Source organism: Tachyglossus aculeatus, unplaced genomic scaffold, assembly GCF_015852505.1.
Source record: "Tachyglossus aculeatus isolate mTacAcu1 unplaced genomic scaffold, mTacAcu1.pri scaffold_108_arrow_ctg1, whole genome shotgun sequence".
NCBI classification, from domain to species: Eukaryota; Metazoa; Chordata; class Mammalia; order Monotremata; family Tachyglossidae; genus Tachyglossus; species Tachyglossus aculeatus.
This window is the reverse complement of record NW_024044845.1, coordinates 1,804,770-1,876,858: the sequence shown is the minus strand read 5'-3', so window position 1 is coordinate 1,876,858 and position 72,089 is coordinate 1,804,770. Positions and strand designations below refer to the sequence as shown.

The window sequence follows — 72,089 nt, the reverse complement described above, 5'->3', positions numbered from 1 at the left end:
GGGGACGTCTAGTGCTGTGAGGAGCCTCAGTGGGCCTCAGGAAACCACCCTCCAGCCTAGTTGGAATCTGCTGCTGTGAGAGACCTAGGCAGTAAGTAGTAGAGGCACCATCCCCAATCTATGGGGATATTGCCCTTGTGAGGGTATTCAGTGGATCTAGGGGTACCATCCACCAGCTTAGGGGGAGTACGCTATAGTAAAGGGCCTTAGCGGGACTGGGCACATTGTCCCAGGGACTAGGAGGAGCCTACCATCGTTAGGTGGCTCAGATTGCCTAGGAGTGCTGTCCCCCAAGTTAGGGGTAGTCTGCCGCATGTTATCAGCCTCATCGTGCCTAGCGACATACTTCCCAGCCTTTGGGGAATCTGTCCGTGTGACTTCAGTGGCTTCAGTGGACCTAGGGTTACTGTCCCTCAGCTCTGTCCCCCAGCTTAAGGGGAGTCAGCTGCTGTTAGTGACCTCGCTGTGTCTACGTTCATCATCCCCAAGACTAGGGGGAGTGTGCCACTATGAGCAGCCTTAGCAGTTCTCCCAGCACTGCCATTCAACCTAGTGGAATCTGTGGCTGTGAGCAGCTTCAGCAGGCCTAGCTACACTCTGCCTCAGCGTAATTGGAGTTTGCCACTATTAGAGGCCTCAACAGACTTAGAGTTACCATCCCCAGCCTAGGGGGAGTCTTGCACTGTGAGCAACCTCATTGTACCTGGTGACACCATCCCCAAACCCAGAATGGTGTATGGTTGTGAGTGGCCACAGGAATCACGGGGGCACGGTTATGAATCTTAGGGGGAGTCTGCCTTTGTGAGTGATCACAGCAAGCCTGGGGTACTATCTGTCTCTGTGAGAGCTCCATGTGGCAAAGGGGCTCCTTCATCCAGTCTAGGAGAAATCTGTGGCTGTATGTTGCCTCCGAAGGTCTCGGAAAGAACCCTCCATCATTCAAGGGGTGGAGCCTGCCACTGTGAGCAGTCTCAAAGGGCCTAGGGGGCGTCTGTCCCTGTGAGTTGCCTCTGTTGGTCAGGAACACCATCCTCTCCCTCGTGGCAGTAGCATAGGGGCACTGTTCCTAGCTTAGGGAGAGCTGAACACTGTTTGGGGCAACAGCGGGACTAGAGACCCTGTACAACAGCCGAGAGAGAGTCTACCACTCTGAGCGGCCTCAGCTGGGCTAGGGGCACCATCCTCCAATAGTGGGGGTGTATGCCGCTGTAGGCGGCCTCGGGATCTTGGGGAAAATGTCTTCCAGCCTAGTGGACGTTTTCCTATGTGAGGTACCAGCTGGCCTTTGCTACTCCATCCACCTGTGCTTCAGATCCCATTCTCTCTCATTGTACTAACTCTCTCGCCCCTTTCCTCCTCCCCTCCTTAAGTTCCATCTTCAACTGCTCACTCTCCACTGCTTCCTTCCCCCTCTGCCTTCAAACATGCCCACGTCTCCCCATCCTAAAAAACCCCATTCTTTACCCCACCTCCCCTTCTAGCTAGCTATCGCTCTATCTCCCTCCCAACCTTCCTGTCCAAACTCCTAGAACGAGTCGTCTAAAATCGCTGCCTCGAATTCCTCAATGCCAACTCTCTCCTTGATCCCTTCCAATCTATCTTCCGTCCCCTACACTTCACCGAGCCTGCCCTCTCAAAGGTCACCAATGACCTCCTCCTTGCCGAATCCAATGAATCCTACTCAATCCTAAGCCTCCTCGACCTCTCAGCTGCCTTAGACACTGTGGATAACCCCCTTCTTCTCAGCACGCTACCCAACCTTGGTTTCACAGACTCCGTCCTCTCCTGGTTCTCCTCTCATCTCTCTGGCTCTTTATTCTCAGTCTCCTTTGCGGTCTCCTCCTCCCCCTCCCATCCCCTTATTGTAGGGCTTCCTCAAGGGTCAGGTCTTGGTCCCCTTCTGTTCTCTATCTACACTCACTCCCTCCTCATTCGCTCATTCGCTCACTCACTCATTTGCTCCCACGGCTTCAACTATCATCTCTACGCTGATGACAGCCAAATCTGCATCTCTGCCCCTGCTCTCACTCCCTCCCTTCAGGCTCGTGTCTCCTCCTGCCTTCAGGACATCTCCATCTGGATGTCTTCCCGTTATATAAAGCTCAATATGTCCAAGACTGAACTCCTTATCTTCCCTCCCAAACCTTGTCCTCTCCCTGACTTTCCCGTCTCTGTAGATGGCTCTACCATCCTTCCCATCTAACAAGACCGTAACCTTGGTGTCATCCTCGACTCCGGTCTCTCGTTTACCCCACACATCCGTCTCCAAAACCTGCCGGTCTCATCTCCATAACATCGCCAATATCCGTGCTTTCCTCTCCATCCATACTGCTACATTGCCGATTCTCTCATCCTATCCCGACTGGATTACTGCATCAGCCTCCTCTCTGATCTCGCATCCTTCTGTCTCTCCGCACTTCAGTCTATACTTCACTCTGCTGCCCGTATCATCTTTTTACAGAAACGCTCTGGACATGTTACTCCCTTCCTTAAAAATCTCCAGTGGCTGCCTGTCAACCCACGAATCAAGCAAAAACTCCTCCCTCTCGGCTTCAAGGCTCTCCATCACCTCGCCCCCTCTTACCTCACCTCCCTTCTCTCCTTCTCCAGCCCAGCCCGCACCCTCCGCTCCTCTGCCGATCACCTCCTCACTGTGCCTGGTTGTCGCTTGTCCCGCCGTCGACTTCCGGCCCACATCTTTCCCCTGGCCTGGAATTCCCTCTCTCCACACATCCACCAAGCTAGCTCTCTTCCTCCCTTCAAAGCCCTACTGAGAGCTCAACTCCTCAAGGATGCCTTCCCAGACTGAGCCTCCTATTTCCTCTCTTCCTCCCCATCCCACCACCCTACCTCCTTCCCCTCCCCACAGCACATTTATATATTTGTACAGATTTATTACTGTATTTATTTTACTTGTACATATTTACTATTCTATTTATTTTGTTATGGATAAGCATGTAGCTTTAATTTTATTTGTTCTGACGATTTTGACACTTGTCTACTTGTTTTGTTTTGTTGTCTGTCACCCCTTCTAGACTGTGAGCCCTTTTTTGAATAGGGACTATGTCTATATGTTGCCTACTTGTACTTACCAAGCGCTTAGAACATTGCTCTGCGCATAATAAGCACTTAATAAATACGACTGAATGAATGAACGAATGAATGAATAAGAGACCACGATGAGCACGAAGCAGAAGTGGGGTAAGCTGATCGTCGTGGCTAAACTCAGGTTTTTGGCACCTTGGCTAGAGGAACACGCGAGCCTCAGCAATTGGGGGCCATCGTAGAAGAACTGGTGGACAATGTTGGGGCCACAGGGAGAAGACACTGGCCGTGTACAGGGAGGTGTTTCGAGCGCTGCTGAGCCAGGAGGCAGCCAGCATGGACGTACAGGCCCTGTAGTTCATGATGGTGTCAAAGAGCAGGGGGTGGCGGAGGCCACGAAGCCGTCATGGGATATGACGGTCCGCAGGGCTGTCTCCGTTTCCACCAAGAAAATCACGAGAAAGAACGATAAAATCACGAGAAAATAATGAGATGCCAAGCCGGCAAGGAGATGGAGTTCACGTTCAAAAGGGAGTTGAGGATGGATTTTGGGACGGTGACGGAGACGTAGCAGAGGTCCATGAGGGCCAAGTTCCGGAGGAAGAGGTACATGGGGGTGCGGAGGCACTGGTCGAGGCGGGTGACGGCAACGATGAGGAGTTTCCCCGTCAGATCCTCCAGATAGACCAGGAGGAACAGCATGGCATGGACAAACTGCAGCTCCCGGACCTCTGGCAATCCCAGCAGCCGGAATCCCATCACTGCCATATGGTTGGCTATGTAGTCTGACATCTGCCCGGAAGTCCACACTGAGAACTTGAGCATTACCACAAGGACAGCACTGCCAGAGAGATGGAATTGTTGGGTTGGATGGAACGCCTTGGATTCCTTCTCCCTCAACCTCCTTTCCTGAGTGGGATTCAGTCACCGCGGAGACATAGACCACGGCTGGGAGGGGCAGGGAGCTTCCTCTGCAGAGTTGGAGAATTGTTAGGACAAAGGGTCCGCGGCCTAAGCTAAGCTCCTTGCAGACAGAAAACCTGTCTACTGACTCTGCTACATTGCGCTCTCCCAAGCTCTCAGTACAGTGCTTTGCGTCCAGTAAGCGCTCAATAAAAAAGATTGACTGGCCCATCATTTCTATGTGCCTACTATTAATAAAAGTATTTGTTAAGTACTTAGTATGTTTACTTGAAGGGTAGCGTGGCTTGATTCTCTCTTTAGGCTGTAAGCTCTTTGTGGGCATGGAATGTGTCTCTTATACTGTTGTGTTTTAATAATAATGATGATGGTAACTGTTAAGTGCTTACTATGTACCAAGCACTGTTCTAAGCACTAAGGTAAATGTAATGTAATCAGGTTGTTCCACGTGGGGCTCACAGTCTTCACCCCCATTTTACAGATGAGGTAACAGTGGTGCAGAGAAGTTAAGTGACCTGCCCAAAGTTGATAAGTGAAAAGTGATAAACTGATAAGTGGCGGAGCTGGGATTAGAACCCATGACCTGTGACTCCCAAACCTGGGCTCCTTCCACTAAGCCATGCTGCTCCCATAAATAATATTGTACTCTCCCTAGCGCTTACTCCCTGCACACAGTAAGCACTCAATGAGTATGACTGACTGAAAGTTGGAAAGAGTCCAGGCCTGGGAGTCAGAGGACCTGGGTTTTAATCAGGGCTCCACCTCTTGTCTGCTGTGTGATCTTGAGCAAGTCCCTTAATTTCTCTGTTCCTCAGTTCCCTCATCTGTAAAATGAGGATTAAGACTGTGAGCCCCATATGGAACAGGGACTGTGACCGACGTGATTATCTTGTGTCTACCTCAGTGCTTAATACAGTGTCTGGTGCATAGTAAGTGCTTAACAATTGCAATTATGTGTCACGCACTGTTCTAAACGCTATGGGAGTTACAAGTTAAACAGGTTGGATTAAGTCCTTGTTCCACATGGTGCTTACAGTATAATTCCTCATGTACTTCCCCGGTAGCACCTCTCTTGGCTTCAGATTCCTTCCCTTGGATATCCAGCTACCTCCTACATGACGGGTTTTTTTAGAGGTATTTGTTAAGTGTTTACTATGTGTCAGGTGCTTTTCTCAAAGCTGGGGTATATACAAATTAAATAGGTTGAACACTGTCCTTGTCCCACAAGGGGCCCATAGTCTAAATAGGAGGGACAACAGGAGAACTAAGGCACAGAAAAGTGAAGTGACTTGCCAAAGGTCACACAGTCAGCAATTGGAAGAGTCGGGATAAGAACCCAGGTCCTCTGACACCCAGGCCTGGGCTCTTTCCACTAGGCCATGCTTCTTCTGATTTAAAACCAAGCTACTCATCTTCCACACTAAGCCCATCCCCATATCTCACTTTCCCCTCTCTGAAAATGACACGGGTTCTCTCTGCCCCCCAAACCTGGGGTCCTACTCTACTCCTCATTCAGGATGGAAATTGAAAGAGAATTTCCTGTTAAATCTTGCCTATTCTTCCTCTTCAAGATTTCCCAGAATCTCTCCTCACCCAAAGAATTACCACCTTAACCCAAGCTCTCATTATATAGCACCTACATAATTGTATCAGTCCTCCACCGCATTACCTCCAGACTGTGAGTTTGTTGTGGGCAGGGAGTGTATCTTTTGCTGTTGAAGTGTATTCTCCCAAGCGCTTAGTACAGTGCTTTTTACAAGGTAAACGCTCAATAAATACGATTGAATGAATTGCCTCTGTCCTCATCCTTCTCCATAGTTTTATAGATCATTTTTTGAAGTGTCCAACCCAATTAGGATGGTCAGGTACTGGGAGTCAGAGAACCTAGGTTCCGATCCAGGCTCTGCCACTTGTTTGCTATGTGACCTTGAAAACAACTCACGTATGTTCTCCATACCTCAGTTTCCTCAACTGTAAAATGGCCATCAATACCTGCTCTCCCTCCCTTTTGGGCTGTGAGCTCCATCTGGCATGGAGTCTGTCTGACCTGACCATCCTATATGTACTGTAGTGGTTGGTGCACAGTAACCACTTAACAAAATACCGCAATTCCTATTACAAATCATTTCTCTTCTCGCTGTTTGTTCTGCCTAATTGTACTTCCCTTTAAATCCTTTCTCCTCCATCTCCACCCTCACAGTGTCCTTATTTTGAAAGTCCCGACCCTCAAAAATCCACCAGATGTCTAACAAGCGACCCCTTATCAACTCCCACATTACTTCATATCATCCCCAAACCGCTTGTACAGAAAAAGAAACCGAGGCACAGAGAAGTGAGGTGACATGACTTGCCCAAGGTCCCATCAGACAGGTGGTGGAGGAGGGATTAGAATCCAGGTCTCCCAGCTTCCAGGCCTGGGCTCTTTCCACTAGGCTTGAATAACCACCCAATACGATACATATCATAACCAACTCATCAACCTCTCACCCTCTAGATTGTAAGCTCGTTTTGTGCAGGGAATATGTCCACCAACTCGGTTCCATTATACTCTCCCAAGCTCTTAGTACAGCACTCTGCACACAGTAGGCGATCAACAAATACCATTGATGATGGTTAACCTCGCTTACCTGCTGTAGTTTGGAGTCTTCTGGTCTCCGCTGCTTTCTCCTTTTCCTCAGTGAACGGTTGGTGTTAGGCCCATCAATCCTGGCTCTCTAAGGTGGAGGACCGGAAAATAGCTCAGATTTTAACCATGATGGACTCTCCCCCAGGGGCAGTACTGTTCTCTGACTGGACCGGTCTTGTCCACCGAACAGCCTAGGGGGTGGGGGGCTCTTGGGAAGGTCCCAAAAACAGGGCCAGTTCTGACCCTGCCACAGGGAGCCTCATTAAGGCTCTACAGATCCTCGACCCCGGGCCAACTGGGCTACCTGCCTGTTTCAGGCCGCAAGTCCTCCCCAAACAGGGAGGGAGCAGCGTCATTTAGTGGTTAGAGCCCACACCCGCTACTCAGAAGAACCTGGATTCTAATCCCAGCTCTGCCACGTGTCTGCTGTGTGACCTTAGGCTAGCCACTTTACTTCTCTGGGCCTCTATTTACCTCATCTGTAAAATGGGGATTAAGACCACGAGCCCCATGTGGGATGTGAACTGTGTCCAACCAGCTTGTTTCTACCTCAGTGCTTAGTACAGTGCCTGACACCTAGTGAGAGCTTAATCAATCAATCAATCAATCAATCGTATTTATTGAGCGCTTACTGTGTGCAGAACACTGTACTAAGCGCTTGGCAAGTACAAGTTGGCAACATATAAAGACGGTCCCTACCCAACAGTGGGCTCACAGTCTAGAAGGGGGAGACAGAGAACAAAACCAAACATATTAACAAAATAAAATAAGTAGAATAGATATGTACAAGTAAAATAAATAAACAGAGTAATAAATATGTACAAACATATATACATATATACAGGTGCTGTGGGGAAGGGAAGGAGGTAAGGCACAGGGGATGAAGAGGGGGAGGAGGGAAAGAGGAAGGAGGGGGCTCAGTCTGGGAAGGCCTCCAGGAGGAGGTGAGCTCTCAGTAGGGCCTTGAAGGGAGGAAGAGAGCTAGCTTGGCAAATGTTGGGAGGGAGGGTATTCCAGGCCAGGGGGATGACGTGGGCTGGGGGTCGACGGCGGGACAGGCGAGAACGAGGCACAGTGAGGAGATTAGCGGCAGAGGAGCAGAGGGTGCGGACTGGGCTGTAGAAGGAGAGAAGGGAGGTGAGGTAGGAGGGGGCGAGGTGATGGAGAGCCTTGAAGCCGAGGGTGTGGAGTTTCTGCCTGATGCTGATTGATTGGTAGCTTAACAAATACCATACCTAGTAAGGCCTGTGACAGTTCTGAAACCTGCAGGCTGCTCTTCTGATATTGTCATGTCTTGCCAAAGGCATATTTTAATAATAATAATGATAATAATAATAATAATGGTATCCCTCACTGTGCCTCATTCTCGCCTGTCCCGCCATCGACCCCCGGCCCACGTCCTCCCCCTGGCCTGGAATACCCTCCCTCCGCACATCCGCCAAGCTAGCTCTCTTCCTCCCTTCAAAACCCGACTGAGAGCTCACCTCCTCCAGGAGGCCTTCCCAGACTGAGCCCCCTCCTTCCTCTCCCCCTACCCCCTCCCCATCCCCCCGCCTTACCTCCTTCCCCTCCCCACAGCACCTGTATATATGCATACATGTTTGTACATATTTATTATTCTATTTATTTTACTTGTACATATCATTCTATTTATTTTATTTGCTTTATATGTTTTGTTGTTTGTCTCCCCTTTCTAGACTGTGAGCCCGCTGTTGGGTAGGGGCTGTCTCTATATGTTGCCAACTTGTACTTCCCAAGCGCTTAGTACAGTGCTCTGCACACAGTAAGCGCTCAATAAATACGATTGAATAAATGAATATTTGCTAAGCCTTACTATGTGCCAAGCACTGTTCTTAGCACTGGGGTAGATACAAGGTAATCAGGTTGTCCCACGTGGGGCTCACAGTCTTCAACCCCATTTTACAGGTGAGGTACCTGAGGCCCAGAGAAGTTAAAAGACTTGCCCAAGGTCACACAGCAGATTAGAACCCTGCGTCCTCTGACTCCCAATCCCGTGGTTTCAGCATGGCCTAGGGGATAGAGCCCAGGCTTGTGACTCAGAAGGACCTTTGTTCTAATCCCAGGTGTTACTTGTTGTTTGCCCTGTACAGACAACCACCGGCGGGCCCGCCACCTCCACAGCCCCGGATGCTCTCCCGGGGCGATGCCCGAGGTCAGGGTGACCAAGGGGGTGGTGGTCCTGGTCGCTCTCTATGGCCTCTTTTGTGTGCGACCGTCCATCATGCTGAAGGTTATACTCAACATGAAAGAAAAATATCCTCTGCTGTTGAACTGCCAAACGGTGTTAGGGTTCAACTTTTCAGTCGTCTGCCCTTTTCTAATTACTCAGAGAGACCGGAGGATAAATGCAATCTGGAAAAAGGCATCACCTGGTTCCAACATAGATTTTCTATAGATTCCCAGGGAAGCTGCCTGGCCTCCATTCCAATTAAGTGACGCTTGGGTAAAAAGACCAGGTGTCTTGATCCCAGCAGCAACAAGCCAAGAGAAACAGTGTGGTCTAAGGGTCTGGATTCTAATCCAGGTCCTAATCTAATCCACCACCTGTCTGCTGTGTGATCTTGGGAAAGGCGCTTCATTTCTCTGGGCCTCAGTTACCTCATCTGTAATAGTGATTAAGACTGTGAACCCCATGTGGGACAGGGACTTGTCTGACCAAATTTGCTTGTATCCACTCCTGCACTTAGTACAGTCCTGACACATAATAAACCCTTATCAAATACCATAATCATTATTATTGTTATTTTTATTATTATTATTAAGGATTGCTGGAGGGGGGGAGAGGGTTACATAGGCCCAGACCAAGACAATTAAGCACCCTGAGACACCGAAGCACAGGAAAGCAGCATAGCCCAGTTGACAGAGCATGGACATAGGAGTCTGGGTTCTAATTCTTCCTCCACCAACTGTCTGACATGTGACCTTGGGCAAGTCATATCACTTCTTGCCTCAACATCCTCATCTGCTCTGCACACAGTAAGCGCTCAATAAATACGATTGATGATTAAGATGGGAAGTCCTACACAGGACAGGGACTGGGTTCAACCTGACTAGCTAGTATTTACGTCAGTGCTTAGAATGGTCTCCAGAAAATAGTAAACACTTACCACGTACTATTATGAAAAAAAAAATCAGGGAAAGTCCCGTGGATTTAACAGAGTTTCAGGAAAGAGTTTTGAAGATGGGAAGCCCTGTGATCTGGTGGATATGAAGGGAGAGGGAATTCCATGTGGAGGAAAGGTGATGAAGTAGGTGTCTGAGTGGGGGGAGCTGGGAACGAAGCACAGTGAGATGGTGAGCTTCGGAGGAATGGAGAATGAAGATAGGAATTGAGTAGAGGAAAATAATGAATATCAATCGATCGATCATATTTACGGTGCAGTTATTATGTGAAGACCTTGGTACTAAGCTCTTGGGAAAGTATGATTTAACAATGTAACAGTGTTGTTAGCCAAGTTCCCTGCCCATGATGAGCTTACAGTCTAGAGGGAAATTTCTATGTTGGATGGCCGCAGTCTTCAGATGGTTCCAAGCCCTGGCATGGGATGAAGCTCCAAACCTCAGAGCTTAACCAGAATGCTATTATTAATCACAGAAAGGGAATGATGATTAGTCTGTTGATGTTGTCATAAGGAGTCCCAGAGTGGGACAGTCATTTATGTTGTGGAGGCCGGGACCACAGGTTGCCCAGGATTCCGGTCTTCCAAGATTCCCGGACAGTCAGCTGTCTCAGCGGAGCCCCGGGCCCGTCCCCCAGGAAATAACAGGGCCGTCATCTGAGGGGACGACGCAGCCGAGAGGTGTAGCGAGGATCCTGACAGCTCTCACCTCTCAGCCAGATTTTCCTGTCACTACCACCAGCGTCCAGGACCGATGAGGTAGAGCGAACTTTTCTCTCAGCAGAGTTCCGTGCTCTCCAGCCCAGGACAGGCACAGCGACTCCGGAGAGGAGCAGGGGAAAGGTGAGGGAAATTTCAATAGGGAATTGGATGGCCAAGGTCAGAATCACAATTTCTCTAAATTAAAAGCAGTGTTGTTTAGTGGAAAGAGCATGGGCCCGGGAGTCAGGAGGACTTGGGTTCTAATCCCAGTTCTACCACTTATCTGGTGTGTGATATTGGGCAAGTCACTTCACTTTTGGGGGTCCCGATCCGGTCCTCCAGGGTTTCCCCTCAGAGCGGCGGCTGCCTTATCTTGGGGGATGGGGTCCATCTGGAGAAACATCTCAGTGTCCGCGGGAGGGCGGAGAGGGGCTGAGGGCTCCTAGATGTCCCCCCTTGGCTGAACGAACCCAGGAGTCCGAGGGGAGACAGGGGACCAGCCCAGCCTGGCAGAGGTCGCTGACCCCCAGCCCCACGCTGCCCCGGTGAGTGTGCTCTGGGGTGGGGATTGAGGGGAGAGGTCAGCAGCCCATAGTGGGTCTGTGGAGAACCTCGCACTCGGCTTCCAGGTTGCATCAACGCTCCATCATCCTTCCATCCCCCTATATTGTCAGCTCGTTGTGGGCAGAGAATGTGTCTACCAACTCTGTTGGATTGTCCTCTCCTTAACTCTTTAGTCCAGTGCTCCGCACACAGTAAGCACTCAGTAAATACCATCGATTAACCATTTCTCCCAGCCCTCTGCCAATCCAGAGGCGAAGTACGTAATTGGGGTCCCAAGTCAGACCCTTCCCTGTTTAGCCAGACTTCACTCTGCAGTTCATTTTCCTTGTACAGAGAGAGCTGCAATCGGCTTCCCTGGACCTACGGCTTTGTGAGTGTTTGCGAGCGCGTGCGTGCGCATGTGTATGTGTGTGTGTGTGTGTGTGTGTGTGTGCGCGCTCAGGGAAGGGTAGGAGAATCAGGAAGCAAATCCCACACTTTAGGAAAGGGGCATCTGGATAGGGAACAGTGGGGAATGTTCGCCATATCTCCCTAGGGAATAGGTTTGGGGGTCAGGGTAGAGCCGAATGAGTGGCTAGATACTTTTATGGGTTTATGTATCTACCAACCTCTTTGTATAGTACTCCCCCAAGGGATTAGCACAGTCCTCTGCACACAGTAAGCGCTCGATAAATACGATTGCTCTGTACGACTGTCCGTCTGTGGGAGAACCCCGGTTTGTGAGCGAGCGGGAATACACATGAGGGTATTATATGTTTGGATACATGCATGTTTAGCTGTGATTTTGGGTGTGAGAGTGAATTTGTGTTCTCCAGGGAGCCTTGTATATTGGTATATCCTTGCCTTTTTTGTCCCCTGGGGGCTCTATAAACACCGTTATTACTATTATCAGCCAGTCTCTCAGCATAGTACAGTTCTCTGCACACAGTAAGCACTCAGTAAATACGATTGAATGAATGAATATTTATTGAGCAAAGAGCAGTGTACAGCACTGCATTAAGTGCCTGGAAGAGTACAATATAACAATATAACAGACACACCCCCTACCCACAACGAGTTTACAGTTTCTGAACATAACCATAATTTATGTTATTTTAACATCCTTAGCCCCCTTTAGACTGTAAGATTGTTGTGGGTAGAGAACATGTCTACCACCTCTGTTACATTGTATTCTCCCAAGTATTTAGTACAGTGCTCTGCACACAGTCATTGCTCAAAAATACGAATTCTAAATTGCTTGATTGATAGATATTACAACTTCTACTAGGGATTTTGGGGCTATTACTCCTACTATTACTGTGACATTTTCCCCCTCCTGTATCTTTGTCATCTTGCTATCCCCACTTGGAAAAATATGATGTTAATCCTCCTTTGGAATTCCCACCTTGTTATATGGAAATCTTTTACCAAGTTTCTAGGTCATTTTGTAATTAATAATTCTCTTCCAATATAAAATAAATTGCTCCTCTCATAGAATCACCAGCAAAACTCCTGATGATTTCTTCACCTCACCAAGTTCTTTGTCCTTTGCAGAGAGTCATCATCACCTACCAATGACCAACATCTCCACGGTGAGGGAAATCTTCCTGCTGGGTTTCTCGGAGGTCCAGAAGCTGCAGCTGGTCCACCCCGCGCTGTTCCTCCTGGTCAACCTGGCGGCCCTGACGGGGAATCTCCTCATCGTCGCCGTCATCTCCGTCTACTGGTGCCTCCACACCCCCATGTACCTCTTCCTCAGGAACCTGTCCTTCATCGACCTCTGCCTCCTCTGGGTCACCGTCCCCAAGTTCATCCATAACTCCCTGACCAACAAGAGATCCATCTTCTTAGTGGGCTGAACCGTCCAAGTCTTCCCTGTGATTTGGTTTGCTTTCTCGGAGTTGTCTGTACTCACGGTAATGTCCTAAGACTGTTACGTCGCCATCTGCCTCCTCCTGAACTACGAGGTCGTCATGGCTCGCGGGGCCTGTTAAGATGGTCACCGCCTCCAGGCTCAGCGTGGGTCTGTTTGCAGCAATGTATTCAGCTGGGATAGTCTCCCTCTTCTTCTGCAGATCCAAAATCATCCCCCATTTCTTCTGTGACGTCCCTCCTCTGCTGAAGATCACCTGGTCCGAGGACCACGTCGCCATCGACACCATCACCACGGCATTAGCGTAAGGTGTCCGCTGCTTCATTCTCATCATCATTTCAAAGGTGCACATCTTCTGGGCCGTGCTGAGGATGCTGGCTGCCGCGGGCCGGGCCAAGGCCTTCTCCACCTGCCTGCCCCAACTCGTCGTCGTCACCTTTTTCTTCTCTGAGGGTGTATTTCTCTATATCAAACCGACTTAGTCTCCTCCTTGTTCGCGGACCAGCTGGAGTCTGTGTTCTACACGGTGATGCCTCTTTCCCTGAACCCCCTCATTTACAGCCTGAGGAACCGGGACATGAAGGCCACCATGGGCAGGATCCTAAAAGGGTCATTCACCCAGCCACCGCTCTAGGACAAAATGTCCCCTTCTTTGTGCAAATAATCTCACACCACCACTTAACCAAGGAATTGCCCTGGGATACCTAGTGGTTCTACAGGGTTCACAGAAAACGCTGGACGTTGATGAATTGTCAAAGTCTGGGAGGGAGGCGGCTACGATTGTAGTAGGACACACTGAAGTAGGACTAACAATCCAGTTTTGGGGAGGCATCATGGCCTAAAAGAAGGGGAGTCCCTGTAGACTGTAAGCTCATTGTGGGCAGGGAATGTGTTTAACAGCTCTGTTAGACTGAACTCTCCCAGTATTTAGTAAATCCAGTTTGGGGATGGCTCTATTCCCTGCTCTGCCACTTGTCTTCTGTAAGACCTTGGACGAGCCATTTAGTTTCTCTGTGCCTCCGTGATCTCATCTGTAAAATGGGGATTTAGACTGTGAATCCCATGTGGGAAAACCCGATTACCTTGTATCCATCCCAGTTCTTAGAACAGTGCTTGGAACATAGCAAGAGCTTAAGAAAGACTATATATATAGATAGATAGATAGATATTAATTTTATCATGGCCTAAATCTCTGCTCTTCAGTCACTCTAGACTGTAAGCTCATTGTGGTCAGGGAACGTGTTACCAACTTTGTTATATTGAACTTTTCCAAGTGCTTAGTACAGTGCTGGGTCCAGAGTAAGTGCTCAAAAAATATGATTGATTAAGACTTGAGTTCTGATGCCAGCTCTGCTACTGGCTTGCTTTGTGACCTAGGGGCCGTGATTTAACTAGCCTAGGATCTCTCTTCCTCTTACACGCTGATCCCCTGTGGGACAGGAATTGTGTCTGAACTGATCTTTTTGTTTCTACTCCAGCAAGTAGAACAATTTAGGCACATAATCTATTAATAAATACAATAATGGTATCATTATTAGTAATGACTATGAAAATATAATGATATGCTCTTTAGAAAGACTGAGGGTGGGAATAAAAGTTGGAAAATGGGAGGTGGTATGGGAGAAGGGAAGAAAGGATGACTTCAGCTCCATCTGTTTTGTCAAATCCATGCTCTCTCATCAATCCATCTTTCCTTCCTTCCATCCATCCAACCATCCAACCATTCATCTATCCATCCAACCATCCATCCGTCCAGAGCATGGGCTTGGGAGTCAGAGGTCACGGGTTCTAATCCCCATTCCGCTAGTTGTCTGCCATGTGACATTGGGCTAGTCACTTCACTTCTCTGTGCCCCAGTTACCTCATCTGCAAAATGGAGATTGAGACTGTGAACCCCTTGTGGGACAGGGATTGTGTCCAAACTGATTATTTTGTATGTACCCCAGGACTTAGAACAGTGCTTGACACATAGTAAGCGTTTAACAAAGACCAAAGGCATTACTATTATGATTATCAATGGTAGTTATTGACCACATCCTGGGTGCAAAGCACTATAGTAATCTCTCAGGAGAGTTGGAAAGAGGTAAAATCGCATTGTTCCTGCTCTCCAGGATATTATGATCTAATGGGGGCAATAGACACAGAATAAATTACGTAGAAGAAGGAGAGAAGGGAAAAATGAGGAAGTGGATGAATGCCTGATTCAAGCGTACAGTTTATATGGTCATTATGAACAGAACCTCAATGGATTTTCAATCAGGACAACTCAGAAGAAGCAGCATTGCCTAGTGGGAAGAACGCAAGGATTCAAATGGACATGGGTTTTCATCCTGGTTCCACTACATGTCTGCTGTGCAACCTTGGGCCCGGTCGCTTAAATTCTGTGTGCCTCACTTCCCTCATCTGTAAAACTGGAGAATGAGAAGTGAACCCCACAGAGGACTTGGACTCTGTCTAATCTGAGTAGCTTGTAACTACTCCAGCACTTAGTACAGTGCCTGATATAGAGTAACCGCTTCACAAAGACCATAGGAAAAAGACCATAGGAAAAATCTGATTGATTTACAGATTGAGTGTATCAGGTTGTGAATTAGACAAAGGTGAAAGCATTCACAGTGGCTAAAGACTGTCGTTGAAAACAGAAACCGTTGGGACAGTGGTATGTAGATGCCGCTGTTTCCATGGGAACCATCACTGATGCTGCAGGGACCGGGGCCTGGCCTCCCAGGAGCCTCAGGAACCACGTGACCAGAGAGTGCGTGGCTTGTCTAGGCCACGAGGTCCCTTCGTAGCGCCCCGAGCCATCCTCCAGGGATCCCCCTCGGAGCAGTTCCTGCTTTATCTACAGGGACGGGGGCCTGTCTGGAGAGCTTCTCAGGGTCTGGGGGTGAGCGGAGGGGAACTGAGGGCTCCTCTTTGTTCCTTCCTGGTTGAACGAACCCATGAGTCTGAGGGGAAAGAGGGGACCAGCCCAGGCCTGCAGAGGTCAGCGACCCCAAGCCCCACCCTCCCCCGGTAAGAGTGACTGGCAAGGAGTGGGATGGAAGGGCAGGATGGGACGAGTATGAGGAGGGAAGACAGTCTGGGGCCTAAGTTGGGGTTTCAGACCAGGGCCGCGGCACCGAGCGGTCAGGGGTGCTAGCAGGTGGGAAGGTGTTTTCCAGTTCAGTAACCATCAACCATCGCAAACCTCTCCTCCTTGCTCCTCAAACCTTACTACCATGCCAACTACCCGCCAGGCTACAGTGGTCCAGCACAGCGTCAGCACTGTGCACAGTCATTTTGGCCTTCGGTGGATCCCATAATCCCTTGCAGAGGGTAAATGACAGGCAGGGCTGAGAGATTGTGACCAGCTTTGGACAACGACTGGCACCATCAGCAATTCCTCCCTGTAAGAGTTCTTCCCAAATGTTGGGAAATGACAAATTGTGGGAAAGGTTGGAATCCCAGTCTTCATGGACTTTCTAGCCTACTGGGCAAGGTTGACATAGTCTAATTTACTATCAATCAATTGATCTTGAATCATACTGATTTAGCACTTAGTGTGTGCACTAAGCACTTGGAGAGTAATAATAGTAGTACTTGTTTAGCTCTTACTATGTCCCAAGCACGGTTCTAAGCGCTGGGGTAGATACAAGTTAGGCAGGTTGAATACAGTCTTCGTTACACATGGGGCTCACAGCCTTTACCCCCATTTTGCAGATGAGGTAACTGAGGCTCAGAGAACTGAAATGACTTGCCCATGATCACACAGCAGAAATGAGGCTGAGCCGCAATTAGAATCCAGGTCCTTCTTACCCCTTCTGACTCCCAAGCCTGTGCTCTATTCACTTTATAACACCATAGCAGACACATTCCCTGCCCATTCTAGAAGGAAAGAAAGAATGGAAAGATGAATATGCAATTATTGCTTGCCATTTTACAGATCAGGAACCCAGGGCCCAGAGAAGCAACTCGACATGCCCAAGGTGCCTCATCAAGCAAAGGGACAGAGCCAGGATTAGAACCAACATCCTCTGATTCCCACTAAGCTATGTTTGGGAGAGTAGAATAGAACAGAGGTGGTAGATGTGTACGCTGCCCTCCAGGAGCTCACAGTCAAGAAGAGAACTCCTGGGCCCACGCTCTCTCCACTAAATGAGGATGGACATGAGGTGATTCACGCTTGAGTTAGGTGAAGTGGATTTAGAGGGCTAGGAAATGAACCTGGGAAGCTGGTTGAAGTGGGGGTGTGGGGAGAGATTTTAGCAGTGTTAGAATTTGGAAAAAACTGTGCTGTCTAAGATTTTGAGTGAATAATAGAGGGAGTTCCAGGCTAGGATTGGGACGAGAGAATCGATTGCGAGTAACAACTAGAAATTGCTTTGAGAGCTGTGAAGACGTGTTAAACAATGGAAAGGGGATGAAGTGCAGTCATACGTCAGAGAGCCTTCAAACCGACTATGAGATTTTGTTGCTTGTGAAAAGACACAACTTGTCATGAGAGGAGGTTGAGGAGAGGAGAGATGTAGGCAGAGTGATGCTTTAGGAAGGTACTAGATGAATGATGACGTATGCTTGTGTTTGTGTGTGTACGTGACAGGCCCCAGGTCACACAGCAGACAAGGAATCGAGACAGGATTAGAATCCAGGTCCTTCTGTATACCAGGCCCATTCTCTCTCCATTTAATGGATGAATTTATGTGCAAAGGCAGATCTTGTTTGACCCTAAAACCACCGAAAATATTTCCCAACAGTCATGAACATATCTTTATTTTCTCTGACCTCTGCTATCTGCTATTCATTTTTGTTTCTGTCTACTCAGCCAAAGATAATTCTCTTGATATTTATTAAGTGCTTACTATGTTATAAGCAAAGTATTAAGTGTTGGGCTAGATTCAGGGCAACCGGGTATAGACAGACCATATCCCATAAGGTATTCAATGACTTCGTAAGTGTGAAAACAGGAATCGAATCCCCATTTTACTATTGAGAAAACTGAGGCATAGAGAAATGAAGTCACTTTCCCATGGCTATGCAGCAGAAAACTGGTAGAGTTGGGATTAGAACTCAGGTCTTCTGAATCCCAGGCCTGTGTTCTTCCCAATAGTGCACCCTCCTTTTACACAGTTCGAAGCTTGATGCTTCCAATAGAATGGAATCTCCTTGGGGGCAGTGATCATATTCCCTAATGCCGTGTCCTCTGTAGGTACTCAATAAATAGAATTGATTGACTCAGTCTTATTACTTCACCTGCAACATCAATGTCTCTAAATTGAAGTCTTCCCTCTTCCTGTGCATGGAGTTCACATCATTCCCCAGAAATATTCAATGTCTCCACGGTGAACTCAAAGGTAATTTTGAATTCAATAACTGTCTCCTCTCCATAGAGAATCACCAGCAAGTCAGTTTCTTCACTCATCCCATCAACTGACTCTAACTTTGGCTCTACCCCATCCATTGTAGAAAGTCAATGCTGCCTCCCAAAAATGCCCAACGTCTCCACGGTAAGGGAATTCCTACTGCTGGGCTTCACGGACAGCCGGGAGATGCATCTCGTCCACGCGGCGCTGTTCCTCCTGGTCTATCTGGCGGCCATTATGGGGAATCTCCTCATCATCACCATCACCGTCCTCGACCGGCGCCTCCACACTCCCATGTATTTCTTCCTCAGGAACCTGTCTGTCGTTGACCTCTGCCTCATCACCGTCATCGTCCCAAATTCCATCCACAACTCCTTGACCAATCGCAACTCCATCTCCTTCTTGGGCTGTGCCACTCAGGTCTTCCTGGTGATCCTGTTTGTCGGTTCAGTTTCCCATCCTCACAGCGATGTCCTACGACCGCTACGCCGCCATCTATCACCCCCTGCACTATGAGATCATCATGACCAACACGGCCTGTGGAAAGATGGCAGCAGCCTCCTGGCTCACTGGGATGCTTCTGGGAGTCCTGTATTCAGCTTCGACTTTCTCCCTGAGCTTCTGTGGGTCCAACATCGTCCAGCAGTTCTTCTGTGACGTTCCCACTCTGCTTAAGATCTCCTGCTCTGAGGACCATGTCGCCATTGATGTGAGCATCACCGGTGGGTTAACGTTATGTTTAGGATTCTTTGTCTTCATCATCATCTCCTACGTGCACATCTTCCAGGCTGTGCTGAGGATGCCGGCCACCGAGGGCCGGGCCAAAGCCTTCTTCACCTGCCTGCCTCACCTCGCCGTTGTCATCATCTTCCTCGCTACTTCCTCCATTGCCTACTTCAAGCCCGTGCCTGACTACCCCTCGACCCCGGACTTGCTGGTATCCGTGTTCTACACCATGGTGACCACCACCTTGAACCCCGTCATCTACAGCCTGAGGAACCGGGACATGAAGTCCGCTCTGGGGAGAGTCCTAAAGGGGAGATTCCTCTTTCCTCCTCTAAGGGATAAAATGTCTGTTTCCCTTTGCTGACTATCCCGTTCCCCATCAGTGTTCTGACCATGTGGGTAACCATACAAAGAGCTGTACAAAGAGAAAGTCCAGTGTCTGAGGATTTGTCAATGTTTGGGACAGAGGTTGCTAAGACATGTGTGACGGTAAGCCTGGTGTGGGCAGGGATTGTCTCTCTTTATTCTGAATTGTACTTTCCAAGCACTTGATATAGTGCTCCGCACACGGTAGGCACTCAATAAATATGATTGAATGAATGAATAAATGACTGACAAGTGATTGTTTGGGCGACATCATGGCTTAGTGGAATGAGCATGTGGCTGGGAGTCATGAGATTCGAAAGGTCTGCCCGGTTCTGCCACTGACCTGCTGTATGACCTTTGTCCAGCCATGTATCCTCTTTGGGTCTCTCTGTAAAACCGGGATTCAATATATCAATAAATCAGAGGGTGACAACGGATCAGGAATGCAATCATGGAAACTATTCCTCACATTTGACTGCCTGTTTACTTGTTTTGATGCCTGTCTTCCCTCTTCTAGACTGAGCACGTTGTGCGCTGGGATTAGTAAAGCGCTTACTAAGGGCCAGGCACTGTGCTAAATGCTGAGGCAGATACAGGCTAATCAGGTTTTACACATTCCCTATCCCACGTGGTGCTCACAGTCTCAATCCCCATTTTACAGATGAGATAACCGAGGTACAGAGAAGTGAAGTGTTTTACCCAAGGTCACACAGCAGACAATCCACCCATCCATCCTTCCATCCATCTATCCATCCATCTACTCACCCACCCTTCCATCCATCCATCCATCTAGCCAACAACCCATCCATGCATCCATCTATCAATCCATCCATCCATCAATCAATAAATGATATTTGTTGAATGAATCCTGGGTGTAAAGTACTGTAGTGAACCTTTCAAAGAGATCAAAATACATTAAACACCATCCCTGCTTTCCAGGATCCTAAAATCTAACAGGAAAGATAAATACAGAACTAATTAATGGGAGGACGAAGAAGAGAAAGGAAAGAATGGTGAATAGATCATCATCATCATCAATCATATTTATTGAGCTCTTACTATGTACAGAGCACTGTACTAAGCGCTTGGGAAGTACAAATTGGCAACATATAGAGACAGTCCCTACCCAACAGTGGGCTCACAGTCTAAAAGATGGCTATATGTTTAAAGAGTACATTTTATTAAAGCCACTATGTACAAAACTATAATGGTGGGTGTGAGTGCAAAAATGGAGAAGTAGTTTAAGATGCTGATTGGTAGCTGGGAGAAATGACTTAGGGAGAAGAAAAATGAATCGTGCGAGGCATCCTGGAAGTGGTGGGATGATGGAGGGGCTTTGTACATGGGGAAATCTGTGCTCTGATGGACTGGAAGGGAGCAGAAGGAAATGTGGGCTGATGGATTATTTCTCCATTTTCCATCACTGAGATATTTTGAAAGAGGACAGGGCCATTCAGAAGAGAGAACGCAGTGACTTCCTCGCCCCATTTTGGTACACTGTCTCAACTCTGAGATAGAAGGGGACGAACCCTAGGCTGCAAACTATTCTTTCTGAAACGAGGAATTTTCCTGTCATGTCCACCCTGCCAGTATCAGTGATTCCTTCCCATCACCCAATTCTCAGAACCCCTCAGCACCTCCCAAACTGATAATAATAATATAAATAATAAGTGCATTTGTTAAGTGTTTACTATGTGTCAAGCACTGTTCTAAGCGCTGGGGTAGATATAACGGAATCAGGTTGTCCCACCTGGGGTTCACAGTCTTATTGGCAGTGCCAAAGGAGAAATTTGCTTCAAGCACAGAATCTCCACTTTGTTTACCCTAGCTTAGGAGGTCTTCAGCGCCACCAAGGAGAACACTTGAGATGAAAAAGAGGAACTTTGCCCTAAGAGGAAAATCTCCTGCTGTAGTTTCTCTATCTAAAGTTTTCAAGGCCTGAAAAGACAATATTTGGGGTTAAAAAGGGAGAACTTTGTTTCATGCAAAAACACTCCTCTTTATTCGTCCACCCAAAGTCTTCAAGGCCTTAAAAGAGAGTACATGAGGTGCCAAAGAACAAATCTGTTTCCCTGCAAATACATCTCCTGGTCCTTTCTCCACCTAGGACTTTTAAGGACTTTCAATTGAAAATGAAAAAAGAGAATATTTGAGGCGAAAAGGGAGAAAGTTTCTGTACTGAACAATCTTGGCTTTTCTTTCTCTGAGAGGATTTCGAGGTCTCTGAAAGAGGGTATTTGAGCTGAAAAAGGAGAAGGTTTGTCTCATTCACACAACTTCAACTGACACTTTTCTAAGGTCTTCAAACTCCAAAAAAAGAATCTTTCCAGGGAAAAAGGGGAACTTTGTTTTATGCAAATCATTTCCTGCTTTCATTTTATTCACTAAGCTCTTGAGGGCCTGAAAAAATAGTATATGGCATTACAAAATAGGGAATTTTACTTCATGCAAAAACTGTCCTGCTTATTTGTCCACCGTAGGTCTTCAAGGCCTTCGAAGGGCAGCTGAGAGGTGAACAATGATCCATTTGCTGCATGCAAACAATTTTGAGCTTTAATTCCTGTAAGGTCTTCAAAGGTCTTACAGGAGAAGGATTTAGGTTAAAAGGGAGAAATGTGCTTCATGTGGCAGATACATCTCCTGTTCATTGCTTCACTTCAGGCCTTCCAGGCCTTTTCACTGAGAATGAATAGAGATTATTTGAGGTTCAAAAGGAGAAATTTGCTTCATGCAAACCATTTCCAGCTTTTATTTCTCCATCTGAGGTCTTCAAGTCCTCCAAAGGGAATACGTGAGCTGAAAACAGAGAAATGTGTTTCATGTAAAACCATCTCCTGCTTTCATTTGTCTACCTAAGTCTTCAAGACCTGAAAAGTAGTTATTGGAGATGAAAATGGGGAAATGTGCTTCAGGCAAAGCCTTGCAGCTTAGATTTCTCTACTGAAGGTCTTCAAGACCAGCAGAGAACATATTTGAGGAGCATAGGGAAGCATCTGCTTCGTGCAAACCATCTCCAGCTTTTACCTCTCTACCGAAGGTCTTCAAGGCCCAAAAAGTGAATATTGGAGGTGTAGAAGGGGAAATCTGCTTCGTGCAAACCCCCTCCAGCTTTTATTTATCCACTTAAGGTCTTCAAGGACTTAAAAAAAGAGAATATTTGAGGTAAAAAAGGAGAGATTTGCTTTCTGCAAATACCTCCAGCTTTGATATTTCCACCCAAGGTCTTCCAGGCCAGAAGAGAGGGTATTTGAGGTGCATAAGGAGAAATTTGCTTCATACAAACCGACTCCCGCTTTTTCTTCTCTGTCTAAAGACTTGAAGGCCTCAAAAGCAAGTTTTTGAGATGAAAAAGGAGAACATTTCCGTCTTGGAAACAACTTCCAGCTTTGATTTCTCTATTGAGGTTCTTATAGGCCAGAAAAGATAATATTTGAGGTGGAAAAAGAGAACTTCGCCATATGCAAAGAGTCTGCAGCTTTGATTTCTATACCGAGGGTCTTCAAGGACCCAGAAGAGGATATTTGAGCTGAAAAAGGAAAATGTTTCATGCAATCTACCAGTTTGTATTTCTCCAACGTCTCCAACGAGAATTTATCTAGTGCAAAAGGAGAAATTTGCTTTAAGCAAACAATTTCCTGCGCTGATTTTTCTAAATCTGATCTTCAAGTCCTGAAAAAAAATATATATGAGATTAAAGAAGGAGAATTTTGATTCATGAAAATACTGTCTCACTTATTCATCCTCTTCATGTCTTCAAGGTCTTTGAAAGAGAATATATGAGGTGAAAAATGATCAGTTTTCATCCTGCAAGCAATCTACAGCTCTTATTGCTGTAAGGTGTTAGGTTTTCAAGGACTCAAAAGAGAATATTTGAGGTGGGAAAGGATAAATGTATCTCATAATAATAATAATGGCATTTATTAAGCGCTTACTATGTGCAGAGCAGTGTTCTAAGTGCTGGGGAGGTTACAAGGTGATCAGGTTGTCCCACGGGGGGCTCACAGTCCCCATTTTACAGATGAGGTAACTGAGGCCCAGAGAAGTTACGTGACTTGCCCAAAATCACACAGCTAAGTGGCGGAACCGGGATTTGAACCCATGACCTCTGACTCCAAAGCCCGTGCTCTTTCCATTGAGCCACACTGCTTCTCTCATGAAAGCTTCTCTTTGTCTCATGCTAACGATGTCTAGCTTTTATTTCTCTAAGGTCTTCAAGGCCTGAAGAGATAATATATGGCATTAAAAAAGAGAATGTTGTTTCATGCAAAAACTGTTCTGCTTATTTGTCAACCTAAGGACTTCAAGGCCTTTCCAAGAGAATATATGAGGTGAACAATGATTAGTTTACTTCAGGCAAACAATCTGCAGTTGTTATTTCTGTAAATATTTGGTCTTCAAGGCCTCCAAAGAGAACATTTGAGGTGGAAAAGGAGAGGTTTGGTTAATGCAAGCCAACTCTAGTTTTGATTTCTCTAAAAGACTTAAAGGCTTCCTAAGAAAATACTTGAGGTGGTAAAGGAGAAATTTACTTCATGCAAACAAACTCTAGTTTTATTTCTCTAAGGTCTTCAAGGCCTGAAGAGATAGTGTTTGGCATTAAAATAGGAGAACTTTGTTTCTTGCCAAAAAATGTCCTGCTTATTTGTCACGCTAAGGGCTTCGGGGCCATCAAAGAAAATATATCAGGTGAAAAAGGTTGAATTTGCTTCATGCAAACAGTCTCCAGTTGTTATTTCTTTGTACAACATCTTCAAGGCTACGCTTCAAGAGCAGATACACTTCCTGTGCACTACTCCATCTCAGGCCTTCAAGGCCTTGTAATTGGGAGTATTTGAGGTGCAAAAGGAGAAATTTGCTTCATGCAAATCATCCCCAGCTTTAACGTCTCTGACTAAGGTCGTCAAGACCTCAAAAGAGAATATTTGAGGAGGGAAAGGAGACACTTTGCTTCATGCAAACAAGCTCCAGCTTTTCTTTTTCTACCTAAGGTCTTCAAGGCCAGAAAAGAGAATATTGGAGGTGAAATGGAGAAATTTGGTTCATGCAGTCCAACGCTAGTTTTGATTAATAAAGACTCCAAGAACACCAAAGAGAATATTTGAGGTGGGAAAAAGAAATTTGCTTCATGCAAAGTCTAGCTTTTATTTCTCTAAGGTCTTCAAGGCCTGAAGAGATAGTATATGACATTAAAAAAGGAGAATTTTGCTTCATGCAAAAAATTCCCTGCTTATTTGTCAACCTAAGGGCTTCAGGGCCATCAGAGAAGATTTATGTGGTGAAAAATGATGAATTTGCTTCATGCAAGCCATCTCTGGCTGTTATTTCTCTATACAAGGCAGACCTTAAAAGGCAGATAAACTTCCTGTGCATTACTCCACTTCAAGGCTTTGTACCTGAGAATGAATAGAGAATATCTGAGGTACTAAAGCAGAAATTTGCTTCATGCAAACCTTCTCCAGATTTTATTGGAAAACGGAGAAAATTTCATGCGGACAATCTCCAGTTTGCCTCCAAGGCTTCAGGGCCTCAAAGGAGAAGATTTCAAGTGAAAAGGGGAAAATTTGCTTTAGGCAAAACTATTTACTGCCCTCATTTTTCTAAATCAGATCATCAAGGAATTAAAAAAATACGAGGTTAAAGAAGGACAATTTTGCTTCATGAAAAAAACAGCCTGCTCATTTGTCCACCTTAGTTCTTCAAGGTCTTTCCAAGAGAATATATGAGGTGAAGAATGCTTAGTTTACTTCATGTAAACAATCTCCAGGTGTTATATCCGTAAGGTCTTAGGTCTTCAACACCTCCAAAGAGAATATTTGAAGTGATAAGTGATAAATTTGAATCACGCAGTACAACTCTAGCTTTAATTTCTCTAAGGTCTTCAAGGCCTGAAGAGATAGTGTCCTTCTTACCTGACAACCTAAGGTCTTCAAGGCCGTCAAAGAGAATAGCTGTGGTGAAAAAGGAGGAACTTGCTTCACACAAAAAATCTCCATCTTCGATTTCTCTATATGATATCTTCAAGGCAGATCTTCAAGTGCAGATATACTTCCTGTGCATTCCTCCACCCCAGGCCTTCAAGACCTTTTATTTGAGAATGAATAGAGATTATGTGGAGGTGCAAAAAGGAGAATCTCCAGTATTTTCCTTCTCTTAGGTCTTCAAGTCCTCAAAACCAAATACTGGAGGGAAAACAGAGAAAATGGGTTTCATTGAAAACTGCCTGCAACTTTCATTTCTCTATCCTAAGTTCTTTAAGGACAGAAAATAGAAGAATCAAGGTGCAAAAGGAGAAACTTGCTTCTTGCAAAAATCGTATCCAGTTTCTACTTCACTGTCTAAGGTCCTCAAGGACGCTAAACAGAATATTTGAAGTGGGAAAGGAAACAATTTGCTTCAGACAAATCACCTTCAGCCCTTATTTCACTGCCTAATGTCTTCAAGGTCAGAAAATATTTGAGGTGAAAATGGCGAAATTTGCTTCATACAATCAACCTCTAGCGCATACTTCTCTAAAGGTCCTCAAGGCCTGAAAAAAGAATGTTTGAGCTGAAATTGTGGAACTTTGCTTTATGTAAACCATTTCCTAATTTCTCATACTGAATGTCTTCAAGAACCGGAAAGAGAATATGAGTGTTGAGAAAGGACAAATTTTCTTCATTCAAACAATCTCCTGCTTTTATTTCTCTGCCTAAGGGCTGGAGAAGGTAATATATGGAGTTCAAAAAGGAGAAATTTCCTTGATACAAAAACTCACCTCATAACTTTCCACCTAAGGACTTGAAGACCTGAAGGGAAAATGTACAAACTGGAAAAGGAGAAATTGGCTTCCTGCAGAAACACTTCCTGACTAGTAGTTCACTTCAGGCCTTCAAGGTCAAGGAAATGAGAATGAATAGAGAATATTGGTGGTGAAAGGGAGAAATTTGTGTCATGCAAAAAAAAATCTGCTTTGATTTCTCTCCATAAGGTCTTCAGGGCCTGAAAAGGAAATATTTGAGGTGAAAAAGGAGAGGGTTGCTCCATGCAGATACATCTCCGGTTCATTACACCACTTGAGGCCTTCAAGGCATTTTAATGGAGATTATTGACTTGTTGGGTCACTCGGGCCCTGGCCACCTCTGTTGCTGACCCATTGGGTCACCGAGCCACTGACTAGACACCTGAGAGGTTTCAGTGAGGGGCAAACAGAGCTTCCAGCTCGAGGTAAGAGCCCAGGACACAGGGGAGGAGAAGGGGAAGGAGGCTTGGATACAAAAGGTAGTCGAAGGAAAGGAATCCGTTCAAATATTATCTAAACGAAAAAATGACTCAAAAGAAACCGAAAATACTAGCCCAATCGTTGTTCCCCCACTGCTTGGGAAATTTGATGGGATTTGCGTGGCTAACTGGAAAAAGCGCGGGCTTGGGAGTCAGAGGACGTGGGTTCTAATCCTGCCTCTGCCACGTTGATGCTGTGTGACCTTGGGCAAGCCACTTAACCTCTCTGTGCCTCAGTTACCTCATCTGGAAAATGGGGATTAAGACTGTGAGCCCCTCGTGGTACAACCTGATTACGTTGTATCTACCCCGGTGCTTATAACAATGCTTGGCACATAGTAAGCGCTTAACAAATACGATTATTATTATTAATTTCCATTTTCCAGATGAGGTAACTGAGGCACAGAGAAGTTAATTGGCTTGCCCAGGGTTACGCAGCAGACACGTGGAAAACCGGGATTAGAAGCCACAACCTCTGATTCCCAAGCCCGGTCTCTTGCCCCTATGCTATGCTGCTTCTTATGCTGTTTGTCTGGGTTGACCCCCCTCAAGCCAGCCAGTGGGAGGGTCTAAGGATGCTACCTTTCTGCTGTGTGACCTTGGGCAAGTATCTTCACTTCTGTGGGACTCAGGTCTCTCATCTGCAAAATGGGGATTGAGACTCGAAGTCCTATGCGGGACAGCGACCATGTCCAATCTGACTAGCTTGTATGTACTTCAGTGCTTAGAACGGTCCCCAGAAAATAGTAAACACTTACCACGTACCATTATGAAAAGAATAATCAGGGAAGGTCCCGTGGATTTCATAAAGTTTCAGGAAGGAATTTTGAAGATGGGAAGCCCTGAGGACTAATGGATATGAATGGAGAGGGAATTCCAAGTGGGGGAAAGGTGGTGACGTAGGGGTCTGAGTGGAGGGAGTTCAGAATGAAGCAAAGTGAAATGGTGAGCTTTGGAGGAATGGAGAATGCAGATAGAAATTCAGTAGGGGACAATAATGCGTATCAATCGATCGATCATATTTATTGAGCACTTACGATGTGAAGATCTTGGTATTAAGCGCTTGGGAGAGTACAATATAGCAATATAACAGGGTTGGTAGCCACATTCCCTGCCCATGATGAGCTTGCGGTCTAGAGGGATTGTCTAAGATGGATTGCTGCAGATTTCAGCTGGTCCCAAGCCTTGGCATGGGATGAAGCTTCAAACCTCAGAGATTAACCAGAACGCTATTATTAATCACAGGAGGGGAATGATGATTAGTCTGTTGCCTTACGAAAGAGTCCCAGAGTGGGAACCACACGGGAAAGGGCAGTTATTTAGGTTGTGGGGCCCAGGACCAGAGAGAGCCCACGATCCCAGCCTTCCAAGATTCCCTGACAGTCAGCTGTCTCAGTGGAGCACTGGGCCCGTCCTTCCACGGGGAATCCCCCAGGAAATAGACCGGCCATCATCTGAGAGGACGGTGCAGCCATCTGGAGAACCGAGAAGGGGAAGGAGGATCCTGAGCTCTCAACCCTCACCCAAACCTTCCTGTCTCCGCCAACAGCGCCCAGGACTGACGAGATGCAGTAAGCCTCTTTCTCAGCAGAGGTCGATGCTCCCCAGTCCAGGACAGGCCCGGTGACTCCGGGTAGGTTCCAGGTGAAAGGTGATGGAAATAACAATAGGGAACTGGGATGACCAGGATCAGAGTCAGAATTTCTCTAAATTAAAATTAGTGACGTTTAGTGGAAAGAGCATGGGCCCGGGAGTCAAGAGGACTCGGATTCTCATCCCAGTTCTGCCACTCACTGTTGTGTGACTTTGAACAAGTCACTTCACTTCTTTGTGCCTCAGTTACCTCATCCATAAAATGGGGATTAAGACTGTGATCCCCGTGAGGGACAGGAACTGTGTCCAACCCGATTTCCTTATATCCCGCCCCCCCGTGCTTAGTACAGTGCCCTACACTTAGTAAACCCTTAACAAATACCATTTAAAAATCCTGAGAGTAAGAGCTTGTTGATAGACTCAATTTTTCCATAATCCTTGCTTTTCCTGGAACGTGTCTTGGCAAGGAAGCCGTAGGAGAATTTTCAAATTTCCATTCTAGGAGCCTGTTTGAACGCGGTGTGCTGTGTTGCACGAAGAAATGGGTTGTGTGTATGTGTGTAGTGTCGGACGAAGTAAATTGTACAGCACGAGCCTTCCTTAAACACATAGTTTTGTAATTACATAAGCCCTGCGTTCTAGATTTTTACAAGCCCAAATCAAGCAGTGGCCACAATCTCTGCTGATGTTTCAGGATAAAATAGACATCACCAACTTGGAATTTTTTCCGTTTTGTTCTGAATTAAGACAGGAGGCAGAACGAGGAGACCAGGTGAGTTTCTCCTTTTTGACTGCAAGTTGGTTGTGGGAGGGAACGTCTCTACCAACCCTGTAGTAGTGGACTCTTCCAAGTGCTTTGTACAGTGCTCTGCACACAGTAAGCTCTCAATAAATACCATTGATGAATTAATGGATTGACTGAGGTTCATCCCCAGACAAGGGCATTATCTTGCGATGTGAGTTTCTACCTGAATGCTTTCAATCCCTGTCTAAAATCAGGTCCTATCATGATGCCCAAGAACATCTTGCAGGAGATTTCCAACGTATCCACGGTGAGGGAATTCCTTCTGCTGGGATTCTCGGAGACCCGAGAGCTGCAGCTGGTCCACACCGTGCTGTTCCTCCTGGTCTACCTAGCGGCCCTGACAGGGAATCTTCTCATTGTCACCATCACCGCCATCAACCGGCGTCTCCACAACCCCATGTACTTCCTCCTCAGGAATTTGCCCGTCCTCGACCTCTGCTACATCTCCATCACCGTCCCCCAATCCAACCGCAACTCCCTGACCGACGGTACATCCATCTCCTTCCTGGGCTGTCACAAGTCTTCTTGGTGGTTTTCTTTGTAGCTTCAGAATACCCTGTCCTCATGGTGATGTCCTTTGACTACTACATCGCCATCTACCTCCCCTTGCTCTACGAGGTCGTCATGAGCAGAGTGGCCTGTGGGAAGATGCCGGCCGCCTCGTGGCTCAGTGGGGGCCTGTTCGGAGTCTTCATTTCAGCCTCGACCTTCTCCCTGTCCTCTGTGGGTCCAACGTCGTCAAGCAGTTTTTCTGTGACGTCCCCTCCCTGCTGAAGATCACCTGCTCCGAGGACCACGTCGCCATTGACGTGAGCGTCACCACCGTGTTAGTGTTAGGCGTTGTCTGCCTCATTCTCATCATCGTCTCGTACGTGTGCATCTTCCGGATCGTGCTGAGGATGCCGGCTTCCGAGGGCGGGGACAAAGCCTTATCCACCTGCCTTTCTCACCTCGTCGTCATCACTCTCTTTGTCATGACTTAATTCTGTGTTTACCTGAAGCCACCCCCAGATTCCCCCTCAGTACTGAACCTGACTGTGTCCTTGTTCTACACCGTAGTGTCCCCCGCCCTGAATCCCCTCATCTACAGCCTGAGGAACCGGGACGTGAAGGATGCCATTGGCATGATCCTTAAAGGGTCCCTCACCCAGCTTCCACTCTGGGACAGAATGTCCCCTTCCTTATGCAAATAATTGACCACCACCACTTAACCAAGGAATTTCCCTTGGAACTAGCCAGATACTTAGCTGTCCTACAAAGTTCAAAGATAACGCTGGACGTTGATGAATTGTCAAAGTCTGGGAGGGTGGCGGCTAGGACTGAAATAGGACTGACCATCCAGCTTTGGGGAGGCATCGTGGCCTAAAGGAAGGGAAGTCTCTGTAGACTGTAAGCTCATTGTGGGCAGGGAATGTTTTTAACATCTCTGTTAAATTGAACTCTCACAAGTGGTTAGTTAGTAAATCCTGTTTGGGGGCAGTTTTCATCCCTGCTCTGCCACTTGTCTTCTGTGCGACCTTGAGCGAGCTACTTAGCTTCTCCGTGCCTCAGTTACCTTATCGGTAAAATGGGGATTAATACTGTGAACCCTATGTGGGACAACCCGATTACCTTGTATCTACCCGAGTGCTTAGAACAGAGCTTGGCACATAACAAGTGCTTAACAAATGCCATATTTTTTTACCATGGTTTAAAGGGATCGGAATTGCTCTAGACTGTAAGCTCATTGTGGACAGGGAAGTGTCTACAAACTCTGTTATATTGAACTTTTCCAAGTGCTTTGAATAGTGCTGGGCCCAGAGTAATTGCTCGATCATTATGATTGATTGATTGGTAGATTGATTGAGACTTGAGGTTTGATGCCAGTTCTGCTACTGGATTTCTATGTAACCTAGGGGTTTATCTCTTACTCTTACAGTCTGAGCTATTATGGGGCAGGAATTGTCTGAACTGATTCCTTCGTTTCTACTCCAGCAAGTGGAACAGTTTATGGACACAACCTCTTAAATATACAATAATGATATCATTATTAGCAATGTCTATGAAAATATAATGATATGTTCTTTAGCATGACTCTGGGGGTGGGAATAAAAGTTGGAAAATGGGAGGTGGTATGGGAGAAGGGAAGAAAGGATGACTGCAGCTCCATCTATCTTTTAAAATCCATCTTCTCTTGTCAATCCATCTTTCCTTCCTTCCATCCATCCAACCTTCCAACCATTCATCTATCCATCCACCCATCCAGAGCACGGACTTGGGAGTCAGAGGTCACGGGTTACAATTCCGGTTCAGCTTCTTGTCTACCCTGTGACGTTGGGCAAGTCACTTCAATTCTCTGTGCCTCAGGTACCTCATCTGTAAAATGGAGATTGAGACTGTGAGCCCCATGTGGGATAGGGAATGTGTACAACCTGATTACCTTGTATTTACTCCAGAACTAAGAACAGGGCGTGGCACATAGTAAGCGGTATACAAGGACCATAGTTATTACTATCATTATTATCAGTGGTATTTTTCGACCACATGCTGGGTGCAAAGCACTATACTAAGCTCCTAGGAGAGTTGAAAAGAAATTAAATTGCATTGTTCCTGCTCTCCAGGAGATTATGGTTTAATAGGGGAGAGAGACACAGAATGAATTGCGCATAGGGGGAAGGAGAGAAGCGAAAGAAAAGAAAGAGGATGAATGCTTGATTCAAGAGTACAGTTTATATAGTCAGAATGAACAGAGCTTCAACGGGTTTACAATCAGGACAAGTCAGAAGAAGCAGCGTTTCCTAGTGGGTATGGTACAGCCACTGGCACTATCAGCACTAAGAGTTCTTCCCAAATGTTGGGAGAAGGCAAATAGTGGGGAAGGTTGGAATCCCTGCCCTCAAGTCTACTGGCCTAGGTTGACACAATATAATTTAGTATCAGTCAATCAATCCTAAATAATATTAATTGAGCAATTACTGTGTGTCCTAAGCCATTGGGGGAGTAATAATAATAGTAATAGCAATAGAATTTGTACTTGTTAAGCTCTTACTATGACCCAAGCATTGTCCTTAGCGCTGTGGTTAACAAGTTAAGCAGGTTGAATACATTCTTTGTTCCACAGGTATCAAATCCTCATTTTTCTAATGAGAAAACTGAGGCGAAGAGAAATTAAATCACTTTCCTCACTTTTCCATGGCTATGCAGCCAACAAGTGGTAGCGCTGGGATTGGAACCCCGGTACTCTGATTCCCAGGCCTATGTTCTTCCCAATAGTGCACCCTGATTCTCCACGGTTAGACGCTTGGTGCTTCCAATAGATTGGAAGTTCCTTGGGGACAGTAATCATATGTACTAATGCCGTGTCCTCGATAGTTACTCAATAAATAGAATTGATTGACCTAGTCCTATTCCTTTACCCCCAACATCAGCGTCTCTAAATTGAGGTCTTCCCTCTTCCTGTGCAGGGAGTGGACATCATCCCCGAGAAATGTTCAGTGTCTCCACGGTGAACTCAAAGATCATTTTGAATTCAATAACTGTTTCCTCTTCATAGAGAGTCACCAGCAAGTGTCATGCCAATTCCTTCACTCAATGGACTCTAACTTTGGCTCTTCCCTCATCCATTGCAGAAAGTCAGTGCTGCCTCCCCAAAATGCCCAAAATCTCTATGGTGATGGGATTCCTCCTTCTGGGTTTCTCAGAGATAAGGGAGCTGCCCCTGGTCCACGCCGCACTGTTCCTCCTGGTCTACCTTGCTGCCCTGACGGAGAATCTCCTCACCGTCGCTGTCGCTGTCTTCGACCGATGCCTCCACACCCCTATGTACTTCTTTCTCAGGAACCTGTCCATGCTCGACCTCTGCCTCATCACCATCACCGTCCCCAACTCTGTCCTCAACTCCTTGACCAACTACAACTCCATCTCCTTCTTGGGCTGTGCCTCTCAGGTCTTCCTGGTGGTCCTGTTTGCAGGTTCAGAGTTTCTCCTCATCGTGGCGATGTCCTATGACAGCTATGTGTCCATCTGCAGCCCTCTGCTCTGTGAGCCCATCATGACCACCACAGGCTGTGGAAAGATGGCGGCATCCTTCTGGCTCAGCGGGGTGCTATTTGGGGTCTTGTATTCAGCATCGACTGAGCTTCTGTGTGTCCGACATCATCATCCAGCAGTTATTCTATGACATCCCCTTCCTGCTGAAGATCTCCTGCTCCGAGGACCACATCGCCATTAATGTGAGCATCACCAATGGGGTAGTTTTTGGTGTCGTCTGCTTCGTCTTCATAATCATTTCCTACATGCGCATCTTCCAGGCCGTGCTGAGGATGCCGGCCTCTGAGGGCCGGGCCAAACCCTTTTCCGCCTGTCCCACCTCGCCACCTTTACCATCTTCATCTCTACAGCCGTCATCTCCTACCTCAAGCTCGTGTCAGACTCCCCCTCGACCCTGAACCTGCTGTTGTCCTTGTTTTACACCGTGGTGCCCCAGCCCTGAACCCCCTCATCTACAGCCTGAGGATCAGGGATGTGAAGACCGCCCTGGGAAGAGTCCTAATGGGGAGATTCCTCCTCCCTCCTCTAAGGGACAAAATGTCTATTTCTTTTTGCTGACTCTCCCATTCCTCATCAGGGTGCTGAAAGTCGGGGTATCCATATAAAGAGCTGTCCAAAGAGAAAGTCCAGCGTCTGAGGATTTGTCAATGTCTGGAACAGTGGTTGATAAGACGTGTGTGACTGTAAGCCTGGTGTGGGCAGGGATTGTCTCTCTTTACTCTGAATGGTACTTTTCAAGCGCTTAATATGGTGTTCTGCACACAGTAAGCATTCAATAACTATGATAGAATGAACGAATGAATGAATGACAAGTGATTGTTTGGGCGGCATCATGGCTTAGTGGAATGAGCATGTGGCTGGGAGTCACGACATTTGAAAGGTCTGCCCTGTTCTGCCACTGACCTGCTGTTTGACCTTGGTCCAGCATTGTAACCTCTTTGGGTCTCTCTGTGAAATCGGGGTTCAATATGTGCTCTATATTTCTCTTACAATCTGAGCCCTTGTGGGTAAGGAAACGTGTCCGATCCGATTACATTGTTTCTACTCCAGCACTTGGCAGTGTTTTGCAAGTAAATTCTTAATAAATTCAATAATGATAATGTTGATACTACTACTGATAATAAGAATAATTCTGTGAATTTTAAGATCATTCTTGGTGGTTATGAAAATCAGAATATAGGAGGGTGACAAGGGGGAAAGGAGGCAATCATGGAAACTGTCCCCCACATTTGACTGCCTGTTTACTTGTTTTCATGCCTTTCTCCCTCCTCCTAGACTGTGAGCCGTTGTGGGCAGGGATTGTCTCTATTTGTTGCTGAATTGTACTTTCCAAGTTCTTAGTACAGTGCTCTGCACATAGTAAGTGCTCAATAAATGCGATTGAATATGAAGGAAGGAATAATCAGGTTGCCCCCTCCTACCTCACCTCGCTACTCTCCTACTTCAACCCAGACTGCACACTTTGCTTCTCTAATGCCAACCTTCTCACTGTGCCTCCATCTGATCTATCTCGCTGCCGACGCTTCTCCCATGTCCTGTCTCTGGCCTGGATTTCCCTCCCTCCTCCAAATCCGAAAGACAATTACTCTTCTCTCCTTCAAAGCCTTAGAAGGCACATCTCCTCCAAGAGATCTTCCCTGACTAAGTCTCCCTTTCCTCTTCTCCCACTCCCTCCTGAGTCACCTTGACTTGCTGTCTTTGTTCTTCCCCGTCCCAACCCCATAGCACTTTGTACATATCAATCAAATGAATGAATTAATTTTGATTACTATTATGTGCTGAGTAATACCAGAGGACAGGAGGGTGGTTGCTGCTACTCTTCTTTGGCCAGTCCCCATAGGTCGGGAGACTTCCTACGCTGAAGGGTCTTCAAGATTGATGTTCTGATTTAGCATTTTTTTAAAATGGTATTTACTATCTGAAAAGCACTGTGTATCCTGGCGTAGATACAAGTTAATCAGGTTGGACATAGTCCCTGTCCCACATAGGGCTCACAGTCTAATTAGGAGGGAGAACAGGCATCAACTCTCCATCTTGAAGGTGAGGGATCTGAGGCACAGATAAATTCAACAACATGTCCAAGGTTACACAATAGGCAAGTGGTGCAGTTGAGATTAGAATCCAGCTTCTCTGACTCCCAGGAACCATTACGTCTATTCCTGTGCACAATGAACCAGGTGTTGGCTTAGTTCGAATGACAAATATGGTAAGAAGCAGAGACAACGAAGTTGCTTCACCCTCCTGAGCTTCAAGAGAATAAGAGTGAATTACAATGAATATAACTGTGGTATTTGTTGAGCATTTACTATGTGCCAGGCAGTGTACTAAGCACGAGGGTTGATACAAGGGAATCGGTTTGGAGACAGTCTCTGTCCCTTGTGGAGCTCACAGTCTCAAACCCCATTTTAAAGATAAAGTAACTGAGGCCCAGAGAAGTGAAGTGACTTGCCCAAGGCCACACAGCAGACAGTGTCAGAGCCAGGATTAATAATAATAATAATGATGACATTCGTTAAGTGCTTACTGTGTGCGAAGCACTGTTCAAAGCTCTGGAGGGGAATACAAGGTGATCAGGTTGTCCCACGTGGGATAACAGTCTTAATCCCCATTTTACAGATGAGGTAACTGAGGCTCAGAGAAGTTAAGTGACTTGCCCAAGGTCACACGGCAGACATGTGCCAGAGCCAGGATTAGAATACATGACCTCTGACTCCCAAGCCCGTGTTCTTTCCACTGAGCCACACTGCATCACCTGAATATGCACATAATGGGTCCCTCTGGGTGAGTCCAAGACTGCTGCTCAATACTAATTTATTTCCTTGTTCTGGATCCCAACAGATATGCTCAGAACTCTCAGAAGGCCCTTTGTGCTACAAGACTCTCCATGAGTTTCCTAGGAACTCCAGGAGTTAAGAGGAGCAGTGTGGCTTGGTGGAAAGAGCATGGTTCTGGGGGTCAGGGGGTCTGCGTTCTAATCCATATACCTGCTGGGTAACCTTGAGAAAGTCACTTAACTTTTCTGTGCCTCAGTTCCCTCATCTGCAGAAGTGGGGATTCAATGCTTCCTATCCCTCCTGCATTGTCTGTGAGCCCATGCGGGACCAGATTATCTTGTTCAGAGTCAGCATGGTCAATGGATAGAGCATGATCCTGGGAGAGAGGGGATCTAGGTTCTACTCCCAGCTCTACCACTTGTCTGTTGTGTGTCTTTGGGACAGTCACTTATATTATCTGTGCCTGTTACCTCACCTGTAAAATGGGGATTAATACTGTGAGCCCCATGTGGGGTATAGATTGGGTCCAATTTGATTAGCTTATATCTAACCCAGAGAATAGTACAATGACTGGCAAATAGTAAGTGCTTAAGAAATACCGTAAAAAATAATCTGATATGATTACCTTGTATCTTCCCCAGAGTTTAAAATAGTGCTTGACAAATAGTAAGTGCTTAACAAATACTACAATTATTTCTCTCTACTCATCTGACCTAATCTGAGTAGTCTGTGAGGTTCCCGCAAACATGTTTGCCCTTTCATAGCAAAAGTGAATAGATCATTCTCTACAAAGCACACATATAGACGGTAAACTCGTTGTGGGCAGGGAATTTGTCTCTCAATTATGTTATATTGCACTCCCCCAAGCACTTAGGTTAGTACTCTGCATAGTAAATGCTCAATAAATACCTAATTAAATGAATAAATGAATGGACATGTTCTCTGTCCATAAAGTCTTGCAATCTAGTTCACAATGGCAACATAAACATATTTAGAACTAAGGCAATGAACATCAATGACTGGATGCACAATCATTGGTATCTAATGAGCACTTACTGTGAGCAGAGCACTGTACTATGCGCTTGGGAGAGGACAATACAACAGAATTGCTAGATAGGCTTCCTGCCCACAAGAAGCTTTCAGTCTAAAGACAATGGGACAAGAGAGAAGCCTAGTGGTTTAGTGGAAAGAGCCAGAGCCTGGGACTCAGGGGACCTGGGTTCTGATTCCGGTTCCACCACTTGTCTCCTGAGTAACTTAGGCCAATTCACTTTACTTCTCTGTGCCTCCGTTCCCTCATCTGCTAAATGGGATTAAACACCTCTTCTCCCTCCTACTTAGACTGTGAGCCTTGTGTGGGACTTGATTATCTTGTATCTACCACAGCACTTAGTAAAGTGCTTGGCACATAGAAAGCATTTACAAATACCACAATTATTATTATTATTATTAGAACAAGCGAAGTGTTCTCCGAGGGAATAAACATTCTTATTTTCTTCAGCGTCCAGTAACTCCAGAATTGATATGGAAAAGCATTGCCTTTCCATTCTCATTTTCCAATCTCTTTTTCCCCAGGGTACCCACGGTATCGCTGGAGAGGGAATGTTCAATATCACAACGAGGTTGGAATTCCTCCTCCTGGGTTCTTGGAGGTTCGGGAGCTGTGGCTGGTCAACGCCGCATTGTTCCTCCTGGTCTACCTGGCGATCCTGACGGATAATCTCCTCATTGTCACCGTCACTGCGCTTGATGAGCGCCTCCACACCCCCATGTATTTCTTCCTCATTCCTCAGCAACCTGGCCCTCATCGACCTCTGCCTCATCTTTATCACCGTCCCCAAGTCTGTCTTCAGCTCCCTGACCAACAACAGACCCATCTCTTTCCTGGGATGTGTTTTACAAGTTTTATTCGTTTTATCTTTGGCATCTACTGAAATGATCTTGCTCACTGTGGTGACCCACGACCGCTATGCTGCCATCTGCCACCCCTTGTGGTACGAGGACGTCATGAACAGAGGGGCTTGTCAACCTACACATCAGGCAAAAACTCCTCACACTTGGCTTCAAGGCTCTCCATTATCTCGCCTCCTCCTATCTCACCTCCCTTCTTTCCTTCTACAGACCAGGCCGCACCCTCTGCTCCTCTGCCGCTAACCTCCTCACTGTGCCTCGTTCTCACCTGTCCCGCCGTCGACCCCCGGCCTACGTCCTCCCCCTGGCCTGGAATGCCCTCCCTCCACACATCCGCCAAGCTAGCTCTCTTCCTCCCTTCAAAGCTCTACTGAGAGCTCACCTCCTCCAGGAGGCCTTCCCAGAATGAGCCCCCTCCTTCTTCTCCCCCTCCCATCCTCCCCATCGGGGGGGCCTTACCTCCTTCCCCTCCCCACAGCACCTGTATATATGTATATATGTTTGTGCATACTTATTACTCTATTTATTTATTTTACTTGTTCATATCTATTCTATTTATTTTATTTTGTTAATATGTTTTGTTTTGTTTTCTGTCTCCCCCTTCCAGACGGTGAACCGGCTGTTGGGTAGGGATCGTCTCTATATGTTGCCAACTTGTACTTCCCAAGCGCTTAGTAGAATGCTCTGCACACAGTAAGCGCTCAATAAATACGATTGAATGAATGAATGAATGATGGCAGCCACCTCCTGGCTTAGCGGGGGCCTCTCTGGCCTCATGCAAACGGCCGCCACCTTCTCAGAGCCCTTCTAAGGTTCCAATGTGATCCAACATTTCTTCTGTGATTCTTCCCACCTCCTGGCCCAAGCTGACTCCACTGTGATCCTTAGAAAATCAAAGTCACAACCTTTACTGCAAGCCTCTCCTTCCTTTGCTTCGTTTCCATCATCATCTTTTACATCTGTATCTTCTGCGTCATGCTGAAGATGCCGTCAGTGGAGGGCCAGTCCAAAGCCTTCTCCACCTGTCTGCCTCACCTTGTCATCGTCTCTCTTTTCCTCTCCGTTGGGGCCTTTGCCTATCTAAATCCTAAGTCAAATGGTCTTTCAGGGACGGATCTGTTTCTGTCCATGTTCTATTCCATAGTGCCTCCAGGCACAAGCCCCATCATATACATAGAGAAGCAGCGTGATGCCGTGGAAAGAGCTCGGGCTTTGAGTCAGAGGTCATCGGTTCAAATCCCGGCTCCACCAATTGTCAGCTGTGTGACTTTGGGCAAGTCACTTCACTTCTCTGGGCCTCAGTTACCACATCTGTAAAATGGGGGTTAGGACTGTGAGCCCCCCCCCCCATGGGACAATCTGATCACTTTGTAACCTCCCCAGCGCTTAGTACAGTGCTTTGCACATAGAAAGCCCTTAATAAATGCCATTATTATTATCATTATATACAGACTCAGGAACAGAAAGCTGAAGGCCAGTCTGGGAAGGATGTTACAGTGTCCCACGGTTTGCTCTTTCATTAGTCCTTTAGATTGTAGGGGAGGCGGCAGTGTGTGGTGGAGTTGCTCAGCCATGATGAAGAGGGCTAAGCAATCAATCAATGATACCTACTGAGCACTTACTGTATGCAGAGCACTGTACTAAGCACATAAGAGAGCACAGTACATTAGAGTTGGAAGATACTATCCCTATCCTCAAGGAGTTTGTAGTCTAGAGGGATCGTTCAATCAATCAGTGGTATTTATTGAGCGCTTATTGTGTGCAGAGCACTTATTTAGCACTTGAGAGAGTATAGCACAGTAAAGTTGGTAAACCCAATCCCTGACTTCAGGGAGCTTGCACTCTAGAGGAATCAGTCAATCAATAGACGGTAGTCACTGAGCACTTACTGTGTGTTTGGGAGAGTACACTACAGTTCAGTTGGTAAACAACTTACCTGCCCTCAGGGAGCTCACAGCCTAATGGGGAATATAGACATTACAATAAATTACAGGTAAGGACAGCACCCCTCTCTCAGTGTCACACCTGGAGAGTTTCCAGTACTCTACCAGTCTTGACTACAGGAGGGAGAGTTGAGCAGAGGCTTAGCCATCCCATTCCTAGCTTGGGCAGTGACTAGTGAGTGGAAGGCAATCTGCTACAATCAAAACTCATCCATGCTGGGTAGCAGCAGCGTGGGGGAGAGTCGAGGGTGGAGACCCATGTTTATTGCGTGGAAGGAGCCAATGGTAAACACTTCCGTATTTTTACCAAGAAAGCTCTATTGATTCACTACCAGAATGATTGCAGATGGAGATAGGGGCTTTGTGGGAGAGATGTGTCCGTGGCGTCGCTATGGGTCGGGAATGACTCGATGGTATAAGACAAGACAAGGGAAGCAACTGAATATAGGGTTTATTCATAAAATACAATTATGTGATGGAATCAAATGTCTGAGAAAATCCTGAATGAATGACATATTTTCCATCCTTCTTTTGTCCTGGCTAGGCTTGGCTGTCTAACTGAACCCCTGGCACTTTGATATCATGGCACTTTTTTCCTTTTCATATTTTCAACGTTCCCTTAATCCAGGATGCAGAAAAAAATGATTCCGCTGTCGTGTCCAATGGTATTAATTAGGCTCTGAAATCCCCTATCTGTCCTCAGGGAACGCTGGTACAACAGTCTCAGAAAATACCATGAAATAGGTCTGATCCTCAACTTCTCAGTCTACTCATTCAGTGAGCTTCACAGATCAAGGTCAGAACTTTATCCGCAGCCTGGATCAGTGTTTTGACGTGATATTAAGAGAATGGAAGACAATAGCCTCCATTTCCATGGACTTTCAACCCTCCTACACCATAGAGGCTTAACTTCATTTTCAGCTTCCATATCCACTTTCCCTATTCTTCAGTTGGGACCACTGGGCTAGTAGGCAGGGAAGGGACCCATTGACCGGTAAAACAAGGACCCAATCAATAAATCAGTGCCATTTATTGAGTTCCTATTGTGTGGAAACCACTGTACTAAGAGCTTGGGAGAGTTTAATATAGTAGAGTTGGCAGATTCGTTCCTGCCCACAAGGTCTAGAGGAATTGGTCAAGTAATCAATCAATGGTATTTATTTAGTGCTTACTCTACGCTGACTGCTTGTTCTATGCAGGGCACTGTACTAAACACTTGGAAGAGTACAATACACCAGAGTTGGTAGACTCATCAGTGTTACCTGTTTTCTAAATCTGCAGACATCTGCACATACTGTGGGGTAAATTCACCTTTGGCTGTTTTCTGGTGCAGAACTGTGATTTAGAGGCTAGAAGGAGGAAAAGTAGGCATAGTAGGAACATTTCTCTGGGAATGCCATGGCTCAGGAAGTCAGTTAATCAGTCAGTAGTACTTAGTGTGCACTTACTGTGTGCAGAGTACTGTACTAAGCTCTTGGGAGAGTAAAGTATAACAATGCACAGTCATATTCCTTGCCTACAACGAGTTTACAGCATGCTATAGTGGATAGAGCACGGGCCTGGGAATCAGAAGATTGTGGGTTCTAATTCTGGCTCTGCTACATGTCTGCTGTGTGACCTTGGGCAAGTCATTTAACTTCTCTGGGCCTCAGTTTCCTCAATTGTGAAATGGGGATTAAGACTGTGAGCTCCATGTGAGACAGGGACTACGCCCAACCTGAATTGCTTGTATCCACCCCAGCTCTTAGTACAGTGCTGTTTTGCCTGAGGAAGGGGAGAAGAGTTTGGGAATCAGAAACAGCTGGAGTCTTTTATTAAGATTAAAGACTTTATTATAATCAATAAGCAAAGAACTAAATATTAATCCATAACAAATTATAATCAATAAGCAAAACACTAAATACTAATCCATAACAAATTATAAAGAAGAACAAGAAAGGGGTTCATTCATCACCGATCCTAATTCATCTACTACATCCAGTTCAACAACAGCTCACCCGGAGTCTCTAGAATCGGGAAAGTCAAAGGGGTTCATACATCACCTGTCCTAATTCGTCTTCTATATCCAGGTCAACACTTCAGCTGGGAAGCCCCGGGACTGTTCACCCGGAGTCTCTAGAATCGGGAAAATCCCTGGGCAGTGCGTCCACTCCCAGGTGAGGCTTCGAATGAGTTCCTGGACTTTCCCAGTTTTATAGTCCAAGACAAACAACTTATGTATCTCAGTTTACACAAGCTCTGGTTATTTTTGTATCCGTGTTGACACAAGGGCCGTTGTTCCCAAGGGTCTGCCCCACTCCAAGGAGCTGACCAGGCTCCCGGTGCGGGGTAACCCTCAAGAGCAAGGACATCCTTTTTTACAATACTTTCACCTATGTAAATAATCAACCATCCTTTAGCCCCTAACACGAAATAGGTGTAGAAGATATAATCATTCTTCGCAGGAGTTGTAAACAACCCTAATCAACCCATTACGAGTGCCTAGCACACAATAAGTGCTTAACAAATACCACAATTATTATTATTATTATTGTTAGAAGGGGAGACAGGCATTAAATAAATAAATAAATTGCAGCTATATACATAAGTGCTGTGGGGCTGGTAGAGAGTGAATGAAGGGAGCGAGTCAAGGTGACACAGAAGGGAGCGGGAGAAGAGGAAAGGAGAGCTTAGTCAGGGAAGGCCTCTTGGAGGAGATGTGCCTTCGATAAGACTTTGAATCGGGGGAAAGTAATTGTCAGATATGAGGAGGGAGGGCATTCCATGCCAGAGGCAGGACGTGGGTGAGGGTTCAGTGGAGAGATAGGTGAGACTGAGGTACAGTGAAAAGGATAGCACCAGAGGAACCTCAGAGGAAGAACCAGTCAGACACAGTATTGAAGGCCTAGGCATATGAAAGATGACATGAAATGTCATCAGTGGTTCATCCAGCCCCGATCATTAATATTATTATTACTATTATTATTGTTACTACATTGGTTAAGCGTTTACTATGTGTTAAGCACTGCTATACGTGTTCAGTTAGGTACAAGTTTATCAGGTTGGATGCAGTCCCTGACCCACGTAGGGCTCATAGTTTAAGTAGGAGGAGAACAGATGTTTACTCTGCATTTTACATTTAAGAAAAGTGAGGCACAGAGAAATTAAATGACTTGCCCGGGGTCACACAACAAGCAAATGGCAAAGGCAGGATAGAACCCAAGTTATCTGACACCTAGGCCTGGACTCTTTCCACCAGGACATGTTGATTCTCAAAACTCTATCCTTTGTCTCTAGTAGCGCAAAAGGATCTTTGGGAGAACAGTATACAGTATTATTGTTGCTTTCCTGAACCTCTTTCCAACAGTTAAGTGTGTCCTATCTAACAGCTTCTCTTTCTCCTCTACATAATTAATTTTCTTCATCGTCCCTGACTAAGCACTCAGACCTTTACTCCTTAAGCACTTGAAATTCACCCCACCTTCAATCCCAGAGCATTTATGTGCATATTTGTAACTTCCACCATTTCCCTTGTCTGAAATTTATCACTCTCTCCTGCCCCTCTAGACTGTAAGCTCCCTGTGGGCAGTGTTTTTTTCTACCAACTCTATTGTACTCTCCAAAGTTCTTAGTACAGTGCTCTGAACACAGCAAGCAATCAATGAATACCATAGATTTATTGACTGATTCCTCTACACTGTAAGTTTCTTGTGGTCAGGGAATTTGTCTACCAACTCTGTTATACTTTCTCAGGCAGCTGGTACAGTTTTCTGTACACAGTAAGTCCTCGATAAATACCACTGATTGATTTGTGTAGTGCTTCACATTCAGAAGGCTCTCCATAGTAACGCCAATATCATTATGATATCATCTATATATCTGTAATTTTATTTAGTTATATTGATGCCTCTTTACTTCTATTGGTGTGTGTCTCCCCCCCCCCCCCACCGAGATTGTGACACGTTGTGGGCATGGATTGTCTCACTTTATTGCTGTATTTGTAATTCCGGTGCCCTGCACACAGTAAGCACTCAATAAATACGATTGAATGCTTGATCATCAATCGCATTTATTGAGCGCTTACTGTGTGCAGAACACTGTACTAAGCGCTTGGGAAGTACAAATTGGCAACATATAGAGACAGTCCCTACCCAACAGTGGGCTCACAGTCTAAAAGGGGAAGACAAAACCAAACATACTAACAAAATGAATAGAATAGATATGTACAAGTAAAATAAATAAATAAATAAATAGAGTAATAAATATGTACAAACATATATACATATATACAGGTGCTGTGGGGAAGGGAAGGAGGTAAGATGGGGGGATGGAGGGGGGACGAGGGGGAGAGGAAGGAAGGGGCTCAGTCTGGGAAGGCCTCCTGGAGGAGGTGAGCTCTCAGTAGGGCCTTGAAGGGAGGAAGAGAGCGAGCTTGGCGGATGGGCAGAGGGAGGGCATTCCAGGCCCGGGGGATGACGTGGGCCGGGGGTCGATGGCGGGACAGGCGAGAACGAGGTACGGTGAGGAGATTAGCGGCAGAGGAGCGGAGGGTGCGGGGTGGGCTGGAGAAGGAGAGAAGGGAGGTGAGGTAGGAGGGGGCGAGGTGATGGACAGCCTTGAAGCCCAGGGTGAGGAGTTTCTGCCTGATGCGCAGATTGATTGGTAGCCACTGGAGATTTTTGAGGAGGGGAGTAATATGCCCAGAGCGTTTCTGGACAAAGATAATCCGGGCAGCAGCATGAAGTATGGATTGAAGTGGGGAGAGACATGAGGATGGGAGATCAGAGAGAAGGCTGATGCAGCTTGATTGATTGATGATTATCACGATTATTATAATGAAGGTTTGGAGCCATTCTGAAGGGAGGAATAGATGTTGGCAAGCTCTGGGTAAGTGATGCTTTGTTCTAAACAGATATTATCCCAGTTCAACTGAGAGAAGGAGAGGGGCCTAGAGGAAAGAGCATGGGCCTGGGAGTCTGAGTACCTGAGTTCTAATTCTGGCTCTGCTAATTGCTTGCTGTATGACCTTGGGCAAATCACCTCACTTCTCTGTGCCTCAGTTTCTTCAACTGTAAAATGGGGATTAAATACCTGTTTTTCCTCCTAAACCTGTGGGCCCCACATTCACAGATCAGACTTGTTTAATTAGATTCGCTTAATTAATCAGACTTGCTTAATTAGATCAGACTTGTATCTACTCCAGTTATTAGAACAGTGTTTGATCCATAGTAAACATTTAACAAGTACCCTTAAAAAAACAACTATAGAATACAGGAGGAAGCCATGCTGTTTCACCCTCTAGAGATTGCCAGGGAAAGGCAGAGTGGCCTAGAGGCTAGAGTCCAGGCCTAGGAGGCAGAAGGACCCGGATTCTAATTCCAGCTCTGCCACTTGTCTGCTGTGTGACCTTGGGCAAGTCGCTTCTCTCTGCCCCAGTTATCCCAACTGTAAATGGAGATTCAGACTGTGAGCCCCATGAGGGATAGTGACTGTGTCCAATCCAATTATCTTGTATATTCCCAACAGTGCCTGCCATGTAGTAAGCACTTAACAAATACTAACAAATACCATTGAAAAAAAGTGAATGCGCAGTATTCAGGTTTCTCAGGAGGAAGTAAAGGCTGCTTCTCAGGGCTGTTTTCTTTTGTTATTCTACACCCAAACAGACATTCCAAGTGGAAGCCTGCTCTGAGGAAATTACCAGACCTTCCATTGATTGTGGTTTTCCTAGGAATTCTTGGTTGTATCCTATTCCAGACGCTTCACTGAATCTTTGTTTCCTAAGAACTCCTGATTTTATCCCAACTCACTCAGCCAATTCTTTGAATTCAGAAACATTACTTTCACATTAATTCCATATCATGCATACAATGAAATCATGATTCTCCCTGTTTCACAACTGAAGGAGCCAAAGTATTAAGACTTGGTGGAAAGAAAATAGGCCTGTGAGTCATTGAACCTGGGTTCTAATCACAGCTCTGTCACTTGCCTGCTGTGTTGACCTGGGACAGGTCACTTAACCTTTCCGTGCTATAGTTTCCTCAACAGTAAAATGGGGATTCAATATCCATTCTCTTTCCTACTTAGACTGTGAGTCCTATGTTGTACATGGACTGTGTCCAACCTGATTAACTTGTATCTACGTTAGTGCTTAGAACAGAGCTTGATTTATAAGTGCTTAACAAAAACCACAATCATTAAAGTGTCAACATTTCATCCACAGCCAACTCAAACTGAGCAGGGTTATGATCCTGAATTTACAGTCAAAGCTTTCTCCGATAAGAAACTAACATTCTGCTTATGTTTATCAGTGATTTGGGCAAGTCACTTCACTTTTCTATGCCTCAGTTACCTCAGCCATAAAATGGGGATTAATACTGGGAGCCCTATGTATGACAGGGACTGTGTCCAACTGAGTATCTTATATCTACCCCAGGGCTTGATACAATATCTGACACATAATAAGCGCTTAATGAATACCATACAAATCAGGTATCAAGCAGACTCAGAACAATACAGTGGAAAATTGTCTTTTCCTTCTCATTTTTCACAGTCAGAGTCCCCACAGGATATCTGAAATATCTCTGGGGAAAAAATGGCCAACGTCACCACCATGATGGAATTTATTCTCCCGGGGTTCTCGGCGGTGCAGAAGCTGCTGCTGGTCCATGCCATGCAGTTCCTCCTGGTCTATCTGGCAGTCTTGATGGGGAATTTCCTTATCGTTGCTGTCACAGCCTTCAACTGGACAGTCCACACCCCCATGTACTTCTTCCTCAGGAACCTGTCGTGGCTCAGTGGAAAGAGCCTGAGCTTGGGAATCAGAGGCCGTGAGTTCTAATCCCGGTTCTGCCTTTTGTCAGCTGTGTGACTTTGGACAGGTCACTTAACTTCTCTGTGCCTCAGATGCCTCATCTGTAAAATGGGGATGAACAGTGTGAGCCCTACGGGGGGCAACCTGATTACTTTGTATCTACCCCGGCACTTAGAACAGTGTTTGGTACATAGTAATCGCTTAACAAATATCAACATTATTTATTATTATCTTTTATCCTCGACCTCTGTTACATCTCTACCACTGTCCCCAAATTCATTGTCAACTCCCTGACTAATCGTAGAGAAATCTCTTTCCCGGGATGTGTCCTCCAAGTGTTTTTCTTCATATTTTTGGCATCTACTGAAATGGCCTTGCTCACAGTGATGTCCTTGGAATGTTACTTGGCCATATGACTCCCCCTGCGCTACGAGGTCGTCATGAGCCGAGGGGCCTGTGGGAAGATGGCAGCTTGTTCTTGGTTCAGTGGGAGATTTCCTGGGCTTATGCAAACAGACGTGAACTTCTCTCTACCCTTCTGTAGGTCCAGTGAGATCCACCAGTTCTTCTTTTTTATCCCCCAGCTCCTGAAGCTCTCTGGTTCTGACTGGATCGTGGCGGAGATAGGCATTTCAGCCCTCATTGTATGCCTTGCTTTCTGTTTCATCTCCATGATCGTCTCTTACGCCTGCATCTTCTCAGCCATTCTGAGGATGCGGTTCTCAGAAGGCCGGACCAAAGCCTTCTCCACCTGTGTGCTCCACCTCGTCATAGTGGCTTTCTTCTTCTTCAACAGTTCCTTTGCTTATCTGAAACCACTCTCTGACTCTCCCTCATTTAAAGACCTGCTGTTGTCTGTGTTCTACACGGTGGCCCGTTGTTGGGTAGGTACCGTCTGTATATGTTGCCAACTTGTACTTCTTAGTACAGTGCTCTGCACACAGTAAGTGCTCAATAAATAGGATTGATTGAATTAAATGGTACCCCTGCCCCCCGCGATGAACCCCCTCATCTACAGTCTGAGGAACAAGGACATGAAGGCTGCCCTGGGAAGGGAAATGTTCACCTAGAATGGATTGTGGTTTTACTTTCAATAGCTGTTTTCTCATTTATCAGATGGTGTGTCACGGACCTGCCAATGGGGATGAGGGAAGAACTTTGCAATATAATTGAAGCAAAACCTACTGAGTAGGCTGACATATGTACATATACTCATGCATTCGCATAGAAGCAGAAATGGTGTGGTCTAGTGGTTAGAGCACAGTCAGAGAACATGGGTTCCAATCCTGGTTCCACCACGTATCTGCTCTGTGACCTTAGGCATGTCACTTAATGACCTTAGGCATGTCACTCAACATCTGTTCTCTTCAGTTACTTCATCTATAAAATGGAGATTAAGACATGAGCCCCATCTTGGACTTGGAGTGTTCCCAACCAGATTATCTTGTATCTACTCCAGTAATTAGTCCAGTGTTCTGCACACAGTAAGCACACAATTAATTCAACTGAATGATTAATTGATTGATTGATGTATATAAGTGCTGTGGGCTTGGGGTGGGGTGAATATCAAGATGTGAAAGGTTACAGATGCAGTGATTTTGCTGAGGCTTGGGGAAAGTATCATCAATGGTATTTACTAAGCGCTTACTGTAAGCAGGGGCTGTGTGTGCTATGTGCACTGTGTCTACTAAGCGCTTGGAAGAGTCCAATATAACAGAGTTGATAGACACGTTCCCTGCCCATAGAGAGCTTACAGTCTATCTCTCCCTTCTCTATTTCCTCATCTCTTTTTCATTCCTTCTCTCTGCCTCTGGCTTGTCTCCCTCTTCTCCACCTCCTTCCCCTGTCTCTCAGTCTGCCTGTTTCCCCTATCTCTCTCTCTCTCTATGTCTCTCTCTTTTTGTGCCTCCTCCTGCCTCCTCCTGCCTCTCCCCGATTTTCTCTGTCTGTTTGTCCCCAACTTTCAATCTGCCTCTTAACCTCGAGGAGGGATGCCCCTACTAGCTCCCTCTCTCTAGGTTCCTGGAGCCATGCGCCATGGACATGGATATGGTCGCTGCTGTTCTAGGTCACGCCCTCCTCAAGGTCTTACTGGGAAGTTTGCTCCATGACTCTTTCAGTCAATCTGTCAGTCAATCATATTTATTGGTGTCATCCTTGACTTCGCTCTCTCATTCACCCCACATATCCTATCTGTCACCAAAACCTGGCAGTCTCACCTCCAGAACGTCGCCAAGATCCTCCCTTTCCTCTCCATCCAAACCAATACTTTGCTGGTTCAATCTCTCATCCTATCTCAACTGGATTACTGCATCAGCCTCCTTTCTGATCTCCCATCCTCCTGTCTCTCCCCGCTTCAGTCTATACTTCACTCTGCTGCCCGGGTTATCTCTGTACAGAAACGCTCTGGGCATGTCACTCCCCTCCTCAGAAATCTCCAGTGGTTGCCTGTCACCCTTCGAATCAAGCAAAAACTCCTCACTCTCGGCTTCAAGGTTCTACATCACCTCGCTCCCTCCTACCTCACCTCCCTTCTCTCCTTCTACAGTCCAGCCCACACACTCTGCTCCTCTGGCACGAACTTCCTCATGGTGCCTCGTTCTCTGCTGTCCTGACGTCGACCCCTGACCCATGTCCTACCTCTGGCCTGGAATACCCTCCCACCACACATCCACCAAACTAGATCTCTTCCTCCCTTCAAAGCCCTACTGAGAGCTCACCTCCTCCAGGAGGCCTTCCCAGACTAAGCCCCCTTTTCCCTCTCCTCCTCCCCTCCCCATCGCCCTCCCTCCTCACAGCACCTGTATATATTTGTACATATTTATTACTGTATTTGATTTGTACATATTCACTACTTCATTTATTTTGTTAATAATGTGCATATAGCTATAATTCCGTTTATTCTGACAGTTTTGACACCTGTCTACTTGCTCTGTTTTGTTGTCTGTCTCCCCCTTCTAGACTCTGAGCCCATTGTTGGGGAGGGACCGTATCTACATGTTGCCGACTTGTACTTCCCAAGCGCTTAGTACAGTGCTCTGCACACAGTAAGCGCTTAACAAATACAATTGAATGAATGAATGAATGATTGAATGAACGATTGAAGGAATGAGTAGTTACTGTGTGCAGAGCACTGTACTCAGCGCTTGGAAGAGTACAATATAACAATAAACACGGGCTTAGGAGTCAGAAGAAGTGGGTTCTAATTTCAGCTCTGGCCCCCTGTCTGCTATGTGACCTTGGGCAAGCCGCTTAACTTATCTGTGCCTATTACCTCATCTGCAAAATGGGGATTAAAATTGTGAGCCCCACGTGGGACAATCTGATTACTCTTTATCTACTCCAGCGATTAGAACAGTGCTTGGCACATAGTAAGCACTTAACAAATGACATCATCATTTTATTATTATTAAAGGTTATTGAATCCCCATTTTGTAGATGAGGGACTGAGGTACACAGAAGTAAAGCAGCTTGCCAAATTTCACACAAGAGACAAGTGGCAGTGCTGGGATTTGAAAAAGGGTCTTCTGAATCTGAAGAGATTCTGCCGCTCCTCTTTATGCCCCTAGAGGTTGGGCAAACCCATTTAGACATTCACCTGTTTGGAGCCCGTGGGCTTGGTCCAGGAGAGTTATTGTGGTCACTTCCTGCTCTGCCCTTCCACTATGCCAGAAAGGTCACAGATAAGAATGTCAAAATGAAAAAAAAATTAAAAATAAGATGTGCAGCTCTTTCAGGTGGAAAGAACAGGGAGCTGGAGCTGGAGGACATAAAGTCATCATGTTGGAATTGATGGTCATAAATCGTCTTTCCCAGATTTCTTCATCCTGATCAAAGTCCGGAGAGTGGTGGCCCCATAGATAGAACTAGCCGTCTTCCTCCCTTCAAAGCCCTAGTGAGAGCTCACCTCCTCCAGGAGGTCTTCCCAGACTGAGCCCCCTTTTTCCTCTCCTCCTCCCCTCCCCATCGCACCCCCGTCCTGCCCCCTTCTCCTCCCCTCCCGATAGCACTTGTATATATTTGTACATATTTATTGCTCTACTTATTGTACATATTTGCTACTCCATTTATTTTATTAATGATGTGAATATAGCTATAAGTTCATTTATTCTGACGGTTTTGGCACCTGTCTACTTGTTTTATTTTGTCTGTTTCCCCCTTCTAGACTGTGAGCCCGTTGTTGTGCAGGGACCATCTATATATGTTGCCGACTTGTACTTCCCAAGCTCTTAGTACAGTGCTCTGCACACAGTAAGCGCTCAATAAATAGGATTGAATGAATGAATGAAGAGGAAAACACTGTTGAGTCTAGCCTGGAAGTTCTAGACTGTAACCTTCCTCTCTAAACTGAAAGTTCGCTGTGGACAGAGAATGTGTCTACGAACTCAGTTACATTGTACTTTTCCAAGAATTTAACACAGTGCTCTGCACACAGTAAGTGCTCAATAAATACCACTGATTGATGGGTTGATTGATTGAGAGAAAAGAGAAAAGAGGAGGAGGTGAAGTAACTTACCCACCGTCAGACAGGAGATAAATGGTAGAGCAAGGATTAGAACCCGGTGCTGTTGTTAGCTTTCACTGTGGGGGTGTCCCGGTGATGGATAAAGACCCCTAAAACCAGGGCGGTGAGGAGAGAGAAACAGAGGGCTAAGGTCACCAGAACCGTTCCCAGAGGTTTCTCGTAGGAAAGGAAGACCACGGCTTTCAGGTTACACTGATCGCTTTGACGATTTGGAAATTCATCTTTGGGGCACTTGACACATTGAACCATATCTGAAAGGAATAAATAGTATTTCCCTCCTCACCTGGGACGAGGTGTGAATTTCTGGTCCCTGGGAATGGGAAGTTCACAATAAAGGTGCAAAGGAAGGCAAAGAAGAGCAACCAGGAGAGTAAGATGAATGGAGAAGCTGCTTTCAAAGGACTGGGACATGTCTACCAACTCTTTTGTGTGATACTCTTTCAAGTGCTTAGTATATAGTGTTCTGCTCACAGTAAGCACCCAATAAATACCACTGATTGACTGGAATTCAGTCATTCATGCATTCATTCAATCGTATTTATTGAGCGCTCACTGTGTGTAAAACACTGTAATAAGCGTTGGGGAAGTACAAGTTGGCAACATATAGAGACTGTTCCTACGCAACAACGGGCTCACAGTCTAGAAGGAATTCAGTCTGCCCAGTTACATTTGCACTTGGGTTTCTATTATGTATTCACCTCCACCCTGCTCAGCCCCACAGTCCATACCCTTAATTTATTTTAATGTCTGTCTCTCTCTCTAGGCTGTAAGCTCCCTGAGGGCAGGGAACGTACCTACCAACTAGGATATCGTACTCCCCCAAGCATTCAGTACAGTTCTATGCACACAGTAAGCACTCAGTTAATACAATTGATTGATTCATGGATTGAGGGCCTGGAACGTGTCTACCAACTCTGCTGGCTTGTACTCTCCCAAGTGCTTAGAACAGTGCTTAGAACCCAAGGTAGGTGCTCAATTAATGCCACTCATTGATTGAGTGATGACAGGGGAATGAGGGAAGCCTCCCAAATTGCAAAAGCTGTGGACCGGGCACAGAATCCAATCCATACAAGACAATAGGGCACAGAATAAGCTAGGGGACTCGACTGTCCCACACCCCACCTCCAGCATGGTCTAGTGGACGGCGCTGGGGCCTAGGAGTCAGAAGGACCGGGATTATAAACCCGGCTCTGCCACATGTCTGCTGTATGACCTTGGGCAAATCAGTTCACTTCTCTTTGCCTCAGTTACCTCATTTGGAAAATGGGGATGAAGACTGTAATCCCCTTTAGGGGCAGTATGGTATAGTGGATAGGGCACGGGCCTGGGAGTAAGAAGGTCATGGGTTCTAATCGCAGCTCTGCCACATGTCTGCTGTATGAACTTGGGCATGTCACTTTACTTCTCTGTCCCTCAGTTACCTCATCCATAAAATGGGGATTGAGACTGTAAACCTCATGTGGGACAGGGACTGTGTTCACCCAATTTGCTTGTATTCACCTCAGCACTTAGTACAGTGCTTGGCATATAGTAAGCACTTAACAAAGTTACAATTATTATTATTACATGGACTGTGTCCCACCTGCTTAGATAGTATCTACCCTAGAGCTTAGTACAGTGCCTAGCACATAGTAAGCACTCAACAGAAACCACAAAAAACCTCTAAGCATCTTGATACATCAGTCAGAGACTTAGGCACAGATAATAATAATTGGGGTACTTAAGTGCTTACAATATACCCAGTACTGTACTAACCACTGGAGTAGATACAAGATCATCAGGTCCCAAACGGACTCATAGCCTAAATAGGAGGGAGAACTGGTACTGAATCCCCATTTTTCAGATGAAGGAACTGAGGCACAGAGAAGTGAAATGACTTATCCAAGGTCACAACAACAGACAAGTGGCAGAGCTGGGATTAGAACCCAGTTCCCTCATGCCCAGGCCAGTGCTCTACCAACTAGGCTATGTTGCTTCCCTAGACACCTAGGAAATGCATAACAAACATCGCAGTCTTTGTTTTTATTATCGTTTGCAGTTCTTGCTCGCAGAAAGTGCTCCCGGAATGTCATTCCTGGCCCTCTGCTGTTTGACAGGGAAGCTCAATTCTCTGCGGACTCCTACCCGTCCAATTGCTGATCTCACCCTCGGCACAGGGCACACAGTTGTAGCAGCAGGCAGCTTTCCTTTCCTGAGTTGTTTTCTTGAATCTTGGCCTGCAGCTCTCGCTACACATGGAGTGGAGGTTCTGTGTGACGAGGGGAAGAGGAAAACGGGCAGGACATTGAGCCTTTCCTCCCTGGGACTCAGGGGCGTGGGGGAAGACAGGAAAGAATATTGAATTCCCAGGGCAACGTTCTACTCGTTACAAAAGGGTGGGAGACTATGAGTTCAATCAGAGCTCGGAACAGTCTTCATCTTCAGTGAGATCTATTGAGTAGTGACTGTGTGTTCAGAGCTGCACTAGGCACTTTAGAGAGCAATCAATCAGTCAATCAAATCATTAATGGCATGTATTGAGCACTTAATCAATCAATCAATCAATCGTATTTATGAGCACTTACTGTGTGCGGAACACTGTACTAAGCGCTTGGGAAGTACAAGTCGGCAACACACAGAGACGGTCCCTACCCAACATCATCATCGTCATCATCAATCGTATTTATTGAGCGCTTACTATGTGCAGAACACTGTACTAAGCGCTTGGGAAATACAAATTGGTAACATATAGAGACAGTCCCTACCCAACATTGGGCTCACAGTCTAAAAGGGGGAGACAAAAAACAAAACCAAACATACTAACAAAATAAAATAAATAGACTAGATATGTACAAGTAAAATAAATAAATAAATAAATAGAGTAATAAATATGTACAAACATATATACATATATACAGGTGCTGTGAGGAAGGGAAGGAGGTAAGGCGGGGGCGATGGAGGGGGAGGAGAGGAAGGAGGGGTCTCAGTCTGGGAAGGCCTCCTGAAGGAGGTGAGCTGTCAGTAGGGCCTTGAAGGGAGGAAGAGAGCTAGCTTGGCAGATGTGGGGAGGGAGGGCATTTCAGGCCAGGGGGATGACGTGTGCCGGGGGTCGACGGCGGGACAGGCGAGAACGAAGCACGGTGAGGAGACTAGCGGCAGAGGAGCAGAGGGTGCGGGCTGGGCTGTAGAAAGACAGAAGGAAGGTGAGATAGGAGGGGGCGAGGTGATGGAGAGCCTTGAAGCCGAGGGTGAGGAGTTTCTGCCTGATGCGTAGGTTGATTGGTAGCCAATTGGTGATTGGTGGAGATTTTTGAGGAGAGCACTGTATTAAGTACTTGGGAGAGTATAATGTAACAGGGTTGGTGGACACGTTCCTTGTGCACAACAAGCTTACAGTCCAGAGGGGGAGACTGGCATCAATATAAATATATATATATATATATATATATATATATATATATATATATATATATATAACTCATTAATATGTACTTAAGTGCTGTACTCATGGATATGTACTCAAATGCCCAAAGGGTACAAATCCAAGCATATAGATGACACAGAAGGAGGACGGTGCTTGGGGAAAATTGGGCTTAATCAGGGAAGGTTTCTTGGAGGAGATGTGGCTTTAATAAGGCTTTGGACATGGGGAGAGTGGGGGTCTTGCGTTTATGGAAGAGAAGCGGGCTACAGGCCAGAGGGAGGACATGGGGTAGGGGTAGGTAGCAAGCTTGAGGAGATTTAGGTACAGTAAGTAAGCTGATGCTAGAGGAGTAGAGTGTGGGGGTGTCACCCGTCTTCCGGGGGCAGGTTCGTCCAGTAATCGGCTAGGCGAGAGAGAGAGAGGGATCGAGAGAGAGAGAGAGCGAGAGAGAGCGAGAGAGAGAGAGAGCGAGAGAGAAAGAGAGAGGGAGGGAGGCCGGGGACGGAAAGTCTGAGTTTTATATAAAATTTATTCAGCGAGGCGAATTGAATTATTTAGTTGTTTAGGCGCAATGGATTGAGCTTCCCTTTCGGGAGGAATGTAATCAATTAGCAATATTCGAGCTTCCCTAACCGGAGGAACACAATCATATGTTAATCGCGCGTGGTTGATGCGGCTAGCTCTCATCCATGTACACTTCCTACTTGGGAAGTATCCACTTACTTTCCCACATGGGAGGAATTCATTCCATTACTTGTGCATGTGATGGGCGGCTAGCTCTCACCATGTGCTCTCCCTACACGAGAGGAATCCACTCATGATTCCCATCAGCAGCGGGGCACCTGGGTCCCACCCTCGAGACACTCACCCGTCCCGCGGCGCTTGCCTCCGTGTGTTGGTTCTGGTTGTAGAGCGGGCATCTGGCCTTCTGGGCAGAGAAAGACATGTGGGCCGCTGCCATTGCTTCTGCAACTCCTCCTGCTGTTGCGTGTCTCGGTGTTCTGGCCCCAAAAGGTCAGAAGCGACAGGTAATTATCACCTGTGTTCCTAGTCCATTCCAGCTTCCCGCCTCAGTCTATCCAATCACTGCCCTCCCCCCTCATCCATACCTAATTTGATTGACACGGGGGCGAGGGACCCTTTCTGTATTCCCTGTTTAGGCTGCCAATCTAGCAGATCTGGTCGTGAAGGCAGTATCCCACCCTCAGTTCTGAGTTCCACCTGCTGGGTCAGGTGGTCACAAGATAGCTTTTGACCTTGAGATGGCTAGTGCCCCAGGGTCACCTTGGGACAGGGTGCCAGGCTGTAGTAGATCAGTGAGGCAAAGTAGGAGGGAGTGAGCTGATTGACTGACTGAGTGCTTTAAAGGCAGTAGTAAGGAGTCTTCTCACTTTATTTCACCCAATTTTCCAGCTCTACCGGCTACCAGCCCAAGATGACAATCTGGGATCTCATCTAATAACGCCTCCTCAATCATCCAATCAATCAGTGGTATTTAGTGAGCACTTGCTGTGTTTAGAACACTGTACTAAGCAGTTGGCAGAGTACAATATAAGAGTTGGAAGACACGTTCCCTGTACACAAGGAGCACCCAGGCCAGATGGGGGGCACCTGGCCCCCTCCTACCTCACCTCCCTTCTCTTCTTCTACAGCCCATCCCTCACACTCTGCTCCTCTGGCTCTAACCCCCTCACTGTGCCTCGTTCTCACCTGTCCCGCCGTCGACCCTTGACCCATGTCCTACCTCCGGCCTGGAATGCCCTCCCTCCACAAATCCGCCAAGCTAGCTCTCTTCCTCCCTTCAAAGCCCTAATTAGAGCTCAACTCCTCCAGGTGGCCTTCCCAGACTGAGCCCCCCTTTTTCCTCTTTTCCTCCTCCTCCCCTCCCCATCGCCTCCCTCCCTCTTCTCCTCCCCACAGCTCTTTCATATATGTGTTCATATTAATTACTCTATTAATTTTATTTGTACGTATTTACTAGTCTATTTTATTAATGATGTGTATATACCTATAATTGTATTTATTCTGATGGTATTGACACTTGTTTACTTGTTTTGTTTTGTTGTCTGACTCCCCCTTCTAGACTGTGAGCCAGTTGTTGGGTAGGGACCATCTCTGTATGTTACCGAATTGTACTTCCCAAGAGCATAGTACAGTACAGAGTAAGCGCTCAAGAAATGCGATTGAATGAATGAAATACCCCAGAAAAAAATGTGTTGAACTGTCGAGCGGCAGTGGAACAGAGGTGAGGAGGAGAAAGCCCCTGGGAGCTACAAGGTTAGTGGGAACTGAGTCCCAAACTTCCCAAATCTCTGAGAGGGAAAGCCTCAAAGAGACCGCAAACTAATCTAGGTGGGTGAGTCAATCAATCAGAGATTTTGATTAAACACTTTCTGTGTGCAAAGCACTGTACTAATTGCTTGGGAGAGGGCAATATGTAACAGTCCTGATGAAACAGGCGGTGGGTGCGGTCTGGGGTCTGCTTGATGTAAAAAGTGACCTTGGGAGGAGAATGATCTACAGAATACATACTGATATTAATTATGGTATTTGTTAAGCACTTACTATGTGTCAATCACTGCTCTAAGATCCGGCGTAGATACAAGGTAATCAGGTTGTCCAACGTGGGGCTCACAATTTTCATCCCCATTTTACAGATGAGGTAACTGAGGCACAGAAAAGTTAAGTGTCTTGTCCAAAGTCACACGGCTGACAAGTGGCAGAGCCGGCATTAGAACCCACGGCTTCTAACTCGCAAGCCCATGCTCTTTGTAGCAAGCCACACTGCTTCTCTACATAGCAGCAATAGATACTGACTCACAGAGCAATCAGCCAGTGCTATTCATTGAACACTCGCTGTGTTTGGGAGAGTACAAGTGTCGATAGAAATGTTCCCTGCACACAACGAGGTTACACTCTAGAGCAGAGAAAGTAAAGGAGGGAATTGATAGGTGTGAAATCTACTTCTGACTCCAACAAATTTGAATCTCCAAATTCTGCAATATTGTACTCTCCCAGGCACTTAGTACACATGGTACTAGCCACTAGAATAATTACTCTCAAAGGTCCAGGGATGGTTAACCATCCTGCACTAAACACCACGAAGCTGGGAGAGTAGTGTGGTCCACAGAAGACGAAGCCTCATGGCCACGGTCCTAAAACACAAAGCGAAAACTACTCATTGGAGGGACAGGCTGACCTAGAGGCTGACAGGTTGACATGAGAGAGCTGTTCAGCATTTTGGGCTCCCCGAAGGACTCATTCCATGCACTGATGCAGCTTCTAGATGGAGAGCCTCCTCGCTCCTGGACATCGGAGGGAGCGGACCAGGGGGGATATTTAGAGGGATGCTTTTGCCTGATGCAGGAGTTACTGGTTCCACCTGATGATCTTGGTTTTCAGTGGCGTGCATGACCTGTTCCCCCTCCTATTTAGACTATGAGTTCCATGTGGGACAGGGATTGTGTCCAATCTGATGATATGTATCCACCCCAATGCTTAGTAAAGAACATAGTAAGTTCTTAGCAAATACCACTTTCATTATTAAGGGAGGAATCTAGTCTCACTTGTCTACAGGACAGAGCATTCTTATTGTTCCTCCTCCCGTAACCCTTTTCCATTCTCCAGTCCCCCTCATTATTTTTTGTCATAGAAGTTGTTAAACGCTTTCTATGTGCCAGGCACTGTTTTAAGCTCTGGGGTCGCTACAAGCTAATCAGGTGGAACACAATTTATGTTATAAATGAGTTCACAGTCATAATCTCCATTTCACAGATGAGGTAACCGAGGTCCCGAGAAGTGATATGACTTGTCCAAGGTCATACAGCAGACAAGTGGGAGAGCCAAGATATGAATCCGGGATCTCTGACTCCCATGCCTGGGCTCTTTCCACTGGACCATGCTACCTCTTTACCCAAGCACTTACTATTTGCCCAGCGCTGTACTTAGAGCTGATGTAGATACAGGTTAATCAGGCTATGAACACCTTGAGGGCCAGGGGCCCTTTCTAATTCTCACTGATGTATTATTTATGGTATTTGTTAAGCCCTTCCTATGTAACAGGCTAAGCACTGAGCACTGGGTATATACAAGTTAACCAGGTGACCCACACGGGGCTTACAATCTTAATTCCAATTTCACAGATGAAGTAACTGAAACACAGAGAAGTGAAGTGACTTGTCCAAAGCCACACAGCTGACTAGTGGTGGAACCAGAATTAGAACCCAAATCCTCTGACTCTCAGGTCGATGCTCTTCCCACGAGGCGAGACTGCTATTCTTTCCCAACACTTAGCATACTACTTGGCACATAGTAAGTGCTTTTATAAATTCTTAGACCACATAGCCATTAGCCACTACTGACTGGGCTCTGGACCAAACAGACCCCTGGTTCCTCCGGAATCCTGCTGGCCAACAGCTTCCAGGACTCTAGGGATCCTCCTTTTTTTAATAGCATTTGTAAAGGGCTTTCTATGTGCCAGACACTGTACTAAGCGCTGAGTTAGATACAAGCTAATCAGGTCGAACACAATCTATGTTCACAAACCACAATCCTGGCTGTTTCCACTAGGCCATGCTGCATCTCAATAATAGAACACCTTATGCTATGAGCTACTTTAATAAAGATTAAACAGTAGTTTAATGTTAATGTTAGAGAACTTAGCACAAAGTAGAATTTTGTATTCTTTTCCCATAGGTTCTGGAACAAATCCTAATTTAGAACATGTATTTACATGAGAAAATCAACTCCAAGGTAGATTAGGGTCAATTTGGATATTTTGATGATGATAATGTCATTTGCTAAGTACTTACCATGTGCTCTAACCCTTTATTATATCCCCCGCTAGATCGTAAGCTCGTTATGGGCAAGGAATGTGTCTGCTTATTGTTTTATTGTACTCTCCCAAGTGCTTAGTTCAGAACTCTGAACACACTAAGCATTCAGTAAAAGTGATTGAATTGAATGCCAAGCACTGGTCTAAGCCTGGGGTAGACACAAGTTAATCAAGATGGACACAGTCCCCGTCCCACGTGGAGCTCACAGTCTAAATAGGAGGGAGAACAGAATTGAAACCCACTTTACAGATAAAGAACCCCATTTTGTAGGTGAGGATTTTTGCTTCTCATTCAGTCCTCCTTATTATTTAAGAAGAATTTAAAGAGATTCCCGTCCTCCACACCTCCCAATCCAACACCACAACTCTCCCCAGTGTCAAATGCCTCTTCCTCAGAAATCCTCCCCTGATTAGTTCACAGGACCCCAATCTCTCCAACCCATTGCTTTATACAGATGGCATTCCTAACCTTAGCACTTATGCATATTTTCATATTTTCTGTAATGATTTATTCAGCTATTTTTCATCCTGATACATTTTTGCTACTACTACTAATAACTGTGGTATTGGCTACTCAATACCACAGTGGTATTGGTATTACTATGGTATTACTACGTGAAAGGAACTGTTTTAAGCTCAGGGCATTATTCTAAGTGCTGGACACTGTTACAAACGGTGCCATTAATACCACAACCAATGTCAATGCTCTGCCATTAATGAACGTGTATCTAACCCAGCGTTTAGACCAGGAATTGACACATAGTAAGTGCTTAACAACTACCATAGAAATAAAACAAAACAAAACAAAATAAAAATCCCATATGATCATTTGGTATTTACTGAGCATCTACTGTGTGCAGAACACTATACTAAGCATTTGGGAGAGTACAATGTAAAAGACTTGATAGAGTTGGTATCAGGTTCCCTGCCCAGTGAGAGCTTTATGCCAAGCTACTGTGGTAGATACAAGCTCATCAGGATAGACAAAGTCCTTGTCCGACTTGGGACTCATAGTCTAGTAGGAGAGAGAACAAATATTGAATCCTCATTTTACAGATGAGGAAACTGAGACTCAGAGAAGGTAAGTAACTTGCCCAAGGTCACCCACCGGGTGATTGGCAGAGCTGGGATTAGAACCCAGGTCCTCTGACTCCTAGGCCCCTGCTCATTCCACTATGCTTCCCCTTTATTCATTCATTCAATCATTCCTTCAATCGTATTCCTTGAGTGCTTACTGTGTGCAGAACACTGTACTAAGCGCTTGGGAGAATGTAATGCAATAAACAGAAACTTTTCCTGCCCACAACGAGTTTACAGCCTAGAAGGGGAGACAGATATTAATATAAATAAATAAAGTCCAGAGCACCGTATTAATCACTTGGGAGAGTAAATGCAGAAAACTTGGTAGACACATGCCCTGCCCACAGTGAGCTTTTCTTTAAGGTATTTGTTAAGTTCTTATTATTTGCCAGGCACTGTTCTAAGCACTGGGGTAGATGGAAGGTAATCAGTTTGCACGCAGCCCATGTCCTACATGCAGCTCACAGTCCCAAACCCCATTTTACAGATGAAGTAACTGAGGCATAGAGAAGTTGAGTGACTTTCCCCAGGTCACACAGCAGACAAATCGTGGAAGTGGGACTAGACCCCAGGTCCTTTTTCCTCTCAAGCCCGGGATCTATCCACTAGGCCACACTGCTTCCCCTGAGCTTAGATTATAGAGAACAGAGCTTGAATCCTTCTACCATACCTGGCTCATGTACTACAACACTTCACTCCTCCAATGCCTGGCTATTCACTGCACCTACTCACTGGTGTTTTAGAGACAGTGTTTGACACACAGTAAGCGCTTAACGAATACCAGCATTATTAGGTCCCATTGATAGCCAAAGAGACTAGAACATATTTCCAATGTTCTTTTGTTTATGGTGGTTGCTAACGGCTTACTATGTGCCAGGAACTATTTTAAGCTCGGGGCATTGTTCTAAGTGCTGGACACTGTTCCAAATGGTGCCATTAATACCACAACCAATGTCAATGCTCTGCCACTAATGAACGTGTATCTAACCCAGTGTTTAGACAAGGACTTGACACACCGTGGGGAGCGTGGGAAAGATAGGGAGTATGTGCACACAAACCGTACCCAACGGCTCAAAGCCAAACAGACTCAACAACAGGAGATAAAGGGACCAGGGCAAGAAAAACAAGCTTGCACCTGCAAAGCTCGGAGGCAACCTCAAGGCCATATCCACAGCCAGCAATGGTTGGCAACGGGTGGCTGGGGGCCAGCCAGAGCAAACGCTTCGTGATGGACAGAGCTGTTGCTAGGCTAGTGGCTGGAGGGTGGCGAGTGAGTGTGCTACATGGCCTGAGAAAATCCTGCCCCCGGGCAACGGGGGGTATAAGAGACGAACAAGACAAAGGGGGTGCTCGCGCGCGCACGCACACGCACACGCACACACAGGTACTCTCTCTTCCTCCTTTTCTCTCTCTCTCTCATTCTCTCTCTCTTTATTAACCATGTAATCGCTGATAGCAAATAAACGGCAACCAAGCTTTGGACCTCTGGTTGACTCTTCCTGGTGTGAACGCGCGGCCTGCGTCCGGAGACGTCCGAAGACCCGGAAAGGGTAAGAACCCGAGAGTTGCCCCCGAAACCCCGGGGAGCAACGACTGGCGCCCAACGTGGGGATCGGGTACCCCCATAGGGGAAGATCAGGGAGAGTGCCCCGTAGGCCAGGTAGCTAAAGGTCAGGCGGGAAGATGGGGACAGTACGATCGCTGCCCATATATAAGCCAGAAGATAAGGAATTGTACACCCGGCACTGTTACAAGATATTGAACAGTAAAGGGGTAAAAATTGAGCTGAAAACAATAAGGGAATTTATAGGGAAGGTAACTATGACCTCCCCGTGGATACTTGATTCCGGGATCACGGAGGAGAGATGGGACGTTATTGGGGAACAGATGACGGCCTATGAAGACTCCCACCCGGGGGAGTTAAAGGACGTGGGCTTTCTTATACACGGTATCCTCCGTGCGGCCTTTCAAGGGCCAGAGAGACTCGTTCGTAAGTTTGACGCGACCTGCCAGACTGACAAGGAGGAAGCGGGGCAGGAAAGAGGAGTACCAGAGGCTTCGGTCCCGGGAGCCACTTGGGCTGAAGTCCGATGCCTGGCCCCAGTGGAAATCCGACCAGGGGACACTGTAAACGTCCCAATACAGCCCCTCCCCTGGAGGGCCCTAGTGGTGGGGTTTCAGACAAGAGCGGCGGGGGTCGTTCATTCATCCGAACGGGGGGAAGGGCCCGGGAAGATTCCCCTCACCAACCATCATCCGTATGGTATATACCTAGGATCGGGAATGGTCATTGCTCGTGCTACGCCCCTTGACCCCCCGCCCCCGATCCCCCGCCCCCAGCTATTGGAATAATACAGGAAATAACCCTTGATAAACCGTGGTGGACCCTCTTAGTTGAGGGAAAGCCCCTTAAAGGGCTCCTGGACACCGGGGCCGATCGCTCCGTTATTCAGGATTGCTGCTGGGCAGCGGAGTGGCCACTAGCAAACCACTCGATGGGGGTTCAAGGCGTAGGGGGACTGCAGGCCGCAAGAGAGGCGGGCCGTCCGTTGATTTGGTCTTGCCGGGGAAGGCAAGGTGCGTTCGTCCCGCTGTGCGTTCAAGGGCTCCGTATGAATCTGTGGGGTAGAGATGTTCTGCAGGGGCTGGGAGCCCACCTTATAGATGGAGCTGGTCCTTTTTAGGTGGGGCCACTGGGTTCCGGGGCTTGTCCACACCCCCACTGGTATGGCTTCCACACCCACCGGTATGGGTGGACCAGTGGCCCCTGACCAAGGACAAGCTGCAGGCGCTGAGGGAATTAGTTGCGCTCCAATTTGCACAGGGGCACCTAGAGGAATCGTTCAGCCCCTGGAACGCCCCCGTATTCATTATAAAAAAGAAAGCCGCGGGGAAGTGGCGCTTCCTCATGGATTTAAGAAAAATCAATGCGCTCATTGTGCCAATGGGACCCCTACAACCCGGATTGCCCTCCCCTAACATGATTCCAAAAAATCACCAGGTCCGGGTCATAGACATTAAGGACTGCTTTTACAGCATCCCGTTACACCCTGACGACAGGGTGAAGTTCGCTTTTACTGTCCCGAGCCCAAATTTCGCGGAACCAGCACTCCGGTACCAGTGGAAGGTGCTGCCACAGGGCATGTCTTGTAGTCCCACCATATGCCAGTGGTTCGTGGGGCGGATACTCGCCCCTTTCCGCAAGGAATACCCAGGGGCGACGATCGTCCATTACATGGACGACATCCTTCTGGGTATGCCCGATCAAGGGCAGGTACAGACGCTCACCCGGCGAGTGGTGGCTGCCCTCGCAGCCCAGGGTTTATTCGTAGCACCAGAGAAGGTACAAGAATCAGCCCCGTACACGTACCTTGGGTTTGACGTCACCGAGACCCGGGTGACTCAAAGACCACCCCAAATTGACCCCCGAAAATATGTCACGTTAAATGATATGCAGGGTTTAGTAGGGAGGATTCAATGGATGCGTGCGAGAACACCCATCCCCTCCGCCCTCATGCAACCCCTGTACGATCTCTTAAAAGGAGACCCCAATCTTAAATCACACCGCGAATGGACGGAGTCCGCGAAAAGCGCACTCCGAGAAATCACACAGCGGTTGGCGGGTAGCCATACTTCTCGAGCTGAACCCCACCTCCCCATGGAGGTCACGATATTTCGGGAGGGTAGCCTTTTCGCGGCTATACACCAAGGAACCGAGATTCTCGAATGGTGTTATCCTCGAAACCCCTCCCGTGTTCTCCCAAAGGAGACTGAGCTTCTCGGTCGCTTTTGCCAGAACGCCATACAGAGGGTAGTGGCGCTTTCGGCCACTTACCCTATAGTCCATGTCGGGATAGCCATGGGAGACCTTGAGGCGATAGCCAGGGACAGCTTCCTGTGGGCCATGCTCCTACAGCAGGCCACCTTTACGGAACGCTCCCCGTTGACTCTTAGCCACTTATACGAGGGATCGGACATTCTGACCCCTCAGGTGATCTCCGATACTCCGGTCGGAGGAGACAATGTCTTTACGGACGCCACCAAGGAACACCGGGCGGCAGTTTTCAATCAGACCACCGGTGCCTTGTCAGTGCTCGACACGCCATACGGCTCGACTCAGCGAAATGAACTTTTCGCTATCATATGGGCAATGACTAACTACCCCCAGGCGATCAACATTATCTCGGATAGCCTGTATGCCGTTAATCTTGCCCGGCGAATCGAAACCTCCATACTTTTCGACCGGCACTCGGGGATTGGGAACATGATCTCTCGGCTTCAGGCTGCCGTAGCGGCTAGGGAATGTAAGGTATACCTCATGCACGTCCGTTCCCATACGGACGGACAAGGGCCGATCTTTGACGGCAACCGAACTGTGGATGCCAGCCTACACCCCACAGGGCCGTCACTAATGGGGCTGGATGCCGCGGCTGCGGCGCATAGGGAGTTCCATCTCCCGGCCACCTCGCTCCGTCGGCTGTATGGGGTCACTAGAGAGGAAGCCCGGTCTATTGTCCGGCGCTGTACTCGCTGTCTTCCGTTCACCCCAAGGCCGGCAGGGTCGACGGGAGTGAACCCCCGGGGGCTCACGCCGAACGAGCTGTGGCAAATGGATGTCACCCACTGGGGGACCTCCACGATTCATATGACCATTGACACCTTCTCCGGATTCATGCTGGCGACACGCCAAGCAGGAGAAGCCGCGAAACATGTGCAAAACCATTTGTACCATTGCTTTGCCACTATAGGCACACCCCAGGAGATAAAGACGGATAATGGCCCCTGCTATGTCTCCAAAGCCATATCCCTCTTTTTCTCCTCCTTTGGCATCTCCCATATTACCGGGATACCTTACAACCCCAACGGTCAAGGAAAGGGCAAACAGGACGCTGAAAACTCTCCTGCAGAAGCAGGGGGTGGGGGAGCAGGTCACGCAGTACGCCCTGGACAAGGCAACGTACACCCATAACTTCCTATCTGTTGATCGGGAGACGGGACTCTCCCCCGCCATGCGGCAACTCTGCCACAGGTCCGCGACCGTGAAACCCCGGCGCCACCACCCACACGCCCGCACTATGGGGCGAGCGATGTGGCGTACTGTGGAGGGCGATTGGCGCGGTCCTGATCCGGTACTAATTCGGGGTCGAGGATATGCTTGTATCTCCACAGGTGACGGCCCCGTTTGGATCTCCTCGCGACACCTCCGCCTCGTCGAGGAAGACGATGCCCAGCCGCAGGGGAAGTCCCAGCGCCCTGATTCCCCTCCTCCTCCCCCTCCTTCCCCTTCCCCTTCTTCTTCCCGGGTGCACGATGGGGAGGGAGGCCGGGACGTGGATTAACTGGACTGCTCTGGTAAATAGCCACCTGAAGGATGTTGAGGAGCAGAGCGGGGTTTGGAGGTGGGCCCTCCTCGCCAATGCGCCTTTGTTACGCATGGTCTCCTGGAGGGAGGACTCCCCCCAACTCTCATTTCAAGGGAATGTGACCAAGCTCACGGGCCAGCACCGGGGTCAGTCCCCAGACACTGACCAGCATGACATCCGTATTCGGGGCGCTATCTTGCGCAGCACTGGTCCCCCCATATGCTGGTACACCGGCAATGGGGCTTTCTCGAACCGGCCCGAGGTGACCCGATCTTGCTTGCGGTTGCTAAATTTTACTTCTACACTGGAATTCAACATTCCCCAAGGTCAGGGGCACCCCACACACCGAAACCTTACCCTGCTGGGGATCCGCGGCACACTTCAGTGCACCCCCGGCGGCACAAAATCCAGCGAGGGAAGCGGGGGGTATTTTGGCCCTATCCGCAATGCGAGCTCGCTCCCCGGTCCCGGGAGAATGTGCGCCGAGGGTCGGGGTGGGGTTTGGATGCCTCTACATGACTGTTCCACGGGCATATTCCGCTGTATTCCCCATAGTGATAACGGTACCCTCCTGCTGTCCTGGGATGACCACATTGGGGACCGCACATATACGGAGGCGGCCGCGCCAGGGCTTCACGCGCTACCGTGGGGGACGCATCACCCCGGTCTCTGGAAAGCCTTTACTTCCCTGCGCTCCCCCACCGCGACCGTCAGGGTCCGCTCGTGCGCCTGCCCTGACGGGGCGACGTGCCAGGATTACCCTTTCTCGGTGTATCGTATTATTTTCCGTGAGGGTCTGAACGTTTCCCTGCACTTGCAGGGCAATTGTGCCGACCATGATTATGTCTTTCAAGGGAACGCCCTTATCCCTGCCCCTTACGCGCTTATAGCCTGCCCAAGTACTGATCCCAGCTGGAACCTTACTGCCTCCCGGTCAGCTTATGGCGACTTTTCCTTGTCCACCACGGGTTCCTCACGATGCGTCCTTATGTCTCGGGCGCGACCCATGACCACGGAGGGTGCGGCAGATTACGCCGTTTGGCTGGTCCGGCGGCCCCGCTACACCCTTATACCCGTTAAGTCCGCTGACCCTTGGTTTTCCCAGGCCTCCGACCATCGATGGCACACCCTAGCGACCCGCTTGCGCGGCTTGCGCACCCGCAGGGAATTATTTGAGGCCATGCTGGGTATCGCGAACCTCGCGTTTTCCGCCTTCCAGGAATGGCAAATCCTGAATCTGTACGATCAGACTGGTTTCCTCGCGTCTCAGCTCTCGGCCTTCATGCACTCCACCCAACTGGCGTGGGGGGTTCAGCGTCACCTGGACGCTTCCCTGCAGCAGGAGCTGATCGGCCTTGAGCACGTGATCGAGACGCTCGGCGACGAGGTTCGCCTCCTGTCCCTATGGCAGGCGGTGAAATGCGACTACCGGTATCGGCATGTCTGCGTGCTTCCGCTCCGCTGCAACGCCACCAACTCTTCGTTCCCTGCCTCCTGGGACGGAGTAAGGAAACACCTGGAGGGACTTTTCCTGGCCGCCAACGTGACCGGCGAGCTACAGGAACTGTGCCGCCTTATTGACGAGCTCAACGCCCAGTCGCTGCGTTTCCCCAAGGCTTGGGACGACCTAGGCCGCGGGGCGGACGCGGTGGAGGAACTTTGGGACTGGATTAAACGCGTGATGCCCGGGGGATTGGCCCCTTGGCTGGTCTCGGTCCTTGCCGCCACTGGGGGGGGTTTACTTTTGCTCCTGTGCCTCCCGTGCCTCCTTCGTCTCTTTTGCTCCATTGTTGCCCGGGTGGTCCGCGAGCTTCAGGTCGAGATGCTCCCATTGCGCGGACGCCCTTAGCGGTCCCCGCCATAACGGGAGGGGGACACGTGGGGAGCGTGGGAAAGATAGGGAGTATGTGCACACAAACCGTACCCAACGGCTCAAAGCCAAACAGACTCAACAACAGGAGATAAAGGGACCAGGGCAAGAAAAACAAGCTTGCACCTGCAAAGCTCGGAGGCAACCTCAAGGCCATATCCACAGCCAGCAATGGTTGGCAACGGGTGGCTGGGGGCCAGCCAGAGCAAACGCTTCGTGATGGACAGAGCTGTTGCTAGGCTAGTGGCTGGAGGGTGGCGAGTGAGTGTGCTACATGGCCTGAGAAAATCCTGCCCCCGGGCAACGGGGGGTATAAGAGACGAACAAGACAAAGGGGGTGCTCGCGCGCGCACGCACACGCACACGCACACACAGGTACTCTCTCTTCCTCCTTTTCTCTCTCTCTCTCATTCTCTCTCTCTTTATTAACCATGTAATCGCTGATAGCAAATAAACGGCAACCAAGCTTTGGACCTCTGGTTGACTCTTCCTGGTGTGAACGCGCGGCCTGCGTCCGGAGACGTCCGAAGACCCGGAAAGGGTAAGAACCCGAGAGTTGCCCCCGAAACCCCGGGGAGCAACGACACACAGTAAGTGCTTAACAACTACCATAGAAATAAAACAAAACAAAACAAAATAAAAATCCCAAATGATAATTTGGTAACTTCCACAGATATGGGTTCCCCTGTAATGAGCGATCTTAGATTGTGAGCACCCTCTGGGAAGGGGACCACGTCTAATTCTCATCTGTTTATTCTCTCCCGGTGCTTAGTACAGTGCCCTGAACACAGTAAGTGCTTACTAAATATTGTTACTACTACTACTATTGTTTTCAGGATTTTGTCTTATCCTGATCTTTTTTTCAAATGTCCAAGAAGATTATTTGTTCAGACGATCTCTTTTTTTAATGGTATTTACTGACTGCTTAGTATGTGGAGAGCACGGACCCAAAAGCTTGGGAGAGTACAATAAAATAGAATTAATAGGGATGTTCCCTGTTCCTAACAAGTCTTACTCTCTCTACTCTCAGCTTCTTGTGTGCAGGGAAACTGTCTACCAATTCTGCTGCATTGTACTCTCCTAATCAAGAAATTAATTTATGAATCACTCAGTTAATGGCATTTACTAAGTGCTGACTGTCTAGAGTGTTAGGAATGCCAGGGAGGGAGTGGAGGGAAGGGAAAGGGAAAGCTCTATACTGAGGACCATTTTGGCCAAACCCTCCCTGAAGGAGAGCTCTCTGTACACATCCACGGCAAAGAGAGACAGTCAGTTCACCCCGGAAATAAAGTGGGTATAGAAGATCTTCCCCAGGGCGGCCTTCATGTCCTTGTTTCTCAGGCTGTAAATGAGGGGGTTCAGGGTGGGGGGCAGCACTGTGTAGAACACGGACACCAGCAGGTCCAGCGTCGATGGGGAAGATGAGGGTGGATTCAGATGGGCAAACGCACTCGTGAAAAGAAACAGAGAGACCACGGCGAGGTGAGGCAGGCAGGTGGAGAAGGCTTTGGTCCGGCCGTCGGTCGCCGGCATCTTCAGCACCGCCTATAAGATGTGGACATAAGACAAGAGGATGGATACAAAGCAGCCCAAAAACAAAATAAAACTGAGGAAAAGAACACTGACCTCTGCTCGGGCCTCTCCAGGGCACATGAGTTTGAGCAAGTGGGGGAGTTCACAGAAGAAATGGTGGATGATGCGAGGGGCGCAAAAGTGGGAGGAAACGATAGTGGCCGTGTGCATCAGGGAGTAGAGACCCCCGCTGAGCCAGGAGGCTGCAGCCATCTTTCCACACATCTCTCGGTTCATGATGATGTCTTAGCGCAAGGGGCAGCAGATGGCTGAGTAGCGGTCATAGGACATTGTTTTAAGGATGAAAACCTCTGAACTAGCAGAAAGAATGTATAAAAAGACCGTGTAGTACACCCCAAGAAGAAGATAGATCTGCTGTTTGTCAAGGAGTTGAGGGTGGACTTGGGGACAGTGACAGAGATGAGGCAGAGGTCGAGCACGGACAAGTGCCTGAGGAAAAAGTACATGGGACTTTGGAGGCGCTGGTCAAGAGAGGTGATGATGATGATGATAAGGAGATTCCCCATCAGGGCCACCAGGTAGACCAGGAGGAAGAGCGCGGAGTGGGCCAACTGCAGCTCCCGGAACTCTGAGAACCCCAGCAGGAGGAATTCAGTCACCATGGAGACATTGGCCATTTTCTATTTGGATTTCATGGGAACAACGTGGACAGGAAATGAGAAAGTGGATGAATGGAATTCATTTAAAATTCCAGCTGGATGCCCAATTTTAAAACATACTATTCCTCAACTTCTCATTCATTCATTCATTCATTAGAACATATTTAGTGAGCGCTTACTATGTGCAGAGTACTGTAAAAAAGTTTGGAAAGTACAATTCAGCAATAAAGAGAGACAATCCCTGCCTACACTGGGCTTGCAGTCTAGAAGGGGGGAAAGACATCGAAACGAGTAAACAAGCATCAATATAAATAAATAGAATTACAGATATGTACATATATATACAAGTGCTGTGAGGTGGGAAGCCGGGGTAGAGCAAAGGGAACAGGTCGGGGCGACGCGGAGGGGAGGGGGAGCTGAGGAAAAGGGGGGCTTAGTTTGGGAAGGCCTCTTGGAAGAGGTGAGCCTTCAGCAGGTCTTTGAAGGGGGGAAGTTTGATTGGTTGGCGGATTTGAGGAGGAAGGGCGTTCCAGGTGCTTAAGAAAGGACTTGGGTCAAGAGAAGCAGCGTGGCCTAGTGGAAAAAGCCCAGGCTTGGGGGTCAGAGGATCTGGGTTCTAATCCCCATCTACTCTGCATTTACTCCACTGGAGGAATAATTCGTTCCTATGGCTTCAACTACCACCTCTATGCAGATGATACCCAAATCTATATCTCCAGCTCTGGTCTCTCTCTCTCTCTCTCTCTCTCTCTCTCTCTCTCTCTCTCTCTCTCTCTCTCTCTCTCTCTCTCTCTCTCTCTCTCTCTTTCTCTCTCTCTCTTCAGTCTCGCATTTCCTCTTGCTTTCAAGACATCTCTACCTGGATGTCCTCCCACCACTTCACGCCTAACATGTCCATAAAGAACGCCTTATGTTCCATCCCAAGCCCTGTCCTCACCCTGACTTTTCCATCAGTTTAGGTGGCACCACCATCCCGTTGTTGGGCATGGACTGTCTCTATATGTCTCCGAATTGCACTTTCCAAGCATTTAGTACAGTGATCTGCACACAGTAAGGGCTCAATAAATACGACTGACTGAATGAATGAATGAATACTTCCTGGCTCACAAGCCCAGTCTTGGCATTATCCTTGACTCCACTTTTTCATTCAATCCACATATTCAATCCATCACTAAATCCTGTTGGTCCCACCTTCACAACATTGCAAAAATGTGTCCAAACAGCTACCACGTTAATGCAAACACTCATCCTATCCTGCCTGTATTACTCCATCGGTCTCCATACTGTCCTCCCAACCTCCTGTCACTTCCCACTCCAGTCCGTACTTCACTCTGCTGCCCAGATCATTTTTCTATAGAAATCTTCAGGGCATGCCACACCACTCCTCAAGAAACTCTAGTAGTTGCCCATCCAACTCTGCATCAAACAAAAACACTTCATTTTTGGTATTAAAGCACTCCATCACCTTACCCCCTCCTATCTCACCTTGCTACTTTCCTACTACAACTCAGCCTGCACACTTCACTCCTCACCGCCGACCACTCACCCACATCCTACCTCTGGCCTAGAACACCGCCCCCCCCCCACGCATCAAATCCGACAGACAATTACTCTTCTCCCCTTCAAAGCCTTATTGAAGGCACATCTCCTCCAAGAGCCCTTCCCAGTCTAAGCAACCCTATCCCTTTCACCCACTGTCTTCTGCATCACCCTGATTTGCTCCCTTTCCACACTCCCAGCCACACAGCACTTACGTACATATCTCTATTTATTTGTATTGATGTCTGTCTCCCCTGCTCTAGACTGTGGGCTCGTTATGGGCAGGGAATGTGTCTGTTTATTGGTGTAGTGTACTCTCCCAAGCACTTTGTACAGTGCTCTGCACACAGTAAGCTCTCAGTAAATATGATTGAATGAATAAATGAATCCTGGCTTCACCACTTTTCTGCTGTCCTTCCAATTTAGTCAGTGAGCTCCATGTGGGACATGTATTCTGTCCAACCTGATCATCTTGTATCATCTACCCCAGGACTTAGTATACTTCCTGGGGCATAGTAAGTGTTTACCAAGTACCATTAAAACAAATCTTATTGGAGAAGGTGGTTTTTCCAAAGGGCTTTTGAAGATGGAAGAACTGAGGTCTGGCAGCTTTGAAGTGGGAAGAGTTATGAGGGAAGTGTGTGAACTTGGGGATAAAAGTAAGAAAGAAGAAACAGTGTTGTCTAATGGGTAGAGCACAGGCCTGGGAGTCAGAAGGACACCTACCTGTCTGCTGTGTGAACTTGGGCAAGTCACTGGACATCTCTGTGACTTAATTTCCTCATCTGAAAAATGGGGTTTAAGACTGTGAGCCCTAAGTGGGACAGGGACTGTGTCCAAGCCGATTAGCTTGTTTCTCCCCAAACATTTAGAAAAGTGCTTGGCAAATAGTAA

The 72,089-nt window shown here is 47.2% G+C and overlaps 1 protein-coding gene and 1 non-coding gene across 2 annotated transcripts; both read left to right on the top strand.

The window, feature by feature from the left end:
* Positions 1-18,318: 18,318 nt before the first annotated feature.
* LOC119922557 (olfactory receptor 14I1-like) lies at positions 18,319-40,942 on the top strand. Its single transcript, XM_038742314.1, has 12 exons — positions 18,319-18,585; positions 23,940-23,970; positions 29,272-29,322; positions 29,484-29,572; positions 30,108-30,245; positions 32,192-32,210; positions 32,620-32,705; positions 32,865-32,933; positions 33,046-33,231; positions 33,546-33,561; positions 37,318-37,513; positions 40,930-40,942. The coding sequence occupies exons 1-12, from the start codon at positions 18,319-18,321 to the stop codon at positions 40,940-40,942; spliced, it is 1,161 nt and encodes a 386-aa protein (XP_038598242.1).
* Positions 39,661-39,798, top strand: LOC119922576. The gene has a single exon (XR_005448664.1). It is a non-coding gene; the product is annotated as a small nucleolar RNA SNORA7 (small nucleolar RNA).
* Positions 40,943-72,089: the final 31,147 nt, after the last annotated feature.

Coding starts and splice junctions, on each gene's coding strand:
- LOC119922557 (XM_038742314.1), top strand. CDS start 18,319: ATGCCCAACGTCTCCACGGTAAGGGAATTCCTACTGCTGGGCTTCACG. Junction 32,706..32,864: donor AGAATCTCCTCACCGTCGCT/GTCGCTGTCTTC, acceptor TGTGCCTCTCAG/GTCTTCCTGGTGGTCCTGTT. Junction 32,934..33,045: donor CGATGTCCTATGACAGCTAT/GTGTCCATCTGC, acceptor TCTTGTATTCAG/CATCGACTGAGCTTCTGTGT.